Source organism: Megascapheus bottae, chromosome 16 (genome assembly GCF_031878675.1).
Source record: "Megascapheus bottae isolate mThoBot1 chromosome 16, mThoBot2.hap1, whole genome shotgun sequence".
Taxonomy (NCBI): domain Eukaryota; kingdom Metazoa; phylum Chordata; class Mammalia; order Rodentia; family Geomyidae; genus Megascapheus; species Megascapheus bottae.
This window is the reverse complement of record NC_143524.1, coordinates 7,928,491-7,999,802: the sequence shown is the minus strand read 5'-3', so window position 1 is coordinate 7,999,802 and position 71,312 is coordinate 7,928,491. Positions and strand designations below refer to the sequence as shown.

The 71,312-nt window shown below is 40.6% G+C and overlaps 3 protein-coding genes and 1 long non-coding RNA gene across 5 annotated transcripts; 2 read left to right on the top strand and 2 right to left on the bottom strand.

Annotated features, from left to right (window-relative positions):
- The first annotated feature begins 25,738 nt into the window (after positions 1-25,738).
- Ms4a3 (membrane spanning 4-domains A3) lies at positions 25,739-36,127 on the top strand. Its single transcript, XM_090348701.1, has 6 exons — positions 25,739-25,888; positions 27,179-27,316; positions 29,815-29,871; positions 32,538-32,696; positions 34,913-35,014; positions 35,993-36,127. The coding sequence occupies exons 1-6, from the start codon at positions 25,739-25,741 to the stop codon at positions 36,125-36,127; spliced, it is 741 nt and encodes a 246-aa protein (XP_090204827.1).
- A 3,868-nt stretch (positions 36,128-39,995) lies between these two features.
- Ms4a2 (membrane spanning 4-domains A2) lies at positions 39,996-47,236 on the top strand. Of its 2 annotated transcripts, none has more exons than XM_090348699.1 (7): positions 39,996-40,057; positions 41,836-41,962; positions 42,916-43,050; positions 44,226-44,282; positions 46,008-46,163; positions 46,499-46,597; positions 47,138-47,236. In XM_090348699.1, the coding sequence occupies exons 1-7, from the start codon at positions 39,996-39,998 to the stop codon at positions 47,234-47,236; spliced, it is 735 nt and encodes a 244-aa protein (XP_090204825.1). The 2 variants fall into 2 exon arrangements, with proteins under 2 accessions (XP_090204825.1, XP_090204826.1); XM_090348700.1 differs by having other exon boundaries at positions 44,226-44,286; positions 46,120-46,163.
- Positions 44,156-56,581, bottom strand: LOC150052527 (uncharacterized). Its single transcript, XR_016538125.1, has 3 exons — positions 55,305-56,581; positions 54,395-54,583; positions 44,156-44,256 (listed from the first exon to the last, which is right to left on the bottom strand). It is a non-coding gene; the product is annotated as an uncharacterized LOC150052527 (long non-coding RNA).
- A 2,172-nt stretch (positions 56,582-58,753) lies between these two features.
- LOC150052526 (membrane-spanning 4-domains subfamily A member 6D-like) lies at positions 58,754-69,933 on the bottom strand. The gene is made up of 8 exons (XM_090347606.1): positions 69,798-69,933; positions 67,586-67,722; positions 66,052-66,205; positions 64,811-64,945; positions 63,623-63,679; positions 61,608-61,802; positions 59,807-59,908; positions 58,754-59,011 (listed from the first exon to the last, which is right to left on the bottom strand). The coding sequence occupies exons 3-8, from the start codon at positions 66,196-66,198 to the stop codon at positions 58,910-58,912; spliced, it is 738 nt and encodes a 245-aa protein (XP_090203732.1). The 5' UTR covers positions 66,199-66,205; positions 67,586-67,722; positions 69,798-69,933; the 3' UTR covers positions 58,754-58,909.
- Positions 69,934-71,312: the final 1,379 nt, after the last annotated feature.

Genomic DNA, 71,312 nt, shown 5'->3' with positions numbered 1-71,312 from the left:
TGTTATGTGTTCCTTTAAGTTCCATAACACACATCTCTCTTGACACTGATGGGCAAATTTCATATGTTCTGTGGCAAAAATCTAGGTGGAGGGAAATCTTTTTGTATTGAAATGCTCTGAAAAAATCTCTCCATTCCATTGTCTAAAAACTCTAAGATAATACATGTGAAGTTACAAAGTTGCATAGCTTATGTGTTGTTAAAAGGTATGTATATGGATGGTTCATGCCTGTAATCCTAGCTACTCAGGAGCCTGAGATCTGAGGATCAAAGGTCCAAGGCAGCCCAGACACTAAAGACTGAGACTCGTATCACCAATGAAGCACTAGAAAAGGGGAAGTGGGGCTGTGGTTCAAGGGGTAGGGTGGTAGCCTTGAGCTGAAGAGCTCAGGGACAGGGCCCAGGCCATGGGGGTAGGGCAGTAGCATTGAGCTGAAGAGCTCAGGGACAGGGCCCAGGCCCAGAGTACAAGCCCCACAATGGATAAAGGAAAAAAAACAAAGGTAATTTTGTAATTATGTAATTAGGTAATTTATGTAATTTTTTGTGTAGTCATCGTCGTCGGTCCTGGGACTTGAGCCCAGGGCCTGGACACTTGTCCTGAACTTTTTTCACTCAAGGCTAGCAGCACTCTTACACTTGAGCCTGCTGCTGTTGGGTGGTTAATTGCAGACAAGTCTCCTGAAATTTCCTGCCCAGAGTAGCTTTGAACCGTGATCCTCACTAACTGGTGTGAGCCACTGGTAGCCTGTGGAAAGAAAATTTGTGAAACCAGAAAACTTGAAATTCATTAGCTATTAGGAAAAAAAAGGATGGTGGAGAAAGAGAGGAGTAAGACGAAGAGGGGAGGAGAGACTGACAGTGACAAGTATGGAAGTACCGGTAGCGCAGAGTGTCTTTTCTAGCCATCAGTTGTTTTGAGTTGTACAAAATCTAGAGCAGGTTTTCTTTGTGGAATGAATAGATCTCAGTGTCTGGTGGTTTGCCTACTTTAACCTCCCCAGTGCCACTGGGCACTCCATGTGGTTATGTCCATCTTACAGATGGAGGCATTGAGGCAGAGTTCAGTGTCTCTCATAGTCAGGGGAGCATCTGAATTCTAATGAGGGTCAGTACTGAAGTTCTGACGTCTCTTGCAGATGGCAGCCATTCTGGATGAATGCAAATGTAGGCATAGATTAAAATTTATGAAGCAAATGAGCAAATATTTGTGGAGAAAATGGTGCCCCGTCTTCTGGAGTGTGTCTAAGATGTGTGCAGGATTTTCTAGGCAAGAGGATCAGTTTATTTTTTCCTTCTTGAAGTGTACTATAAGCACATGGCTTCTACGGTCTGCGATTGTAAGCCACACACAATTTCTCAGAAAAAAAAAGTAGAGAGAAAGGAAAAGATATAAGAACTGGAGGTGGGGAGAAGAGCTGTAGAGAGAATCAATATTTGTCAATTAGATGGAATTGTTTTATTTAGGCATTTCTTTTTTTAATTGTATTTTATTGTTGCAGTAATATATAGAGAGGTTTCAGTAGGCATTTCTTATGTCTGCTTACCCGAGGAATGTTATAGATATATGGGCTAATATATTGTGCCTGGCTAACAACCGCCTTCTCATTCCTTAGTTCTGTTGAACTGCTCCATCTATTTAATTTTACAATCATGTAAAAATGATTCATATGATTTTATCTGCTCTATCCCTTCATATACGATGGAAAAATAACTGGTTTATACCTTTCCCTTCCATAGTTATGCTCATCTGGTATTCTTGTTGAGACCATCATCTTTTATCAGCCGAAATTTGTGAACCTGATTGGCACCTTACCAATATCATGCTACATTGAGAGGTGAGCATCTCGGAGCACCGAGATGGAAGTTCTCAGACATGGACTTAGCTAAGTATTTCCAGAGTAATGCTGTTGGGCAGTATTGCAAGACTGAGCATTGGGCCCAGTTTGTTCTGAAGCATTCTCCTTAGCCAGGTGAATGGATCTAAAAACCATCCAGGTGTTTCGGTCAGGAGTCGAAGCTCACCCCTGTGAGAATTCACTGGTAGCTTACTGTAAGCTTGAGTTGGAAATCAGACATCCTGTGTTTCCACTCCTATGTAAAACCCACATGGAAAGAAATGTTAGGATTGTAAAATTGTAGAATGCTAGAGGGGAATGGGGGGCAGTGAGGGCAAGGCCAGGATGGGTAGAGAATGTGATCAAATACATGATATGTGTCTGAAAATAGCACAGTGAAGCCCATTAAGACTTTAAAAAGTGGGAGGAGGAGGAATAAGGAAGTGATAGAGGGCGTGGATTTGATCAGAGTGCATTACATTACATGTATTACAGTGGGATGCCTTTGTACAATTACTGTCCTCTCATAAAAATAAGAAAGAATCCAGCTTTCTGGTGCCAGGTCCCATTTCTTCAAATCTGCTGTAAGTTATCTTTATAAATGTATCAAGTGGTGCTGGCAATTCTTAGATGAATAGATCAGGTAAAATGAGTTTGAAGGGTTCAGATTTTAAAAAAATATTCAAAGTCAGTAGATTAAAAGAAAAGTTGTTCTGAACTTTATTTGACATACAAGTTTTGGCAGTATCTGCTTATTCCCTTCAACTTAGATTCAACAAAAATAATGAGCTAGAAGGTTTTGATTGGTAAGTTCCTCATCTCTTAGATATTGGATATTTTTTTTGCCAGTCTTAGGGCTTGAACTCAGGGCCTAAGCATTGTCCTTGGGCTTTCTCAAGGCTAGAGCTCTACCACTTGAACAACAGAACCATTTGTGGCTTTTTTGTGTGTGGTATGGAGGAATTGAATGGGCTTTGTACATGCTAGGTAAGTACTCTACCACTAGGCCAAGCTCCTGGTCCAGGCTTTTTGTTTTTTAATTTACCACTTCCAACCTCCCTAAACTCAAAAATCTGAACAAAAGAGCTCTTTTGTGAGACATATCATGTCTTTTGTGAGACATATCATCTATCTTCAGTGAGACATGTCATCTATCTTGAGATGACTTGAGTCAACAGTTGGGGACAGAGAATTTCTCTAAAAAATTTAAACTCAACTTGTGTTGCTTCAGTTTTTAGGTAGGGTCTTGCCTTTTTTCCCCCCCAAGCCTGGCCTTAGCATACTTATGCCTTCCTGCATTCCTGGATAAACAGGCATGTGTCACTATGCCTGGATTTCTGTCTGGTCTGGTTGAGAACTGTGTTCCTCCTAATCTTTGCTTTCCAGGCAGCTGAGATTAAAGGCATACATCACCATACCAGGCCACAGACCCTTCATTCGCTGCCGTAAACAGTACATGATACCTTTTAAGTGATATCTAATACTGTGTTCCTCTGTCAGCCAGACGAGCTTCAATTTTGATGAAAGATCAGAACTGGGTGTTCCCGCTAGCAGTTGGAAAAAATACAGAAGTGAAAAAAGAGAAAGCATCTCAACGAAAATGGGAAGGTCTCTGCCTATGTATGTATTTTGACTCATCTTTATAGTGATATCCTAGTCTATGAAAAAGGTAAAGTTTCAATAAGTTGGGGACATAGATTACATATTACATCCCGAGGGACCCATTTCATTTCAGCTCAGAGGCACTGTAGCCATGAATTATTCCATTTAAAACTTCTTGGGGCAGAGCAGCACTTGAGACCTATCCTCTTGGAAAGATTTTAAGTATATAATATATTGCTGTTGACTATATAGGAGTTGCATAGAAAACATCTAGAATTTTTGTTCCTCTTGTTTCACTAAAACTTAACACCGGCAACTTGTGGGACCCACTCTTCTCCTTAGGCTAGGGTTTCATGAATTTGACTACTTTAAAAATCTTTGTAGAAGTGAAACTGTGCAGTATTTTGTCTTCTTTCATTTAGCCTAATACTTCAAGTTTTCAGAATTTTCTTTTCTTCCTTTTCCTTTTCCGCACGTGCACGTGTGTGTGTGTGTGTGTACGTGTGTGTACGTGTGTACGGGTACGTGCATGTGAGTTCTGGGGCTTGAACTAGGGGGCTAGGCACTGTCCTTGAGCTTGTTGTTCAAGGCTAGTGCTCTGTCACTCAAGCCATAGCTCCCCTTCTGACTTTTGGTAATTAATTGGAGATAAGAATGTCTCAGGCTGGTGGGTGCGGTGGCTCACGTGTGTAATCCTAGCTACTTAGAAGACTGAGATCTGAGGATCAAGGTTCAAAGCCAGCCTGGGCACAAAAGGACCTGAGACTCTTATCTCCAATTACCCTCTAGAAAACGGGAAGTGGGGCTTGGCTCAAGGGTAGGGTGTTAACCTTGAGCAGTAGAGCTCAGGGACAGTGCCCAGGCCCAGGGGTAGGGTGGTAGCCTTGAGCTGAAGAGCTCCGGGACAATTTCAAGGCCAGGCCAAGTTCAAGCTCCATGACCCACCAAAAAAAAAAAATGGCTCAGGGCCCAGGAGTGTGGCTAGTGGTACAATGCAAGCCTAGCATGCATGAAGCCCTGGATTTCATTCCTCAGTACTACATACATAGAAAAAGCTGATTTGGTACTGTGATTCAAGTATTAGAACATTAGCTTTAAGATCAAGGACAGTGCCCAGGTCCTGAGTTCAAAGCCCCAAGACTGGCAAAACAAAACATGCACGAAAAAGAACGTCTCAGGCTTCTTGCCTAGGCTGGCTTTGAACTATGGTCCTCAGATCTCAGTCTTTTAAGTAGCTAGGATTACACTCGTGAGCCACTGAAGCTTAGCAAACTTCCTTTTTAAGAAAAGGTTGAATATTTTATTGTGTGTATATGAATGTGAATGTTTTTATGTATCTATATGCTCCATATATACATTTATCTATATATTACATTCTCGTTATCAATTTATCAATGCATATGGGTTATGTCCACACACTGGGGTTATAAAATGATGTAAAAGAATTATATCTGCCGATGGTGGTTCACACCTGTAATCCTAGCTAATCAGGAGGTTGAGATCTGAGGATCAAGGTTCAAAGCCAGCCTGGGCACAAAAGGACCTGAGACTCTTATCTTCAATTAACCTCTAGAAAATGGGAAGTGGGGCTTGGCTCAAGGGTAGGGCAGACACCTTGAGCTGAGGAGCTCAGGGACAATACCCAGGGCCAGGGGTAGGGTGGTAGCCTTGAGCTGAAGGGCTCAGGGACAGCACCCAGGCTGAGTACAAGCCTCAAGACCCACAAAGAAAAAAAGAATTATGTCTTTGATAAAGTACTATATACTAGATTATGATATAGTAATTTATCCCAATTATTTGGGATAAATAATAATCATAAATTCTTGTGGTGCTCCGGGATATAATTGGCCTAAGCATTTTTTTTCTTATCCTCTTTGTTAAAAAGTTTTGCAATTGTACCTCTGATTGATAATGATTAAAAAAATATGTCTAACTAGCCAGAGAAAACTCTGTGAGACTGTAATTATTATTTGAACAGGTAAGAATTTGCATAATAATAGTAATTGATATGAATTCTAATTTGAACATCAGTTCTTTCGATTGAGTTGTAGAATGGCCTATTGCCTTTGGAGTTTGACATCCCAGATGGAACTGATTCTTTTATTTCTTACTACATATCTAATTGGTACAAATAAAAATTTGAGGTACTGCTCTTAAGAAAAACTTATAAATGCCACATCTGTAAGTCTGGCAACTCAGGAGGTTGAGACATGAAGAATCATAGTTCAAAGTCAGACCAAATAGGAAAAAGTCTGAAAGAGGCCATTTCCAATTAGCTGGCAAAATGCTGGACTGAAGGCATGGCTCAAAGGAATAAGCAAAAAATAAATAAAAGAAAGAAAAACAGTCCAAAAAAGAAAAGAGTGAAAAATTAGTGGCTCAGGCCTGTAATCCTAGCTACTTGGGAGGCTGAGACCTGAGGATGTCGGTTCCAGACCAGGCACTAGAGACCATGAGATTCTAATCTCCAATTAACCATTAGAAAACTGGAAGTGGCGCTGTGGCTCAAGGGTAGGGTGGTAGGAAAATCTCAAGGACAGTGCCCAGGCTCAGAGTTCAAACTCCATGACTGGAAAAATAACAAAAAGAATGAAGCATCTGAACACATGTATTCAAAATATCTGTAGATACAAATGACATTTCAGTTGTACTTTAGTTAATCATTGAGCTATTTCAGTGGATTTTAGGTTCAAAAAATGATGTTTCCATCCTCACCATGCTCCCCCTTTGTTTAGACTTTAGTTTAGTTTAGACTTTACTTAGCCTTTAGTCACCAACATCTCTGGTCAGTAATATGTCATGACTTTTTTCCCCTTTCATCTCAGGAATAACTGTAGTAAGGAGCCAAGTACATCCTATTCCACCAACTTAATTATGGACTTACGTTTTCAAGTTCCAAAAGGCACCAGGGGATATTTGGCTGACTAAAATGTGCGTCCATTGGAGATCAGCTAATGCACGAATGACTGTTTTGCAAGAAGAATTTATCTGGAGTCCATGTCCACGAACATTTTTGAGGGGAAGGGGGAGGAAACTCCTTTAGATTTTAAATTTGTAATGATGGCATTCAGAAAATAAAGTTTTGTCAGTTTTAGTGGTTGTTTTTATTCTTGGAGAAGAACATTAAGTCCCGACTTAAAATGACACCGTAGACTAACAGACTGCATTTCATCATATACTTCAAATGACGATGGAGGTGAGATTCCACTATAATCCTACACATTATAATTCGAGTCCTCTGATATTCTTTCTGATAATAGGTATGAAATGAAATCCAAGCTTTCAGTAGCATTGGTTAGAAAGATAGTAAACTATTCCTTATTTCATTTTTTTCTATATATTTTTTCACTTCCCATCCTTTTTCCTTTCCAAGCAGGTTTGGAAAAAATAATTAGGTTCATCTATCTTGTCCATCAAGAGAAGTTGAAATTAGAGAGAAAATAAGATTCCATTTAGTTTCTACTTATATTAGCTTTGCACAGTCAATTTCTATTTTCCAGTTCCTTAAAGTAGATTGCCTAGCATCATCTGAAAACTGGTAATTATTGGCACACTTTTAAGACAGTCTCTTGAAACTGCATACTTGCAATTTGGCAATTATGAGTCAGGTGACAGAAGACACAAGGTGGGTGGCTCATAATCATAACATTCCCTTCCCTATTCTATAGTGAGGTTTGAACTCAGGACCTTGCACTTGTTAAGAAAGTACTCAATCGCTTAGGTACATTCCTCAGCATTTTGACTGTGTGTGTGTGTGTACTGTACCACAGGGGATTAACCCAGGGTCTCATGCTTATCTTTAACACTTGAGCCATGCCTTCAAGTCTTTCATTTATATATTTTTTAATTGAGATAGGATCTTAGTAATTTTGCCTCAGAGGGCCTTGAACTCATGAGCCTTCGTGCCTCTGGCCTGCTGAGACATTGTGGTTACAGGCATGCACCCCACCACTGGATTTCCAATATACCCTTTGTTCCCTTAAATCACATGTGTTTTTGTTTGTTTTGTTTTTGCTGTTGACCCAAATGTCCACAAGTGGTTACATACTCTGTGTTTAATCAGTTTCATTTATGAGAAGAATTAATTACTCTTCGGAAACTGGACATGTGTTTCTTCTTGAAGTTGTTTCTGTATTTTGGTAATGACAGCTTGGCTTTCCCTTTTGGAAGCACCTATGTTCGTGCTACTCTTGAGAAGGCCGAGCCACTGCCTCATCTGTTGGCCCTTGATCTATTTCTTCATTTCTTGCTTCATCTGCGCATGGCAACCTCGTTGAGGATCCACTCAGCTGGGTTACACCAATGTTCATGAGATATATGGATTCAGATATTTTCATGTCTGAAAGTTATGCTAAGGAGAGGGCACTAAGGACTTTGTAGGGCTTTTTTTTTTCTCTCCCTGGAACTCTAGGAAAGAGGCTCACTCCTTTTCATTGAGACAGTAATTTTAAAGCAGAAATCCTGGCTTCCATTTGTCAGCCAGGAAAAAAGAACAAAAAGGAAATTCAGAGAGAGGAAATGCTTTGAAGCTGTATTTGATAATATCATCTGGAGTCTATTATCTGCCTATTTTTTAATTGGATCATTCTGGAATTCTGATCTTCCTGTTTATCAAAACTCCAGATTAAAGCACACCTTTTAAAATGTATAATAAATACTGTCCTTTATAATGATTAACCCTTAAAGATCTTACCAGAAGCATGCTTTCATTGCTTTGGATTATCTTATGTTCAGGATGAGTTGTGTACAAATGCTGACTATTTGAATGCATGAAGTGCTGCATGTCCTTTTTAATGGTGTCTTATGCTTTTCAATCCTACGGTGGAAGTATTCTAAATATCATGGGATTTTGTTGCACACTATTTTCACTTGCTATAAAAAGCCTTCCTTGAAAAGCTTTTCTTTTGAAATTTTCAAATATGTAGTTAATTTCAGAAAGTCACTTAGGTCTGCCTCCGTGAGACATCGACTCTTTTTTATTAGTGTTTCTGGGGTCTCTTGCTCCGCTTGCTCCTTTAACTGGCATACTGCCACATGCCAGTGTTTTTTTCTACTACTAATTTTGGAGAAGCCTTGTGGATTTTTCTGCCTAAGTGGGTTCAGACTGAGATCCTTGAGATACCAGCTTCTTTAGCGAGGATTACAAGTGTGAGCTACTGTGCTAGGCCTAGAGCCCCGATGTCTTCTTAAAACCAAAACAAACAAAAAACAAACCTAAAACAATTAAAATGAATCTATTTGTGCCAGTACCAGGGTTCAAATTCCAGGCCTGAGTACTTTCCCTGAGTTTTTTTTTTTTTTTTTTTTTAGTTCAAAGTGTTCTAGCACTTGATTCACAGCTTCATTTCTGCTTTTTCGTGGTTAATTGGAGATAAGAGACTCATAGACTTTATTGCCTGGGCTGGCTTTGAACTGCAATCCTTAGATCCCACCCTCCTGAGTAGCGAGGAAGACAGGCATAAATCACGGGTGCCCAGCTATTTTTAAAGAAAGCCAACTTCAAAGAGTTTTGTTCTGACAAGTGCACTTTCAAAAGGACAAAGGTATCCTCAACCAATGTTTTGGGTGGCGATTGAGTAGCTTTTCTATTGTGTTGTAATACTTGTGATATGTATGAACTAAGATGAAAGAATAGCTTCCTTTCTGAGACAGAATAGTGGCCCATTTTATATATTTTTCCTGTAATTCCTGGTAGGAATTTAAAAATTAGTTTGATCATTTAAATTCACTTATTTGTTCACATGAAAGAGGCAAGGACCTTTGGGGAACTAAAAGATTGCTTTTGATGTTACAATTTCTGACAGCTTTACATCCGAAGCAAATTTTGGCTAATTCTTATTCATATATCAAAGCAGTGGATTAAATGGTAACGTGAAAAATGTGTACAAGTCACAGACTTTCTTGGGTTCTTGCACATCAATTTCTTACTCCTCTCTGGGTTCAGACTCATTTGACAAAGTAGCAAGGAAATTATAACACCATGTTCTTCATTCCTCATAATCGGGAGAAGACCAATGTCAGCTTAGAGAGAGGCAGGGAAGAATGAATTCTCCCTTATTCAATCTTATAATTTTATTTCATTCTTCAGCAGGCTGGATGAACCCCAGCCACGTAGGGGAAGGAAATCTGCTTTAATCATTCACTGCTCTGTATATGCATCTCCCTGAGAAACAACCACAAAATCACACCCAGAATAACATTACTCAAATAATTGGATGCCCAGTGGTCTAGACATAAATGATCACACTAAAAAAAGAGTGATAAAAGGTATTTATAATATACAGCAACCATGAGTCTTGTCCTGACCATATAAAAGGGCCCTTACAAATTAAAATATAAAGAACTAAGTAGAAAAATCAGGAAATTTGTTTCAAAAGAGAGGGTTAAAGTGGCTAAGAAATATGATTTCACAAGAAATAATATGAAAAGATATTTGACCACAGCAGTGGTTCAGGAAGTTTAGAATTAAACCATAATGAAGGAAGGGAGTGGGGAGAAAGGAGAGGAGAAAAGGAGAGGAAAAGAGAGAGGGAGGAGGAGGGGAGAGGGGGAGAGGGAGACAGAGGGAGAGAGAGGGAGAGGGAGAGGGAGGGAGAGAGAGAGAGAACCCAGTAAGAATACATCGCCTGTGTCAGCCTCCTGATTCTTGTTGAATCATAAAACTCTTGTTCCTTATAGTTTAGTCAACAAGAATCATACTGGTTCATAAGCCATCACCTAGGTCCAGCCACATATGTAGAGCTGTAAAACACAATTATTATTTTGTATTTACACTGGAATTCGCAAGACTAAACAATGTTTATAAAGTCATTGGTCAAGTGGACAAGACGAGTTCTCTGCTGAGCCTCATAACCCAGTGTGCATATGATACTTGGGCCATCTGGTTCAAGTCTATGAGCTCTCCATGATTGGCTTCTGCTCTTTGCATCTTGAAAGCTTCCAGGTGAAGCCCTGCAGCAGCTGTCACTGGTGGAGGTCTCCTAGTTTTGAGAAGAAAGATGCTAAAGGTTCCACGGTGTTAACCTGCTAGAGGGCAACTGCAGACAGCTGAGGAGCAAAGGTTTATAAGTGCTGGACAAAGCCCAGCCCCTGCCCATTTCTTGTGGCTGTGGCATCTCGGTAGCGGGCAGGATGAAGGTCTCTGCATTTGTAGGAGCATTCTTCCTCCTTTCTTTGTGTTGGGATGCTTATGGACTTGAACCAGGTAAAATCAAAAGTATCTTTGGGGGAAGGTTATTTAAAGTGACAAGACTTTTCTAAAACATGTGAACTTCTGGGATTTTTTCCCTCCCTCTTTTTCTCTCCCCCTGATTATCAACCAAGTGATAGGAGTTTCTGGTTAGACTCCTTGAAAAACAATGTTGTCTAGGCTGTGCTCGACATATTTTCTTTATACAAAACAATTTGAGGAGAGTGTGGGTATGTGTGAGTGTGGGGGAGGAGAGGATTTCTTATTTTTCTTAATTTGTTATACAATAAATTATTGACTTCATTTTTCCCTCTTCCCTTTTCATTCTACTTTTCTCCTGTTGGCCTCGCCCCACCCCTATTTTCTGGTGCTGACTTTGGGGGGTTTTGAGCTAGGCTCTCTCTAAAAAAATTATGCTATGTGAGCTCTCCATAGCATCTATTATACTTCAGTTAATTCATTTGTAACCACTTGCATACCACCCAATGTGTTTATAGACATACAGATTTTTAAATTTATAGACTTGAAAATGTGGTCTATAGACACATAAAATTGTATTCACTAGAAAGAATGCTATTGTACCATTTGTAAGGAAATGAAAGAGCTAGAAAAAAGTTACATTAAGTGAAGTAAGCCAGACTCATTTGTGGTAGATACTGTCTCCACAAATCTGTAAATCAGTAACTGTTTTCTAATGACTAGTCTCACATTAAAAATATTTGCAGTGCCAGATGTGGTGGCTCATGCCTGTAATCCTAGGTATTCAGGAGACAGATCTGAGGATCACGGTTAAAAACCAGCCTGGGCACTAAAAGACCTGTGAGACTCTTTACGCCAATAATCACTAGAAAACACGAAGTGGGGCTATGGCTCAAGTAGTACAGCACAGGCCAAGTTCAAGCCCCATGGCTGACCAAAAAAGTTTTTTTTTCATTTATTTTTATGTGGTACCAAAGAATGGAATCCAGGACATTTTGCATGCTAGGCAAGCACTCTACCACTAAGCCACATTTCTAGCCCTCACATTATTCAGAATATAAGTTGATTCATAGAATTTGTGAAAACCAGGAAAAGAAATTAGTAATTTCAGCTAAGATCTGAGGGCTTCTGAGAAAGGAGTGCTGGTTAGTACGTGGGAATGAAGTCTGCAGGCAGCCTCTGACCTCAGATGGCTCTGAGCTGAGCTCTCCGTCCACACTTCCGTCTCTGCTTCTTGGTGGGTGTGTGAATCTAAGTGATTTACCCAAAATCCATAGGTCTAACTTGAGCTACCTTTGACACGTGACTTGGGAGGAACTAGGCCTTAGTAGAAGTCGAGAGGGCCAGTGAAGGGGGAAACACTCAAATGAGTCTTAGAATGCCTGAAGAATTTCAGAGTGTCTCTCTGGCTTGCCTCTTCTATGGCCCACCTGAGAGCAGTTGTCTTGTTATGGTGGATGTGCCTCATTATGAGATGTTTCTACTATGAGATGTTTATTGTCCAGGTAATGTATACAGTTACATTCGCTAGATAGTCGATGCTTTACTTATCACACATTGATACCCTTTCTCATGTTTTTGTCCCCAATTATCTTTCACCTTTTAAAAAATTATTATTGGGCCGGGAGTTTGGCCTAGTGGTTAAAGTGCTTGCCTAGCATGCATGAAGACCCAGGTTCGATTCCTCGGTACCACATACAGAAAAAAGCTGGAAGTGGTGCTGAGGCTCAAGTGGTAGAGCTCTAGCCTTGAGAAAGTCCAAGGACAGTGCTCAGGCCCTGAGCTCAATCCCAGGACTGGCAAAAAAAATTACTGAGTTACATACATAATTATTAAGTCGTTATATACATAAAGTTTACAGTACTGTGGGATAGTTATACTTAGCTAATGTTACAACCACGTTTTACTTTCATAATACTAAGCACCATCATTCTAGTTTACAGCTTTACAAATGTTAGATATACAAACCCTCTAAATCTTACGTAGAACTACAGGTTTAACTCTTTGAGCATGTTAATAAAACCCTTTCTCTCAAATCAGGTGCTATGTATCTTCCCCAAATATAAGGACACCTGCACATCCATGTTCATTGCTGCACTGTTCACAATAGCCAAGAGATGGAAACAATTACAAGATATAGTTGTCCTAAGAGAAGCCCCACTACAGATGAATCAATTAAAAAATGTGCTATCTGTGTACAATCCAATTTTACGTAGACACCAGACAAGATAAAATAATGGCATCCGCTGGGAAGCGGATGAAACTAGAGCGAATCATGTTGAGGGAGATAAGCCTAGACCTAAGAGACAAATGTTCTCTCTGATAGGCAAGTGTTAAATCACCTTTCCTTTTAAATATTTCTCCTCAGAGACTGGCTTTTTCTTCAGGGGAGATAATTTCAGAGTCTAGAGGGAATTTGGGGTTTTCATTGCCTAGCTGCAACTAGTACCTAATGTCTAGTGGATAAGAATATTACTGTGTATTCTCTAATGTACACCTAACAACAGGAAACAAAATTTACGTCCAAATATCCACAGGGCTTGAGGTATGGCCTTAGTGCTTTATTCCTGCTTATGAGTGCTTTAAGGCATGTGCTGTGAGATCCCTTTTCTATGCAAAATTAGTTATGACAGGATGTGCCCCCATCCTGGAAATAAGTTCTTCCAGGAGCTGGTGGCTTATGCCTGTAAACATAGCAACTCAGAAGGCTGAGATCTGAGGATTATGGCTCAAAGGAAAGTCTGAGACTCTACAATTAACCACCAGAAAGTTGAAAGTGGAGTTGTGGCTCTGGTGGAAGAGACAGCTGTGAATGAAAAAGCTATGGGGCAGTGCCTATGTGGCTATGAGTTCAAGCCCCAATACTGGTACACACACGAAAACACAAAAGGCCAACTTCTATTTATTTTTATTCTTTAATGTTACTAAAAATCTAGAACCTACCCACAGGGCTTGCATTTTGAGCTGTCACGTGTCTGAAGGTGAAGGTCAGCTGACATATTGTTTGCATTTTTTAGCAGTGACTTCAACGTGTTCTAATGATTGGCTGATCACCAGAATAAAAAGGAGACCCTTTGAGAATGACACAGAAATTAGAAAAACTGACATACACTTGGGAAAGAACTGCACTGTAACCAGGACACTGACATTTACCTATGAGTTTTCTTATCCTGTCATAGACTGTGGAATCCACAAACTTGTAAGTGCCTTGATGATTTTTTTCCTTAGAAGTTATTCATAATTTTCCATGGTTACTTTATATCAAAAGTTTCTCCTTCTCCCTCTCCACATAATCCCAACCCCTCTCCACATGGCTTCCCCCCCCCACTTCATTATCCCACCCTCTTCCTGCTTTTTTGCTTTCCTTCCCCCCCCTCTCTCCTTTTGCTTCCTGTCTCCATTTTGGGGATGGAACCAAGAGCATGGCATTTGCTTGGCAGAGTCTGGGACCACTGAGCTATAACCCAGCCTGTGTTCTTGAGTAAACATGTCGGCCACATTTGGGACAGTTTGCTGAGCAGTTCTCACACAAGGGCTGGGTGCTTACCTATGTAATATTGTAGAAGAGGAATATTGATATAAGTCCAGAGTCAAATGGAGGTTGTCTTAGTTTCCCTATCTTTCCCTGCTCCCAAGAGTTGTGCATGGCCATACACAAATGGGAAATATTTTGAAAAAGAATAAAAATCTTTATAGAGTCTAAAGTGGTTCCTTCACCCCTCTCTTGCTAAAGAACTTGGGCAACAAAGTTAAAGGACCAAAGACAAAAGGGAATAAATGGTTTCTTACTTAGATCTATTATTTTCCTTCTGTTCAATTAATGTAAAGAGCTTCAGATTTTTCTTTCATTGGTAACTGTATTCATATCTTACTGATTGATTTCTTCTCCTATGAAGGTGTCCTTTCATTTACTATGAAGGTGTCCTTTCATTTCAGGTGTTCCAGGGGAGTGTTTTTATGTTATCTGAGATCACGTACAGACCAACGTTGGATGCTGCCCACAAATTTCATGTGGTGTGTTTTGTGAAGAGGTTCGTACACATGCCCATTCTTTGCCTGTTTTCTGTAATTTAAGCCTTAGGAGATTCTAGCCTTTAAAAATGACCTAGGAAATGCCTATGGCATAACTATAATGGCAAAAATATTCTCTAACTTTTGTTAGGAAAATGTTGGAATGTACAGAAGCATTGAAAGGATTTACAGTGGATGATATGTCTGTCACCTGGAATTAACTGTCTTATCTTTCTATCATTTATCCCACATTCCATTCCCATCTACCAATTTTAATGCACTTCCAGTTGAATGTGTAACAGGGAGTTCTTTAGAGATTTTTTTCTCATTTTTTTAAAGTAGTTGTAAAAAGGAGTTGCTATCTAACAAGAGCAGTTTAAAGAACGCAATCTATCTAACCAATGCCACCTCTTTCAATGAAAGTCCTACTTTTTTTTTTTTGCCAGCCCTAGGGCTTCAACTCAGAGCCTGAGCACTGTCCTTGGGTTTTCTCAAGGCTAGAGCTCTACCACTTGAGCCACAGCACCACTTCCTGCTTTTTCTGTGTATGCTGTACTGAAGAGTTGAACCCAGGTTTTTGTGCATGCTAGGCAAGCACTCTACCCCTAGGCCAAACTCCTTGTTTTTGCTTCTGATTTTTTTGTTTGTGTGCCAGTCCTGGGGCACTGTTCTTGAGCTTCTTTTACATCAAAAAACCCCACCCATCTGTTTGATAACATTAATTTTTGTTTATTTTATGATGAACCCAATGCTTCTTAAAAGAAAAAGAAAACACTACTTACAAACAAAACTAAGGCAGAAAGGGTTGGAAGCATGGCTAAAGGGGTAGAGTACCTACCTGACAAATGGAAGACTCAGAAGTTCAAGACCCAGTACTGTCCCCACTAGAAAATGCCTGTCAACTCACATGATTGTAGGTCTCCATAAGACAACACAAATTGGTATGGCTGTCTTCTCCTCAGTGACTCTAAATGCTGGCTTCCTCAAAAGGGCTGAGAGGAGCACAGAGTGATTTATTGTCATGGCCTTGCTCTCTCTCCCTCTTCCTCCCCCTCTCCCTCTCCTCCTCTTTCTTTTTCTTTCCTTCCCTTCTTCCCTCATTCCCTCCTCTTCCTCCCTCTTCTCCCTCCCTCTGTTTCTTCCCTCCTCTCCCTCCCTCTCTGTCTCCCTCTCTCCGTTTCCCCTCCTCTTCCATCAGCTATGGGGCTTGAACTCAGGGCCTGGGCACTGTCCCCTGAGTTTTTGTGCTCAAGGCTAGCTCTCACGCTACCACTTTTTTTTTTTGCCAGTTCTGGGCTTGAGCTCAGGGTCTGAGCACTGTGGCCTTGGACTTTCTCAAGGCTAGAGCTCTACCACTTGGAACTCAGCACCACTTCCGGCTTTTTATCCATGTATGTGGTACTGAGGAATCGAACCTGGGTCTTCATGCATGCTAGGCAAGCACTCTACTACTAGGCAAACCCCAGCCCACACTCTACCATTTTGAATTACAACTCCACTTCTGATTTTCTGTCATTTTATTGGAGAAAAGAATCTCACATAGTTTCCTACCCTGGCTGGCTCTGAACCTTGATCTTAGATCTCAGCCTCCTGAGTAGCTAGGATTGCAGGTATGAGCCACCACTGGCCTTGAGGGGGATCTTGGCAAGACAGTTTAATCACTGCTGCTTCATTAAGCTTTCCAGAAGGATTTATTATTTAAAAGAAAATGGAGGGGCTGGGAGCATGGCCTAGTGGTAGAGTGCTTGCTTACCTGGCAGCATGAAGTCCTGGGTTTGATTCCTCAGTGCCTCATACACAGAAAAAGCTGGATGTAGCTCAAGTGGTAGAGCTCAAGCCTTGAGAAAGCCCAAGGACAGTGCTCAGGCCCTGAGTTCAAGCCTCAGGACTGGCAACAAAAGAAAGAAAATAAGATGGAGAAGTAAAGGTAATGCTTTTTAACTCACCTACGGTTCATTTTCTCCTAGAACAAATAAACCAGAGGAATATTACCCTTCTAAATTTGCAAAGAAGTACAGAAAAAGTGAAGGAACATTTTGTCTCCTTACACATAAGAACCTGGAATAGGAACGGCTCTCCTGGAACTGCCGCCATATTGGCTGTGGGGGGATTCTGTCCTACGGAGGAGAGTAATAGGAGGGAAGGGGTCCCTGTGACACCTAAAAGAGGATGCTGGTGGGTTAAAAGTCAGAGGTGATGAAATCTAAGTGCCTCTAAATTTAAGCTGAGTTTTAACCATGGAGTTTTGGGTGATAAAATCTCTTCCCATAAGTTTAAGTCTATGTCCGTGCCAGTACTTGGACTTGAACTTAGGGTTTAGTTGCTTAGCTTTTTTTCCCTCCAAGCTGGTTCTCCACCTCTTGAGACACAGCTCGATTTATGGATTTTTTTGCTGGTTAATTGAAGATAAGGATGTCACAGATTTTCCTGCTAGGGGTGGCTTTAAATTGCAGTCCTCAGATCTGTCTCCAGATTAGGAATATAGACATGAAACGCAGGCTCCAAGCTGCTAATAGATTTTTTTTTGTTATTGTTAAAATTCATAGAACAAATTTACTTCCCCCTCCCCAAGTCAATATATTTAGGTTTACAATTTATTTAGTACTTAAAACTGTACTCATCAGGCTTTAATTTTTTCCCACAAAATCTTCGTACAACTATCAATATTGTACCTTAAAACATGTTTTCATTTGTTTATATAGGTTTAAGGAGTCATCCCTGTTGTCTTTCGGTATAAGTAGGTCTGAGGCACAACCCCCTTTCATGAGGGGCGTTCCTGGAACAAGAGAAGGGCCAGAGCCAACAGGCCCCTCGCAGAGTCAAATGTGTGCAGCCAGAGTTTATGGTAATTACCAGGTACGGATAATTCACCCCACTTCAAGATAAATGGTAACTTAGGTACAAGTCTAAGAGAGGAATAATACAAATTCATATTTAAATACTATCTGCTGTGATTTCTCAAGTTTTAACATGGATGTAGTCATATAGTTTTTTCTTTTTTTCTTCCTCCCTCTCTCCCTTCCTCCTTTTTTCTTTCCCTCCCTTCCTCCCTTTTTTCCTCTTACCTTCTTCCTTTTTTCCCTCTTTCATATCTGTGCCAGTGCTGGGGCTTGAACTCAGGGCCTGGTCACTGTTCATATCTTATTCATTCAAGGCTTGTGTTCTAACACTGGAGCCACAGCATTATGCCTGGCTTTTCAGTGGTTAAGTGGAGATAAGAGGCTCCTGGACTTTCTTGACTCTGCTGACTGAGGATCATAATCTCAGATCCTAGCCTTCTGAGTAGCCAGCATTACAAGCACAAAGCAACCATTCAATTGTTTCAGTATAGCCTCTGACAAGGTGAAATAGTGGGCATAAAATAGGTCCCCAATTTCATACTACCACCTGAAGGCAAATCATATGTACACAAGTTAGACACATAATTTTTTTGTGCATGCCAATTCTGGGGCTTGAACTCAGAGCCTGTGTAATGTCTCTGAGCTTTTGTGCTTAAGGCTGGAATCCTATGACTTGGGCCACACCTCCACTTCCAGCTTTATTTCTTCATCTTGTGCCTGGAGGTAAGAGTTTCACAGGCTTTCCTGTCTAGGATGACTTCACACCAAGATTTTGAGATTTTAGTCACCTGAATATGACCCAAGCACCAGCTTTGTATATTTATTTTAACATGAATAGGAAAATGGGTTCATTGCAGCACTATTCACCATAGCAAAGATATGGAACCAACCTAGATGTCCCTCAGTTGATGAGTGGATCAACAAGTTGTGGTATTTGTACACAATGGAATTCTATGCTGCTGTCAGAAAGAATGACATCGCCCCATTTGTTAGGAAATGGACTTAGAAAAAGTCATATTAAGTGAAGTAAGCCAGCCTCAAAGGAACTTAGGCTCAATGGTTTCCCTCATTCGTCATAATCAGTAGAAACCTTGGGCTCTACTAGCAGAGATCTGCAATAGAGCAAAATCTTGATACATAAGGCCATATAGTATGAAGCTAATTGAAAGGACCTCCAGGATATTGAAACAAAAGCCATATAATGAATGATTGTTGTCCTTAATGTACTATGTTGTCTCTCATCTCCTTTGCTGTCCCTTGGTTATCTCATATTGTTATAGTATCTCACTTTATTATCTGATATATTGAATTTATTTGTATTTGGTTATTTGAAATTTGATAGGGAAGGGGGGAAAACCAAGACGGGTGGGGGGTGTGGGGGGGGAGGGAAATGGGTACCAGGACATGTGAAAGGGTATCAATGTATGTGAATTAATGCACCTTCTATCTGGCAAATATCATGTAACCCTTTTACTAATTACAATAAAAAATAGAATTTGACTAAAAAAAACAAGACTAAAACATTAGAGGAGGTTGTTACATCTGATTATTAGTACTTTCTGAGATAAGTGTGCCATAAAACTCACCCACAAATATGACTCCTTGAAGGTGACATTTCATAGGTGAATGAACTTGGTAGATGGATCCAGTGACCCCTCCCCTCAAGTGAAGGTATGTGGTACAAAAAGTAAATGGAAAAAGTCTCAGAAAAGTGGGATCTAGCTAGTATTAAGATGGAACCCCTTTTGGTATTGTAATTAAGTATTAGATATAGCTCAGTAATGCTCAAAATTTGAGGGCCTCTTTTTTTTACACTTATTTAAATATCTTTGAGTTGCCTGAACATATGGTTAGGTTAAGATTCATATGTGAGGAAAATATTAATTGTTTAATCTCTTTTCCCATAGGATCAATTACCCAATGGTGACTGTGTTCAGAATTCCCTTCATCCCTGAGGTACAGGAGCAGGCGGTGCATACTTTTGTGGGACTCCATTGCAGAGGGGCTATAACTCTTGCGCCAAGAGGAGTCGTGGCATCTGTTTAAATGTCTTCTGGAACATCACACAGTATACAGCTATCATGCGAAATTTGCACTTTCTCAGTGTGTTTTTTTAAGTGTGCTGTTGCCTCTAGAACATTGTATGCAAAGTCAAGTTCCTAATAAAACAGCTCCTATATAAAATGTCACTGTGGTTTGGGTAGACCGCAGGGTGACTACTTCCCCAGAAAAAAAAATCTTCAAAACTAAATTCCTGCTCATGACAGATTGGACTTCAGGCCAAGAAATAGTTACTAGTCCTTTCCTGAATGTAGGTTACCTAAAAGATATCTCTGGAAGTGAGATCCTGTGTTGAACATGCCATGTAAGCGTGCTGGGGAACAAACTTCCTTTCCTGGGGATGCTGATAATAGGTAAGACACATACACACAAATGATCTTTCTTCACAAAAAGGACGGTCTCTTCCATGAGGAAAACTGGTCATTTGGGGCAGAACATTATCTTTTTTTTTTTTTTAGACATCCAAGTTAACTTTAATATTTTTTTTCCCCAGAAAACCAAAGGAATTGATTCCACAGCACCTACAGCGCTAGGCACACAGCAAACCATTACTTAACGTCTGTTTTCTGTTCATTCCTATAAAATTTCCATATGAAGCTTGTAATGATAATAAAGGAAAATAAATATTTTGTTACAGGTACTTCAAATAGCACTACAGTATATCTTGGAATATTGTAAAAAAATTGTCAAACTTTCAATATGAAACAGCTTAAATAGGCATGGGCCAAAGAAAAGTATATTACTTAGGCAAATAAAGTCTCATAGTCACACAAACATAACACTCAACTCTCCCTGTCTGGATCAGGAAAGGAGTAAAACATGTTCTTGGAATAAAATTATATAAATAGCTTAGCAAAATACCCCAAATCCTTAACTTCTGATACACTAAGCAAATAATTCGTGAGCTTTTATTCTCTGAAAACAGGAACTAGTCATTCTTTGCCCTTATGTAACAGATGTAATCTTGAAGAATTTTGTGCAAAGCAAATACCATTAACCATGTCTTGCTCATACTGGAGAAACATCTCAAAAGAAACAGAAATTAAAGCACATGATTTTCCTCTGCTTTAGTTAATTGCCTCTCTTTTTAAAAAGGAAAAAAAAACGGGCACATTTATACATCATTTGGGCAATTATACCGTCATGTTTCTATTCTATAAATGAAACCCAACTTACTGAAGAAATCACTTGTCCTAAAGCAAGCAGAGCAAACCCTTTCTCTTTCCTCCCACCCCTCACAAGACGGACCTCAGAACAACAAGCCATCACAAGCCACCTTCTGCCCGCAGCTCACCAGCGGACAGCATGCTGCTCTTGTCACACTGGTGGCAGGCACACCATGGTTAATGCTTTATTGCTAGGAAGTCGTTCTTAAAGTATGGCAAGCACAAAGACTGACGGATTATGAAGAAAGTCTCTTCCAGCTAGGATTCAACGGTTTCTAGATCATGATCCACTGTGGAGAGAAATGATATCTTGGACTCTAGAAGCATCTCATTACTATACTGGGGTGATCACCCTTCCCTCTACCATTTCAGTGGCGAGTCCTAAACCGCTGTATCTCCTATCTACCTTACTACGCAGAAGCTCTTGCAGCAAACTCTGCATGGGTAGAGGAGGCCATCGCTCCTCTCCGGATAGCCCAACCCTGGACAGTCCCCCACAGGGCTCTGCTCAAGATCCAGCAGCGGGGCAGAACATTATCTTATGCCTAGCTTAAAAAGCTGGATTTTCCTGTGTATTTCTGCACATGTAGTTTTTGTTACATGTCACTTTGGTGAAAGGATATAAGAAAACTCTTGATTCATACAGGTGGTCAGGAAAAAAAGAGTATTTTAATACGCTGGAAAAGAGAAAAGTATTTTAATAGCTTTTCCCAAGTCGTGGCCATTCTTTGATTCTACAGCAATATTCAAAGGGTAAGTTTCTTCCAAGTTAATTGTAATGTGGAAACTAAAAGCATAGCAATAACCATCATGTTCATTTATATTAAAATCCATTTATCCTTTCCCCCCTTACCAGCACATGATTCTGAATGAAACATCACATGCCAATCACTTAACTATTGGTTAAAACTTCATCATAATTGCATTTGTTGATGCAGTTGCAAAGCATACATGCTCACAGATATCACAATAGTGGATAACTCATCTCTGAAAGGAAGGAACTTTGCGATAAATCCAGGCTTCCTGAATAGTCTCTTATTAACTGCATGAAGCACAACTCTTGATATATAGTAGCAGAGGACAAGACTACTTCCTTAGGGTTTGTAGTTTTTCCAGGCAATACAGGATTTTGAGGTAGTATATTTGGGTTTTAGCAAATAAAAGTGATAATCACAAAGAAATACCGGGTTGCCAAGTTACGCAGATTGAAATATTGACATGAACTTCAGTATGGTTTATTAAAACCATAGCTTTCTGTTTTTCTCTACATATTAGAAGCTGACATCTGAGGTTGAGTAGAAATGGTTTTCCACCATTTAATATTTCCTGGAAGTACTGTGTTCCACATGGACTTTCTAGATGATTTTTAATAGTCTTTCTGCAAATGAACCTTGTCAAATGGGCCTCGGGGTGTGACATCGGGAATCCTGTGTTGAGCCTATCGGTGTGTCGGCTCCAGAGACTTCCAAGGAAGAACTCCAGGGCAGCCAAGCACAGCATGCACACAAAATCACTTAAACCAGCCACTACTTCCTGTTTCCTGTTCATGCAGGCCTGGAGGTATGCCCAGATGAAGATCTCAGTGGCTGGCTGTTTGGCCTTATTCTGAGACCATGTGTGGTTGTGACCACGGAGACAATGCTTCTTTCAAAGGGTTCTTCATAAAGACTGCTTTCTGTGAGGTAACTCTCCTCTCTGCAGAGGCCAGATTTTACAATTTTACTGCAAGATAAAATACTTCAGGCCCAGGGGCTGGGAGTTTGGCCTTATGGTATAGTGCTTGCCTAGCATGCACGAAGATCCAGATTCGATTCCTCGGTACCACATACATAGAAAAAAGCCAGAAGTAGTGCTGTGCCTCAAGCGGTAGAGCTCTAGCCTTGCGAAAGTCCAAGGACAGTGCTCAAGCCCTGAGCTCAAGCCCCAGGACTGGCAAAAAAAATGCTTCAGGCCAAGTGGACATTTAAGGGACAATTGTTTGTTTTCTGTAGTGGTACGCAATATTGTGGTCTACGAGATTTCCTGTCTTACCTCTTTTTAAGTGCACAGATGGGTGGCATTAAGTCGATTTGCCCAGTCATGTTCTTGATCACTCCCTTGTTTTGCATAGTGACTTGTACACAGGAAGAACTTAATATATTTAATAGTACAATTAGCATTATGGATGGACGTTATGGGACAAAAGAAATAGCCTCTCTACGCCTGTGAGGAATGCCCATAATTGGGCAGGTATGGTTCCTAATACCGTTGCTGGAACATTATTTACACTGAGTGTTTGAGTGGCCAATCTTTGTTCCCAGCCTGATTCTATGGTCTGGTTTCATCTCCTCTTCCTACACAGCTCCATTTTATAACACCCCCCCCACTCACCAACCTCCCCATATGTTCTGCCTGTATTTTCTTTCTTGCTCCTTTTGTCTTCCAACAGCGTGTTGAGCAATGTCTTGGGGCCAGAGGACCGTTATTCTTCACAGCAGTTCCCTACTTATCACCAAGCCTTGGGGAAGCTGGTGGTGAGAGGTCTGCAGTGCAAATATGATTATCACACCTTCCAGACATCAGCCAGCCATCTCCATTGGCTCCACAAAAGCATTTCACAAGGGAAAGATTGGTTAACCCTGAGGAGAAGAGGATTCGGTTTTCTTGAACTGATGATCGTTACTGAGTTTCTTCCACTTTGTGACAGAATGGCCTTGAGGGGAAAGAAGAAGGTCAAACCCTGAGCCTCCAAGGTAAGCCCAGCAGATCTCTTCGCATAGGATTCACCCGACCTTTTGCTTTGGTCAATTGGAGATGTTTGCAAAGTTTTCTATTTGGTTGCAAGATAGAGATATGGACTATTTTGATAGGAGGTTAGCATAGCTTGCAAGATGAATGCTGTTCTGCTTCCACTATAACAATGTTAGATACTATTTCTTTGGAGAAAGTGGAGTATTTTTTTGTTCTTTCTTTCTCTCCTTCCTTCCTTCTTTTCTTCCTTCCTTTTTTCTTTCCTTTCTTTCTCCCCCTCCCTCCCTCTTTCTTTCCTCCCTCCCTCCCCTCCCCCCTCTCTCTCTCCCTTTCTTTCTTTCTTTCTTTCTTTCTTTCTTTCTTTCTTTCTTTCTTTCTTTCTTTCTTTCTTTCTTTCTTTCTTTCTCCCCTCCCTCCCTGCTTCCTTCCTTCCTCCCTTCCTCCCTTCCTTCCTTCCTTCCTTCCTTTCTTTTGTCAGTCATGGGACTTGAACTAAGGGCCTGGGAACTGTCCTTGGGCTTTCTCAAAGCTAGTGCTCTACCACTTGAGCCACAGTGCCCCTTCTAGCTTTTTCTCTGTGTGTGAGGTACCAGGGAATTGAACCCAGGGCTTCATGTATGCTAGGCAAGCATGCTCCCAGTCCCTTGTCTTTTCTTTTCTGGTACTGGGGATCAAATCCAGGGTGTTGCCCTTGCTAGGCAAGCTCTTTGCCTCTGAGCTGTATTCCAGCCCTGGAGTCATCTTACACACACAAACACACTTCTTAGGCATATGAAGTTCCAGTAGCCACATCTGAGTTAGGTTGCCACCTCTGACAATGAGGGAATACCTGAACATCGTGAGATGTGTGTGGAATTTGGGAAGGGTATTTCAGCATAAGTTTGGAAGGACATTATTATGGCAATTACAGACAGGCGGCCTCATTCTGATCTGTGTCTTTCAAGTTGTTGGCTGATCGCTCCGGGAAAGTTACGTTACTTCTCTGTTCTCAACTTCTTCCTCTGTAAAATGGAAGGAGATATTCCAGTGGGAGTGGAGAAAACTAAATTACTTAACATAAGTGAGACATTTAGAAGGATTTCAACTACATACTCAGAGATAGATATCTGAATGTAATTATTAAGATCACTGGATTTTGCTGTTTTTATAAAAGCTCAATTGACTACATTTTATAGAATGTAGCTTCTTTTACCTGAAGACTGAAAAATTCTCTTCCTGGTTTTCTAAAGGTCAAATGATTTAGAGTAGATTTCTTACCCCCCAAAGCTGCTCTGTGGTTTTATAGCCTGAGAGAATCCAGTGTTTGCAGAAACATTTTCCCTTATCATCCATAAAACAGGCTGTAAGGATGGAACTAAAGTGCTTTCTTCTTTTTAGGACGTGGGGCTTGAACTCAGGGTCTGGCATTGTCCCTAAGCAATTTTGCTCAAGGCTAGCATTCTACCACTTGAGTTACAGCCCTACTTCCAGTTTTCTAGTGGTGCAGTGGAGATTAGAGTCTCATAGACTGTCTTGCCCAGGCTGGCTTTGAATTGTAATGCTCAGATCTCAGCTTCCTGAGTAGCTAGGATTACAGGTGTGAACTATTGGCACCTGGGCCATTTTTTTTTTTAAAAAATGTGCAATATGTATTAGTTGAGTGTCACCCATGTGGCAGATACTGAAGTCACTATAATAAGAGGAGGGTGAAATATGGATAAATCACTATGGAAATTGAAGCTCAGGCTGCCTAGGGACTGAGAAGGAATATTGAAAGAACTCTGGGAATAGCCAGAAAGAATTCATCTTAAAAAAATTCTTGTCTTTATAAAGGTGCTGTACAGGGGGAGTACAGTCACATAACTCACGTACAGCATATATTCCTTTTTGGACAATGTCCCCCTTTCCCCCTCTCTCTCCCAGGTTTTCCCTTCCACCCCCACCCACAAGGTGTATAATTCATTTTCAACAGAGTGTCTAGCAAGTACCATTCTTGCTTTTGTGGGAAAGGATTCATCTTTCCAGTTTGGCTTGGACTAAAAAATAGCATCATGAAAGTATGTCATAGGGGCTGGGATTCAGCCTGGTACAAGAGCCAGCGAGGTCTGGCTGAAGCTGGAGGGACGTGTTTCTGGAAGCAGGGGGGAAGTCCTGATAAGGGAGAATGGCCCTGCGCACTGCGCAGACTCCTGGCAGCGCCCCCTCCCTCCATGGAGAGCCATTCTGAAATATGGATGGCACCGAGCCCCTCGGTGACCCTGCAAAATACTATTCAATTGTGGCAAAAGAAAAATCATGAAATCTGTGGATTTCTTTTTCCATATCAGCCACAAACTATCCCCAAATGGCCTCCCAAGAAGCTAATACTGCTGGGCTGGAGGCGGGAGGAGACAGCATCCCGGGAAGCCAGGTGGAATCAGATGGGGCGAATATTTCTGTTTATCAGCCTGCGCACGAATCACATTACCAAGAAGGAACATTACAAGCTCTTGGGGTAAGTGGGAGTTCTTGAAAGCAAATTGGTTTAAAAAGAAAGGTAAAAAGGACAGGGAGTTTGGCCTAGTGGTAGAGTGCTTGCCTAGCATGCACAAAGACCCAGGTTTGATTCCTCAGTTCCACATACATATAAAAAAGCCTGAAGTGGTGCTGTGGCTCAAGTGGTAGAGCTCTAGCCTGGAGAAAGCCCAAGGACATTGCTCAGGCCTTGAGTTCAAGCCCTAGCACTGACAAAAAATATAAAATCGCGTAGGAAGAGAAAGTTTTGAATTGTTTAAGAAAAGATGAGGACATGCCATCGACTTCAAGAGTGGAAATCGACAGGCTGAAAACATTCCATCACACCATAGAGAATGGAATAGAAGATCCCAAATTCTTCCATGGTGCCTGTGACCTTTGTATAAGAGTTCCTGTCCTGTAATTTCAGTTAAAGATCGTGGTGGCAGCTGGGTGCCAGTGGCTGATGCGGATAATCCTAGCTACTCACCAGGATGAGAGCGGAGGGTCATGGTTTAAAGCTAGCTTTGACAGGAAAGTCTGTGAGTCTCCTCTCCAATTGAGGACCAAAATCAGAAGTGGAACTGTGGCTCAAGTGGTAGAGTACCAGCCTTGACCAAAAAAGTTCAGAGATGGTGTGTGCCCCGAGCGTGCATACACACACCCACACACACCCACACACACCCACACCCACACCCCCCCCCCCCCACACACACTGTGGTGGAATAAAAGGCCAAGAAGACCCAAGTTTAATGTCTGTCTGATTGTTGTTGTTGTTGTTGTTGTTGTTGTTGGTTATGGTACTTGAACTCTGGGTCTGGACATTGTCCCTGAGCTCTTCAGCTCAAGGCTACCACTCTACCACTTGAGCCACAGCCACTTCTGGTTGTCTAGTGGCTAATTGGAGATAAGAGTCTCATGGACTGTCGTCCATGGGCTGGCTTTGAACCTTGATCCTCAGATCTCAGCCTCCTGAGTAGCTAGGATTACAGGCGTGAGCCACCATGCCCGGCTGTCTGTCTGATTTTTATCATATCATGACCCCAAAGCATACTGGGAAAACATTTAGACTCTATTTTACTGAACCATTTTCTTTACTGATTGGCAGCATCATTTGGGGGGAGTTTGCGAGAATGGATAGAAATGGAATGACAGGGTGAGAGAGTAGAATGGAACCTGTAAGCTAAGGTGTTGCCCAGTTAATTCAGGCTTGACCATTTAAAGCCGTACAATCTCCTTTCTGAGGAAAATTAAAATGGTGGTGTGTCTCTTGCTTTTCTTCTTCATATAGGCCATCCAGATCCTGGACGGAGCCATGGTTCTGGCTCTGGGTGTGTGGCTGGCTTCCTTGCAGTATCTGTCTCACCAGTTCAGGCACTTCTTCTTCTTCACTGTTTGCACAGGCTATCCACTGTGGGGCGCTGTGTTTGTGAGTATTGCCAGCCATAGACCATTTCTTAGATCATTACATTGCGACAAGCGTACTTCATTATAAAAGTGTTTGCAGTTTATTTGAAAGTCACATTCTGTAGTTTTGACTTTTGACTTCTGATACAAACAAGATGCAACCCATTTTGAGTAAACAATATCCCATTTCTGGAGTACACATTAAGACCCTAACATTAACTTAATATTGCTGATATATGTATATATATATATATATATATATGTATACACACATATACTAAAAATTTGGGTGAAGAAATATGGTGGCTCAGAGTTCCAACTTGAGAGATAAAATAATGTGTTTCCTGATTATTGTCTGAAAATCAGAAGAGTCATTCTCCATATCTCAGTAAAAATATAATCAGGAAAACAATTGGGTTTGTGGGGCTGGATAATCTTTACAATGTATCCATGAGCTTTGATACTTGATTTTTTTACTTACTGCAAGGGTTGGGTTTGTTTTAAAGTAGAAAATAGAAACTATGTGTTAATTAGGTATTACTATTTTCCTGTGTAGTATGTTTTATCTTTGAAAATTTACGAACTTTCAGTTCTGAGTTGTAGCATTGAAAAACAAAGAGGAAATATTAAGATGGAAGCACTTAGCTGAAAATGATGACCGGACTGTGTCTTTGGAAAGTGAAATAACAAGGCTTGGGCTTCAAACCATTCATATTTTCATTTTTTTCAAATGATTATCCTTCAGTGATACAATGATATTATTCTTATGACTAAAAACTCCTGACCTAGCCGGGCTCGGTGGCTCACGCTTGTAATCCTAGCTACTCAGGAGGCTGAGATCTGGGGATCACAGTTCAAAGCCAGTCCAGGCAATACAAAGCTGGGAGACTCTTATCTCTAATTAATCACCAGAAAAAGAATGGTAACTGGGGCTGTGCTCAAGGGTAGGGTGGTAGCCTTGAGCTGAAGTGCTCAGGGACAGCACCCAGGCCAGAGTTCAGGCCCCGTGATCGCCCTCCCCCCTGCAAAAAAAAAAAAAACCCAAAAAACTCCTGGCCCAAATTAGGTCTCATAGTCTACATACCTTTTCAGATCCAGTCTGAAACTTGTAACTAGAATGCCATATTCCTAAAATTGTTGAATAGTATCATCACCATAGTTAAGCTGAATTTTTCTTAGTAATCTAGGATACTCATTTGCTCTCCAGGCCATGCTTATAAAAGATATAGATCCTCCCCCACAAAGTTCAATCAGTTTGTCAAAATAAATAAGAAAAGAAAGGCAGGAAAGAAAGAAGGAAGGAAAATACAAAGAACTCTTGTGAGAATCTTGTTCCCATAACCCTATTACCACCAAAGCTCAAATTGGCCATTGATACTTGCTGCTGAAAATTTCCCTCTGTCCCTGAGACACCTGCACACAGCATCTCAGGCATATACCAGGCCTGCTCTGCCCTTCACATCCACCTTGCCACCTCTTCCTCTCCTGGGACCCAGGCCTTGCTGCATTCTGACCATGGCATGGTCCTTGCTGTCTGTTCTTCCCCTCCTACTGATTCTTATCAACAACATCACAGGAAGAAAAAAAGTGTATGAGCACTTCCTTCTGCTTCTGTACTAGGATGGCTGAAAAAGTATAGGAAAGTCTCAGAAGTTAACTAGAAAAGGTATATTACTTATAACTCAAATGTGTTCTGTATGTAATCCAGTCTTCTGTATCATCTCATTTTACCCCCACATAGCCAACATGTAGGCAATGTTACCGTGAGAATATAGCCATCATCATGAGACTAAACGAAATGAGCTCTGGGATATAGAAAGAAGAGGTTTATCTTTGTGATTGTTGTTCTTAATGTACTATGTAAAGTTATTTCTTTGCTCTTTTTCCACTTATGGATAATCTCATGTGGTTACTGTATCTGACTTGGTTACCTGGTTTATATGTTTATTTGAAATAGGGAAGGGAAGGGGAAAACAAGATGATTGGGTGGGGGTTGGGGGAGGAAAAGGGGGAAAAAACATGAGAAGGAGTATCAGGGTTTGAGAAGTAATATACCCATTACCTGATGAATGTACCCATTCCTGACCCCTCTATACATTACCCTGGCAATAAAATACACTTAAAAAAGTGAAAGTGGGATGTATATATTATATATGTAAATAGTATGATATATGTAAATGATATCATTTGCATAAACAGAAACAATAACCATAATATATTAGCTACAGGATATGCACATATGCTTATAAAGAATCCAGATTCATATATGCCCACTAAAAGGTATAAAAATGAAAGGACTATAAATTTACTTAGAATGTAAATTGCTTGTAGATTTTGGTCATATACAATGCTGAGTGTCATGAAGTATGGTTGTTTTTCTGCAAGGCTGTGAGTTTTTAAAAAAAAATTTTATGTATGTAACTATTATTAGATATCATTTAATTGATGGAGGGCCATGAAAAAAATGTCTAAGCCTTAATATTTCTTATCTTATTCACTTAACCTCCTATTTTCCAACAGTTTATTAGCTCGGGATCCTTGTCTGTTGCAGCAGGGAGAAACCCCACAAGAAAGCTGGTAAGCGGAAATTCTTCCTCCTCTTCTATAATCAGAGGAGTTGAAATAAAAATTTCACTAACAGTGGTTTACATACGCACAGTGGGATTTTACTCATCTACTAGGAAGAAGGGTATTGTGCTATTTGTAAAGAAATGGGAAGACCTGAAAACACTAAATTAAGTGAAGTAAGTCAGATGTATTTATTTGTAAGTAAATACATGCAAGTGTATACAAGTATATTTGCTGAAGTAGGGTAGATTCAAGGGAGGACTCAAATAATGTAATTCCTTAGAAAGCAAAGTCAAAATTCAACAAAATAAAAAGCAGGAAACAGGTACTTGAAAAGTGTGGGCTTAAGGGGAAAGGGGAAAGAGGGAGATGAAATAGGACAGGAGGAGAATACAGTTAAGAATCCATGGTGGGGCTAGGAATTTGGCCTAGTGGTAGAGTGCTTGCCTAGCATGCACAAAGCCCTGGGTTCAATTCCTCGGTTCCACATACACAGAAAAAGCCAGAAGTGGTGCTGTGGCTCAAGTGCTGGAGTGCTAGCCTTGAGAAAGCCCAAGGACAGTGCCCTGAGTGACAAAAAAGAAAGAAAGAAAGAAAGAATTCATGGTATATCCAACAAAATGAAGCATGTGGAAAGGGCTGGGAAGGAATGGGATGGGTGAGAATGGTGACTGAGCAAGATGTGTATATGCATCATTCAGTGCAACTCCTTTGTATTACTATTAAAGCTAATTTAAAAATATCATGGCAAAGCATCAGTGAGCCCCACCAAGGCGCCGAGTCGTGTTGAATGTACAAGAAAATCCAATTTTCTTTAAACCTTTTGATGACAGAGTATGGTCATAACTATCTAGGATGGTGACTTTTTTTTGTCAGTCACAGGGCTTGAACTCTGGACTTGGGCACGCGGTCCCTGAACTCTTCACCGCAAAGCTAACGCTCTGCCACTTGAGCCACAGCCCCACTTCCAGTTCTCCGCTGGTTCACTGGAGATAGGACTCTCACAGACTTGCATGCCCAGGCTGGATTTGAACTGTGATCCTCAGATCTCAGCCTCCTGAATAGTTAGGATTATAGGCATGAGCCACCAGCACCCTGCTAGATGGTGACTCTTAATATTTGATAAATGTGAGCTTAGAAAACAAAAGTACTTAATTTTTGTATGTTATTAGGTTGAACCCATTGTAACTATTTTAAGTGTAGGATCTCCTACCACTAGTCCCGTAAGTGAAAATGAAAGACCATTCCTTTGGTCGTTTATACACAAGTACTAAGTCCTTGTTAGGTGCTCTCACGGAGTCATTCATTCTCCACTTTCCCTGCTCTTCCTGCCACTGTATTCCATCTTCAAATAGAGTTCTCTCCCACCCTTACTCTCTGTGGATGGCCTTGCTTCTGATAAACCACCAGAAGAGACCCTTATTGTCCTATCTGCTCTCTATGGACTTGGTGGATGTCGCTGCATTTCCTTTCTGATGCTGTCCATAGACGAATGCTGTGATTTTCTTTAAAGCAGACCCTTCCTCCTTCTCCTCCAAACAAGAGTACCACTCCAATTTGTCTTTTCCTACTAGACCTTTCCAATCAGCAGGGCATTCCAGTTGTTCTCAACACCTCCTATACTATCTATCTATCTGACATCGTTTTTCTTCCCTGTTAGCTATAGGCACAGTATTTTCTCCATACTCTCTCTCCAGTTCCTAACTATCTATCCCAAACTATCTTACCTAAAATCACCTTCCTAAGACCCAACCTATTTTATGACTTGTAGGGCCTTATACAGTGCTTTATTTTTTCCTAATTTTGTTTTCTTGCTTCCAACTACCTTGGTTCCCTGCTTTCTGGAAACACCGTGGCCTCAAGGCTTTGGATTGAGTTATCATTGTCATTTTCTTTTCTCCGCCGCCTCCTCCTCCTCCTCCTCTTCCTCCTCCTCTTTTTTTCTTCCTCCTCCTCTTTTTCTTCTTCCCCTTCCTCCTCTTCTTTTTCCTCCTCCTCCTCCTCCTCTTCCACCTCTTCCTCCTCCTCCTCCTCCTGTTCTTCCTCCTCTTTACAGTTGTACAAAGAAGTTGCCATTCAATAAGGCACTTTCTGAACACAATGCATCTTGATCAATATTACCCCTCTCATCATCCTCTCCCATTCCTTCCTGCAATTTGCCTAATTTTGTAGGTTATATATTATTAATTTTGTAGACTATACATTAGATTTAATGACTGCATTTCCATCCCCCCCCATCCCCCTTCCTTTGAGTGCAGGGATAATCTACCAGACATCCTCTTCATCCCGGGAAAACAAAACAAGTCTTTTTTTAAAAAAAAAGTCTATCTATGTCTCATTCTTATTTATTTTTTTTATATATATCCACTTGTTTCTCTGCATTTTTAGACTTTTCTTATACCATTCTATCATCCCATATTATGCAATGATTTCACAAAACACTGTAACAAGGGCCCATCGATATACTTGTTTTCTTTGTCTTAATTGTTCTAATTAAGTAACTAAGTTCCACGGGCAGTGGGGAATGTTTGGTGATGGATGTTTGTATTGCACCTAGAATGGAGGTGGGTGTGTAAATTGTATTTTACCAGTATCTGTGCAAGTGGATTGAGGCCAAGAGAGTACATACAGAGTGTCACCATACACAGATGGAACAGTCGTCTTTTCTTTTGCAGATGCAAAACAGCTTTGGGATGAACATCGCAAGTGCCACCATCGCATTGGTCGGGACAGCTTTCCTCGCAGTACATTTAGCACTTAACAGCCAGTCTTCCAAGGGTTGTCAGTCTTTGAAGTCTCTGGACTTATGCATCTACATGGTTTCCTCATCAAATGTATGTTCCTAAAACTATGTTTGCTTATAAAAGTATTTTAAATTATATAAAAGGTATAAAAACAATATATCTTTTATCATGCTGCCATTGTATGCGTGTGTGTGTGTGTGTGTGTGTGTGCATGCACGTGTGTGCGTGCCACTTTAGGGCTTGTAGTCAGGGCCTCGCACTGCTCCACTTGTGAATTTTTGGTGCTTAACTGGACATAAGAATCTTTGTGATTTGTCTGCCCAGGCTGGCTTTGAACTCTGAGCCTCCTTTTGCAAGTATTCTGTATAGCTAGGATTATAGGTGTGAGCCACCAGCACATAGCTCATGATTTAAATTTTTCTATCTTATTTTAAGTAGTTGTACAAAAATTTCATATTCTGAGTGCGATGTATCTTACTCAGTTATTTGACTCTTGACTTTGCTGCTTATTAGCTTTCTGTGAGTGAAGGACCAATTAGATGACTTTTTCTTTTTGGAAAGTTCTGGGGATTGAACTCAGGCCTGGGCTCTGTCCTTGAGCCCAAGGTTAGTGCTCTACTACTTGAGCTACAGCACCACTTCTGGCTTTTTCTGTGTATGTGGTACTGAGGAATTGGCTTCATGCATGCTAGGCAAGCACTCTACCACTAGGCCACACTCCCAGCCTCTAGATGACTTTTTAAAGTTTTAATAATGTGAAGATAACAGTAGTGCCTACCTCATAGGGTAAAGATAATAATGAAATACAGAACTATTTGAATAGTAATGTGAAGAGGACTTAGAAGTCCCATTATATTAGTGGTATTATGTTTACTGCTGCGATTACATTCTCCAGAGAGATTAATTTTAAATCATTTACCTCATATATCTCTGACTAATAAAACAAACTTGGGAAAGTATAATCTGCAGTGTTCTGTAGTTCACTGTAGATCTGACATTTTGAGTAATTTTGCTTTTGAGTTTGCAGATGGGTATTTTAAAGGAAAAGCTCTTTTAATGTCTTTGCCTTCCTATTTTTCTTTAATCTGTGTTTAGTGTTGTACTTCTTTTGAGATCAGTTCAAATTTTCCTTCAACGCTGGGCACGGTGGCTCACGCCTGTAATCCTAGCTACTCAGGAGGCTGAGATCTGAGGATCTCGGTTCAAAGCCAGCCTAGGCACTGACGTCGGTGAAACTCTTATCTCCAATTAACCACTAGGAAACGGAAAGTGGGGCTGTGGCTCAGTAGGGTGGTAGTCTTGAGCTGAAGAGCTCAGGGACAGCACCCAGGCTCAAAGTTCAAGCCCTACGACTGACAAAAAAAAATTCCTTCAAATCTTCAATTTTACTCTGACCTATTATTTTCTTGCCCTTCATCTTCTGTTTTTTTGTCATTTTAATAAGCTTATACATGTATGTTTTTGATTATGTTTTTAGTAAATTAAGTTTTGCTAAGTCTGATTTTTCTGAAGATTTAGCAGTATTTTCTCTTCAGAGAATTTTTTGTTGTTGTTCTTTGGTTCCTGGGCCTGAACTCAGTACTTGCAATTCTCTCTCTGAGCTTTCTTGCTCATAGCTTGCTTATACCATTTGTGCCACATCTGCAGCCAAAAGTTTGGAAAGTTAATTAGAGGTAGAGTTTTGATGGTTCTTCTGCCCAGTCTCATTGTGAAACTGCATTCCTCAAGTCTCAGCCTCCTGAGGAGCTAGGATTCCAAGCATGAGCCACCGAGCCTTTCACTATCAGGCTTCTTCAAAGAAATTTAGATTTTGTGTTTCTCCTAGGTATTTCAATGACAATAGAGGGATTTCTGGTGCAACTGTGATATTATTGTGTATTTTTATGCAGTTTATGTTTTATTTGTAGGGTTGACACCTATGCCTAACCCTCTGAGAAATGCTGTTGGAGAAATAGTCAAGAAGGCATCTTGTCCATTTTATGAAAATGTCTACTCATTCCTTTAGTTTGCTCCTATTCATATTGATAAGTATGATAGTGTCAGATTTTTTTCTTGTGCAATTTCTGCCCTCTTGATTAGTTCACATGCCTTATTATGGATGTATCACATATCTCTTTCTCCAGAAAAAATGTTTCAGTGTTTTTAAAAAAAAATCAAGATTGGATCTCAGTGTTTATGTATCTATATCTTTACTCTAATGTGTGGCTTGTTTTATTCCATTTTGTGGAAAGAAGAGGACAGCTGTTGACATTTTTCTTCTTTGGGGTGCTTTTGCTAGATTTCATGTGAACCATCATGTTTCTTAGGGCCTGGTGTCCTTAATGCTTATCCTGACTTTGCTGGAATTGGCCATTACCATCTCTATGTCGGTCATGTGGTGCCAAGGAAACTTCTGTGATTCGAGAGAGGTGGGTTTGTTTGGAGGATTAGTGAGTCCTGTGGTCTTCAAACTTTTCTGTTGTGTTTGCAATTGTTTCTGACTCTTGGAATTGGAAAGAAACTTGTGTGTGTTAAATAATTTGCATGGTTCTTGGAAGAAGAGGTTGCATCAATATCTGAGAGAGAAAGAAGGCCAGAGAAGAATTCAAACATGAAAACACAAAGGGTCAGTTGAACTCATAAGCTGACATGTTGAACTGTAAACTTCGGTACAACTACTTAAAAACAGGAAAAAAATCCATCTCAGAATCAGACTTTTTATCTGTGTGTATCAATGAAACAAATGAATAAAAGATAAATTGCTAAATATGCCAGATAAGTTAAAAAAGAAAAGGAAAACATAAGAGGAAAGTATATTTATTTTAATTAATTAATTAATTAATTGTTGTTGTTGGTGGTCAAAAGACTCCAACTCAGGGCCCGGGCACTATCCCTGAGCTCTTTTGCTCAAGGTTAGTGCTGTAACACTTTGAGTTATTGTACCATTTCTGGTTTTCTGATGGTTAACTGGAGATAAGATTCTCATAGTATTTCCTGCCCAGGCTGGCTTTGAACCATGATCCTCAGATGGCAGTCTTCTGAATAGATTGCAGGCAGGAGTCACCAACACGTGGTTAAAAAAAATGCATTTAATATGTAAGAGAATAAAACTTTAGAAAATGCAACTAAAATTGATTTTAGTTAGTTTCTTACAATGTTATTTTCCAGCCATATTACTCAAGAAACATGCTCTTACTAGATTTTATGTATCCTAACTCCAAATTAAAACTAGTGAGTTTGTTTTTTGCGGATATGTGAAAACTATGCAGCAAATTGTAGACAATGCTTAGTGTAGTCATGGTCGGTGAATGTGTTACTGGTGACAATTACATGAGCAGCAGGAAGGAATGGGAGGAAAGAGGGAAGATGACCTTGATCTTGAAACACACTCATTGCTTTCTTTCTAGGAAATTTACTCACGTCTGAATCCTGTGGATGCAGAATTACCTCCCAATGAAAGTAATGCTGGGAGCACCAATACTCAGCCTCCCGTCTCCAAGGACTCAGAGCTTCACCCCAGCGCCCAAGAGGACACGAGCTGACGATACAGCCCTCATCAATGCTTTCTGCCCCGATTGCAAGTCCATTTTGTATGCATGTTTCAAACGTAGATGAATAAATGTATCTCCCTGGACATTCTGGCTTAGTGTCTTCTGCGAATTCAAAGTTATGTCCAGAGATTGGTTCTCTGTTACTTTTCCTCTTCACCTGTCTTGTCTTGTTTTTGTGCCAGTACAGGGGCTTGAATTTAAGGGCTGGGCATTGTCTCTTAGCTTTTCTTTGCCCAAGGTGGATGATCTGTTGAGTTACAGCTCCAGTTTTGGCTTCATTGATCAACTGGAGTCAAGAGTCTCATAGATTTACCTTCCTGGCCTGGCTTCAAACTACAATCCTCAGATCTCAGCCTCCTGAGTAACTAGGGTTATAGGCATGAGCCATTGGCCCCTGCTCATTTTATTATATTTGAAATGTAATTTTTGAATGAGTACCTTTAAAGTTATAAATTATCAAACTAAATGTAATATAATTTATATAGAGAGAGAGAACTTTGCACATCAATACACATACACCTATAGAAGATCTTACATTCTTTAATTGCATATGTTTTCATTTTTAGTAGGCTTGATTTTTTCAAGTATCATTTCAATATTTTATAAAATGTGCCCTCAGTGTTAATTGTGCCTGGAACTGTCTCTTGCTTAGGCTACCTAGTAATACAGTTATTTTCACATGCTGGCACTGGGTGGCTTACACTGCATAAATCTACTTTTTTTTTCATTAGTCAAAGGATTCATTTCAGGTCAGCCTTCTCTTTGGCCTCAACTCTTACGTGCATGTAAGGAGAGAGGCTGGGGATATGTATGGGAACCCTGAGGCCTGTGGTGGCCGTGATTGGCTGCAGGACATTTGACTAATGTGCTTGGATAATGAATGATGCCAGCAGGAGACCCTGGCTAGAGGATTGCTAAGTGTTTGACCTTCTGCAGGAATCTAGAGAAAGCCAGGAATGCTTGCCTATATGTGAACCCCATTGACTGCTTTCTAGTATCTTGAATCTGTTACCCCAACTACTAATATTATATTTCTGATATCCTGTTATCTACCTCATGCAAAGTACCTTTCAGATCTGTTCCTTGAAGTGAGTCCCAGGGCAATCTGACCCTTTAAAAACAGAGGATGCAAAGAGACTAATTCAGTTTAATCAGATCTGTCAGTTGAACTTACTCCTCTCCCCATGGTGCTATGGGGATATTAATTATGAGATATCCCTGCATTTCTTTATCTCTTATCCTGGCATCTGCTGGTATGGACCAGCAATGGAGGCTCAGAGATGGGTGGGTGGGGGGAAGACAATGAGCTCTGGGTTCTTTTCCACTTCCTACGAAATTAAGAAGTTTAAGGTTCTACTTCCATCAATCAAATCTCTATCTTTACAATGTCATTTTAACTTTTCTTCCTTAAAAGCTATAAAAATGTAGTCATGTAGTGCTAAGACATCAACACATAAAATTGTATGAAGGGACACAATTCAGTCTAGAACTAAGTCCAAGTTTTCTGGGAAGTTGAAGAAATTAATAACTGACCAATTCACTTCTTTCATTCAACACACACACACACACACACACACACACACACACACACACACACACGCACACGACATTTGTAGCTGCCCATCAGCTCTTATTGGGCCCACTTTTTCTTTCAAGACACTTTTTCTATCATTTTCATTAGGCTTTCTGCCTTGCTTGATTTCTCTTGCTGGGGCAGAAGGGCTGGGGTGTAGTTGCATTGACTTTTGAAGGACACAATCACCCCAGAAAAGAAAAGGATAATTTTAGTACCAGCATAGTCTGTACAAATTATTGTGCTCCTTATGTTTCTAAAATCCTGTCAATGAAAGGACAAAGCTGTGATTTTTCTTTATGTTTGCCCTTAGTAGTAGGTCATCTTTTAGGACCATTTGTGTTGTCTTGTTAACAATATATTTTCTCAGCTCTCCCTCCCATTATCTGAGTCAGAGTCTCCCTGTATAGCCAAGGTGGCCTCTTTGTTTGCCTGAGGTTCCTGCCTTAGGTTCCCTTGTGCTGGGTTTACAGGCATGTGTCACCATATCCAGGGTATGTCTTTCATATTTCTCTTGGAACATTGGAGGTTGCTGTCAGTTTCGGACACTTTCAGTCTTTTGACCATACTTATTGAACCCAGAATTTTGTTCCAAGGTTTACAAATGTGTGTGCACAAGTGTGAGCACAGTGAGTGTGAGGAAGAGGTAGAAGTTGGTAGTAGAAAGGAAAGATAAGGAGAGGGTCAGAGCCTGTGATTCCTTCGAGAGTACCAGAAAACACTTCCCAAAAGTTAGTAACTTGGAATTTGCAACTGGAGAAGTCCCGTGTATTTAGTTTAAGCAAAGTGAATATGTCGTTGGAGAGAACAGTTGTGCATGCGGAACCTGAAAGCACACTTCTCTTTGAGGTTGGGGAGGTCCCACTGGGTATAACTGAGGGAAGAGATTTGACTTGACAAAAGAGGAAGCTAGAGATGAAGAGTGAGAGGAAGGCCATGCAAAGGCCGTGAGTGCTGGAGGAGGAAGGATATGAGTGGTGTGCTGTTCTATCTCTTCCTTGCAGGCAGAGACACGGTTAAAAACTCATCTTGATCATTTCTCCCCGTGTTTGAGCGTCCACTGTTGTGAAAGTTAGCAGGATATGGCTAGAGGCAACCAAAATGTGGGCAACTGAAGGTGATACATTATCTCAGAATGAGGCAAGATGAAGGTGGAGGGACTGGAGCAGTTTATTGAAACATAGCCCAAGGTTATGTGTATAATTTTGCTGAAATATAAGCAATGAAGACCTGTAAGTTACCCTTTACTCCTTTGGCTATTGGAATCAACACTTTGGTTTCCGCACATCGCTGCACGCTTCCAAATTTCTCATAGGATTTGATTTCTGTCAAATGTATGTCTGTCAGTATTGCCACTGTCCAATTCTCACCATCGTAGAAATTGAAGCTAACATTAGAGTTCCCCTAATGTTCAAACAGACCACGGGGTCTTTGAGTGTATGTGTGTGTGCGTGTGTGTGTGTGTGTGTGTGTGTGTGTGTGCATGTCTGTGTGTGTGTGGCACGCTGATACTGAGGTTGGAATTTGTGTCAGATGCTTTTGCTTGAATTTGTTTTTGTTCAATCTTCTATCACTTGAGCCACATCTCTGCTTCTGACATTTTTTTTCTTCTGGTTAATTGGAAATGAAAGTCTCACAGACTTTCCTACTCTGGCTGGCTTTGAACTGTGATCTTCAGATCTCAGCCTATTGAGTAGGTAGGATTAGAAGTGTCAGCTGCCAGTATCCAGCTGAAGTCTTTACGGTACTCATTTCTTAGCCTTCATATGCTAAAAGACAGGCAGAGAAAGGCAATAGGGTAGACAGAGCTGCAGCCTTGAACTTAGGTATAGAACCATATATATTCCTTTCTTGGGGAGAGATAAGGCTTTTCTTAGGTGAACTTGGAATCTAGGAATAGCTGACCTGCAAAACAAGTAGAGAAAACTTCAGAAGTGCAACTCTTCTGGTCTAAGATTGTCCCCTACCTTCCTGATTCCTGCTAAAATATTTCCCATGTAGGTTTCCTAAATCCTGCTTTGTCTGAAGGAGAACTCTCCAATTCCCTCATCTTATAATACTCTCAACTCTGCAGTCGACCACTGACATTGTCTATTCATGCTATCAAGAAAAAATGACTATTGATTTTAATCAGCAAGGAAGCACATGACAAATGGCTGATGTAGATAAGCATAAGTGTTAAGAGTCAAGCCATTTATCTGTCTATGAAGAGCAGACTGTGAACTGAGTCTGTGAACTGAGGCTTGGTGAAGCCTCTGTAGAACAGTTTTGTTCCTTCCTGGGAAAATGAGCACAGAACCCAGGAGCAGAGCAGAGCTCGTTCTTCCAGACCCACAAGGGCCTTCCAGGTAGGCAAACACTATCATTATTATTTTTTTCTGTGCTAGCATTTATCAGGCCAGAGAAAGGTACAGACAGATGTCAAATTCATGTGATAGTTTGTAGATTGACTCATCTATTTTGGTTAACATATTGGGTACAAGGAAACTATTTGCTGTACTTCCCTAATCATTCTCTTACTGGTGGGAAGATTTTTTTTTCCACTAGGTTTTCTGACACTAGAGGCATACATGATGGTATGCAATAAGAGTGGCTGTCTGACCCTGGGGGCCTGACATGAGCTGAGGAATCAGAAACATTACTAAAGTGCTCGCCTACCTCACTGGTCTTCACAAAGCTTAGCTGTAAGATATCACTTGAGATGTGAATGGGAGCTCAGGGTCGCAAAAGTCCACATGAAGATATATGGACCATAAGGAAAACACATTCAGAAAAGTTTTATGTTAAAAATGACTGTAGAGGGGCCGGGAGTTTGGCCTAGTGGAAGAGTGCTTGCCTAGCATGCACCAAGACCTGGGTTCAACTCTTTGGTACCACATATATAGAAAAAGCTGGAAGTGGTGCTGTGGCTCAAGTGGTAGAGCTCTAGCCTTGAAAAAGCCCAAGGACAGTGCTCAGGCCCTGAGTCTGACCCCCAGAACTGGAAAAAATGACTGTGAAGTTAGACTGAAAGAGGATAGTCTTAGGGAAGGAATCCCAAAGTGTGACTCTTCTGAACATTTAAAATTCTATTTCTTCAAACCAACTCCAGGAAATGGAAAATGGCTGTGTTTTATTGTTGTTGGTGGGGGTGGTGGCAGTATTTTTTTCCTTTTCTTTGGGGAGGGGAAACAAAGGCAGGGTGCATAAAGGGAGGGAGGAAAGCTGAACAAATGCAATCCTAATCTTCAGTATGTACTGTGGGAAATAATGCAACTTGGGAGCAGGGAAACTAGGAGAAAGTGAAGGAAAAAAGGTGACATTGTACAAATTACCTGTACTAATAATTACTTATGAAATGGTAACCCCTCTGTACCTTAATAACAGCAACAGAATTATATTTAAAAATGATTGTGAAAGGGCCGGGAGTTTGGCCTAGTGGTTAAAGTGCTTGCCTAGCATGCACAAAGACCCGGGTTCGATTCCTTGGTACCACATATATAGAAAAAGTCGGAAGTTGTGCTGAGGCTCAGGTGGTAGAGCTCTAGCCTTGAGAAAGTCCAAGGACAGTGCTCGGGCCCTGAGTTCAAGCCCAGGACTGGCAAAAAGAAAAAATGACTGTGAATTCCATAGGGAAACTTTTATTTTTTTTTTTAACTTTTTGTTGTACTTATTACCACAGATGAAAGGGAGAGGATGTTGGGTGAATTAAGAAGAATATTTATGGGGTTGGGAGAGATTGGGGAGAATGAAGGAAGGGGTCACATTAATCAAAAAAAATACTCACAAAGAAGTGAGTACATGTTGCATTGAATGGAGCCTCTTTGTACAACAACTTGAAGATAATAATAAAACACATACAGAATGAAAAACAAAACAAAACGAAACATTAAAATATTTGGCATGATTTTGGTTTGTTCTCTCTTATTCCATTTAATGACTGGGATAGTGTTCGTCTTTTTGCCCAATGATTCGGAGTTACTAAGCCTCAGGGTCTGAGCCATTATCCTGAAGACTTCAATTGTAGGATTATTTGATTTTTTCCCCCTAAAGTGAGCAAATAAAACTTCCCTATCAGACAGTTAAGAATTTTTTAATAGGATGAAACATAATTTCCTCATGACTGAATTCCTGGTCCATTTCACAGTGCGTCTGAAATCGAAGTCATAGAAGAGTCCCCCAGCAAAGAACGACGGCAGCGGGAGAAGCCGCCCTTGCCCCGTCCACCACAGACATGGCTGATGCTTCTGAGGAAGGAGTTGCAGTTCCTGGGGGTGAGTTCTGTCTTCCAGTTAAGGATGGGCTCCAGGAAAGGTATCTGTTTCTTTTTTTTTTAATTGTCCGGATAATGTATAGTGGGGTTACAGTTACATTCACCAGGTAGTAGATTGCATTACTTCTCACACATTGATACCCTTCTCATGTTTTTGTTCCCATTTCCCTTCTCCTACTCCCTCCTAATCATCTTGTTTTCCCCCCTTCTCTTTCCTATTTCAAATAAACATATAAACATATATACAATATGCTAGGTAACAAAGTCAGATACAGTAACAATATGAAATAAACCAAAGGGCAAAAACAGAGAAGAAAAACAACATAGTACATCAAGAACAACAATCACACAAGATAAAGCTCTTGTTTCCATATCCTATTGTTCCTTTCATTTAGTCTCATCCTATATGACCTGATGTACTTAGGTTTTGAGCTATTGTGATCCTCTGCTAGGAGAATCCTAGATGTGTACTAATTATTACAAAGGAGGGAAACCATGGAGCCTATGTTCTTTTATGTCTAGATTACTTCACTTAATATGATTTTCTCCAAGTAGGAAAGGTATCTGTTTCTATCAGCTGTTTTGTCTCTTGGGTTCACAAGCAGGGAAAGGCCCACTGAAATTCCTGGCTGGTTAACGCTTGCTCTCGGTTGAGCTCTTTGGGGAAGACAGACACATGTCTTCCATGCAGATTCCAAATGAATGGGTCTCAAAAGGCAGAAAGGGGCAAAGTATCTCTGACCTAATGCTTCCATCACTCATAAATTAGGACCTATGAGCTGTGTCTTAGCCATCGGTGCATCCAGTAACACCAGCATTTGTTCTGTTTTTGCACGGGCCCGGACAGTCTAAAACAGGAAAGCAATTGCTTATGTTTAGTTTCAACGATGAGGAAATTAATATGATCTTAGGAAAAATCAGTTCTTTACACATTGTATATTTCCCCCCCTGCAGGTGACACAAATTCTGATTGGCTTGATATGCCTCTGTTTAGGCATCATTGTCTGCACTGTACTTGATATTTCAGACTTCGAAAAAAGAATATTTTCATCGTTTACATCGGGCTATCCATTCTGGGGAGCTGTATTGGTGAGTATGCATCTGTAATGGTTTCTTTTTCTATTTTCTTCATTTATTTCTCCCTTCCTTCCTTCCTTCTTTTTGTTTTTGTTTATTTATTTGCTGATTCTGGGTGTGAACTCAGGGCCTGGGCACTGTGACTGTGCTCAAGGCTAGAGTTCTATCATTTGAGTCACAACTCCACATTTCAGTTTATTTTGGTACTCAGTTGGAGATAAGAATCTCATGGACTTTCCAGCCCTAGCTGGCTTCAAACTAAGATCCTCAGATCTCAACCCTCTTGATTATCTAGGACTACAGGCATGAGCCACTGGCACCCAGCTTCTGTGATTGTTTCAGAAGCAAAATTAAACGAACTCCACGATAACCAATTAGTTACTTTCATATAATGACATGTGTATGTACACAAACATATATACATGTACATTTATTCACACATATTTTACAAAGACTCTGGCTTTTCTTTTTTGCTAATAATTTTGGAAATAAAGTCTTATGGTTATTCCTTCCTGGGCTGGCTTCAAGCTGAAACCCTTCGGATCAGCTGAGTAGCTAGGATTATAGGTATGAACCACCTGTAATCATATTTTGAGCTGTTGTGCACACTCTGTGATGGTTATTGTAGTCCGACACATACTGGGCTCTGGAGCTATACATCTCCAGATGAGTTGACAATGTAATCCTGAGGAGATGGGCACAAATGATTACAGTGAGAGGACATCAGTGCTAAACGCTATGTCGTGTACCAGTTGCTGCCTGCCTACTCCAGCAGTGACCCAGGGACGTTCAAAGCCAACATTTACCGGAGAGCCATGTATAAAATGAAGAATCTTAGCACCTACAGAAGCCCTGATGCATAAAATGCTGCATTTTATAAAGATTCTCCCATAACTATACATATAGATACTTTTAATTTGGAGAAACACTTTATAGGAAATAAGAATCAAAAGCAATGTTCATCTGGGCTAGGAATGTAGCTCAATGGTAGAGTATCTGCAAGGCCACAGTTTGAGCCTCAGCATCAACAAAAATAAATAAATAAATAAAACAAGCCCAGGGCAACACTAATAGATAGCTTTATAGAGTACATCAATGTTTATTGTATAGTGGAGGATAGAGGAGAAGAAGCGCAGTGGAGATTACACACTTACTATGTCTTCTTATTTCTTTTTCCTTCTGGCCAGTTTGCTGTTTCTGGATTGCTAGCAATCATATCTGAAAAGAAAAAGGCAGTGAATCTGGTAAGTTGCGGTTCTGTTTATCTTTACAGGGTAAGAGTGGTGTCAGGAGAAGAGCCTTAAGGGAGACCTATCCCCATCTGTTATATTGTAGTAACTGGACAACAATCGATTTTGGGATGAAACTCTTTTGCAACAATACTTAGATTTAATAATTAGAAATATCAGTTGGGTTGTTTAATATAGTAATGTTTAAATTCTTAGACACCTGGGTTGAAAAACTCCCACCTAGGCATTGTTCTTATAAGTATTTAAGTGTAGTCATTTAAAAATAATTTCCAAATGAGGAAACTATTTAGACTTTGTGTGTGTGTGTGTGTGTGTGTGTGTGTGTGTGTGTGTGTGTGTGTGTGTGTGTGTACATCCACGTGTGTATGCCATTACAGTCATTTGAGCTCAGGGCCTTTTGCTCGTGTTTGACTTTTGCTCAATGATAACAATCTAGCTCTTTGAACCACACCTCTACTTCCTGCTTTTTCCAGGATCATTGTAGATAAGAGACTTCTGGATGTATCTACCCAGGCTGGCTTGAACTGTGATCCTGCTATCTCAGTTTCCTAAGTAGCTAGGCATGAATCAATAACATTTGCTGATCATTCATGCTTATTAAGGTTTGTTTCTTGTTCTGGTACATTGAACCCAGGGCTTTGTGTCTGCTTTAAACACATGCTCCACCAGTGAGCTGCAGCCCTGCCCTCAGATTCTTGATGCAGACCTAGCAAGAAAGTAATAGGTACTTAGTTAGCAATGAGAACATTTTTTAAATATTTTTATTGTATTTAATAAAAGGGTTACATGATATTTGCCAGATAGAAGGTGCATTAATTCACATACATTGATATCCTTCCACATGTCTTGGTCCCCATTACCCTCCCCCCAACCCCCTCTCTTGGTTTTTCCCCCTTCCCTGTCCAATTTCAAGTAACCAAATACAAATGTGTCCAATATATCAGATAACAAAGTGAGATATTGTGACAATATGAGATAACAAAGGAACAGCAAAAGAGATGAGAGATAACATAGCACCTTAAGGACAGCAATCATTCATTATATGGCTTTTGTTTCAATATCCTAGAGGTCCATTCAATTAGCTTCATCCTATATGGCCTTATGTATCAAGTTTTTGCTCTATTGCAAATGAGAACATTTTTTAAAAGTTTTTTTAGTATTAAATACCTTTATTGTTTTTATGAAGGTGATATACTGAGGGGGTTACTATTTCATAAATTAGATAATCAGTACATTTCCTTTTTTTTTTCCAGTCCCAGGACTATAAGTCAGGGCCTGAGCACTGTCCTTGGGCTTTCTCCAGGCTAGGGCTCTACCACTTGAGCCACAGCACCACTTTGGGCTTTTTCTATGTCTATGGTACCAAGGGATCCAACCTGGATCTTTGTGCATGCTAGGCCAGCTCTCCACGACCCAGGAATACTTTTCTTTTTGGACGATGTTATCCCTTCCTCACTCTCTCTCCCAGTTCCCTGCCCCTGCCCTCCCGCCACCCTCACCCACAAGTTAGATAATTCATTTTCCATCTTGTGTCTAGCGAGTGCCCGGCTGGCTGTGTTCACTTTGTGTCCCTCCATTTCTGTGCCAATGTGCCTTTTGGAATTGAAAATGGGATGAATGCAGTTTTGGGATGTGGCCATCTCTGAAATGTCAATCAGATGATGGAATGTGCCTGCGGGAGCAGAAGCAGGACGAGCGAGCTTTCTTCTGTTTCACTAGGGGAGAGGCAGCTTGGGAGCGAACGCTGTCAGCAGCATATCTGCAGGAATCGGAATTATCATTCTGATCCTCAACTTAAGCTCCAGCGCCGCTTACATCAGCCAGTGTAAAGACCTGCAGAAAGAGGACACCTGCTTTGTGGCTTCTTTTACCATTGTAAGTATTTCTCTCACGTCCAAGTGAAGTTTCTGGCTTCTGGTCAAAGTGAATCCCTGTTTTCGTTTTCCATATACAGGCAATCTCTTTTTTTTGGAATCCACATCTTATAATGCAGTTCAAGAATATAAGGCCCACCCCCTGTCTCTACTCCAAGGCTGGAGTTATCCTCTCCAGTGGGTCACCTCCTGGTTTCCCTGTGTCTATCACTTTGTCTGATCACACGTTGGGGGAGGGGGAGGGTACAATTAGGACTTACTATGAAGGAATATATGTTTGGGGATATCTGTCATAGATGACTGTCTTTTTGATTGTCATTGGTTGCTGTTCAATAGGAAATTGTGACACTGATGCTGTTTCTTACCATCCTTGGGTTTTGTTCTGCTGTATCCCTCACAATTTATGGGATCCGAGAAGAATTTAACAGAACTAAGGTAATAAGAAGCATGACATGGCCAGGAGTTTGGCCTAGTGGGTACAGTGTTTGCCTAGCATGCACGAAGACCCGGGTTCAAGTCCTGGGTACTATATACATAGAAAAAGCTGGAAATGGTGCTGTGGCTCAAGTGGAAGAGCTCTAGCCTTGAGAAAGCCCAAGGACAGTGCTCATACCCTGAGCTCAAGTCCCAGAACTGGCAAAAAAAGTGTGACATGAAGTTGTGAATGGCAACAGAAAGGATTGGAACTTAAAACTATGGACTTGATTTTCTAGAATACTTTTTCCTTTCCCAGAAAATTATTCAGACACAGAAAAATCTCACCAACATGTCACTGACTGCTAAGGTTTCATCTGAACCCAATTATCTAGGCACTCTGGTTTGTTTTTGTTTGGGGGATGTTGGAGATATAGAATGCCAGGGAAAGGGATGTGGGAGAGAAAGACAGAAGCAGAAAAGTATATAAGCGTGCAGAATAAGGCTTCTAGAACTAGAAAGTGCTTGGTGATTTATACAAAATGATTTTTCTCTTATCAGGTTCCAGATGAACGTCTTTATGAAGAATTAAACATTTATTCACCAATTTACAGTGAGTTGGAAGAGAAAGGGGAAATGTCCACTCCAGTTGACTCATAAGAATCATCTTTCCAGGACATTTTGATTCAGAGTGAAGAGTTCAGAGAGCCCAGGTCTTTCAATAACCTTTGAGAGGCTGCTCTCAAAATGTCTATTCTCTTTACAGTCTTCCAGAATTGCATTACATTTATTCTCCAGATGGCAATACTTTGTTTTGTGGAATCTAATCTCCTATTTCCCCTCTTGCTGATAGATATATAGAAACTTAGACCCTAAGTTTCTTGTTTTGTATTAAAATGTCATATCCATCCCTCTGTTTTTGTTTTGTTTTGTTTACATGTCTACAACTGTGTAGATGGAAACGAAAAGAGCAGGCTACTTGCCAGTTGGACTAAATTGAAGCTGTTAGATAATATTTGGTTGTGTGTTTCTTTTAGAATTCCCAACACATACAGTTGTGAACAACATGCAGCCACCAATTCATAACCACATCCCACATACATATACAGATTTTCACGTGAGATTTTTTCTGTAAAATTTTTTTCTGTGTACAAAAATCTTATACTCCTTTAACAATAATGGCTATATTTTTAATTAAGTTTGTGTGTGTGTGTGTGTGTGTGTGTGTGTGTGTGTATGTGTGTGTGTGTGTGTGTGTATTAAGGCTTAAATCCTGCTCATTTTCAGCTTTTTCTGTTCATGGCTGGTACTTTACCACTTAAGCTATGTCTCCAGTTCCAGCTTTTTTGACTGCTTAATTGAAGACATGAATCTTGATAATTCATCAGTCCAGGCTGGCTTCATACTTTGATTTTCAGATTCCCGTCTCTTGAGTAGCGAGAATTGTAGACATAAGCCATTGGCACTTGTCCAAGAAATAACACTTTATAAAAAACTCTCTATTGAATGAGTACATCCACTGACTCTACAGTCTCCCAGACTGGTGCATTGGAAAAGGGAAATTTTACTGCTAATTTACTCAGTATCTTGTGGAATGGATAGATAAAAATGGAAGATAACATTTAGTAAGACTTGTGATGGAAGATGAATCTATTATGAAGTCCCGAGTTGAATACATTCAGCAGGAATGAGGAAGACTGCATAAAACATGTAGAAAAGTATTCATTGGAATAAATTGGTAGAGTTTCCTTTTTGAAAGTTAACTAAAACAATAAGTTAAAGAAGCAATTGGTTGATTAATACGTAAGTATTCGCATCTAAGATCAAAGGAGAATACCTAGTAATGTTGAAAAAATTGTAGGAATTCAGAAATGTGGGAGATAGACCACAATTCGGTTCGGTTTTAGGATTTGATTTTGAGGGGAAGTGTTGAAAAGGGCTGGATGCCACCAAACATCGAGTTCTATAATAAATTGATTTGATGATTGCATGTGAAGAAAGATCCTAATTAAATGAGGAAGGCTAACCTTCAAAAGCAATCTTATTTTTGGCTTATACTTATTATTACCTTATATAAATATAAATAGACATGTATAATAAATTTCCCATTTTGTTCTAAATAAAATGCCAACAATGTTGTTGTCTTCTCAGAAATCTTGTAAATTTGGGAAATAATTCATTGGAAAACATTAAGCAGGAAATAGTGTCTATGAGAGGGTTGGTGGAGAGTTTATTTCTCTAAACTCACGAAATTTAAAAGGTACTTATTTCTAAAACAAATTTCTTTCACGTGAATTTTTTGAATATTGAAATCTGTTTCGTAAAAATTTTATAGAATTTCTGTTAAATGAATGTTTCTTTTAAGTAATAATTGAGATATACCTAACAATTTCTGTATTGGATATAATTTGTTTTTGAACTTTCTATAGTGGAGAGGATGCAGAAGATTAGATTTATTTGATTAGAAACTGTTGAACTGAAACTACAGACAAGGAAGCAACTACTGAAAATCCTATCACAGGGTAAAGATAAATGATTCATCACTTATCTCTACCCAGAGCTTTCTAAGATAATTATTTCGAGATAGAAGTAAAGTCAAGGGAAGCTGCAGATACTCATAATTATAGGACAAAGTAAGGATAAGACCCATCAAGTGTAAGAATTAGTCAGAAGCACTAGACAGTAAGTTGTTCAAAGTAGAGAAGGATTGACAAAGAGAAAATAAATAACCACGAGAGACTGCGTATGTTGGATTGGAAAAGAGAAAAATCTACAGTAATAAACCTAATCTGGGTAGTAAGTGGAGATGGGGAAGAGATAATAGCAGCTATGAATGAATTCAAAAGATGCAGAGAGATTTCATACAGGGGTATGAGTAGATAAATGAAATATTTAGGTAGAGCAGACAGTAAAAACATTTCCAGAGATTTAGACAGAGAGTTGGTGTTACACGAGCAATAATACAGAATATTTTAAGTAGAGGAGAATGAGTAAAAATGAAGCTTAGGAAAGAAATTTTGCTGCTGCTCTTTGTTTTGATTTTTTGCTTTTGTTTTTTGTGGTTGTTTTGTTTTTCTGTCATGAGACAAGAACTCTGGGCCTGGGCATTGTTCCTGAGCTCCTCAGCTCAAGGCTACTGCTTTACTCCTTGAGCCACAGCCACCACTTCTGGTTTACTGGTGGTTAATTGGAGATAAGAGTCTCATGGACTTTAGAGTCCAGGCTGGCTTTGATGCTGTTCGTAGTTTTAAAGGAAGGACCATGTAGTTAATAGTTTTAGGCTAGAAAAACCCTGAGACATTGAAGATGTTCATGCGTGGTTTTCATTCCCTTGTTCCATAACCAATAATTTTCAGCCATACACAGAACACACCTTGAGCATGCTTTTTTTTTCTTTTCAATCTCATTGCTTGGAGTTTATTTCTGAATTTCGACTTAAAGATTGCATCTTCTTTTTAAGAGCCATCTAATGTACATATCTATTCATCTATTATTTGGTCGACAATCACTTTATCCCATAATGAATTATATTATAATTATTTCTGGTTCTGTAGTATTTTGTGTAATAAATTGGAATTATCCAACTTGATTTTTGTGTTTGTATTTACACATGAGGGTAAAGGAGTGATTAAGGATAACCAAGAATCCAGCATAAATTAAATAATGCCAAGGACCAGATTTGTTTCTGAATTCCTCTTTACTAACCCTATTTCAAAGTAGAGAACTTCTAAATAATGTTAGAGATAGAAGAAAACAGGATTAATAAGTAGCCATCTTTTGTTAATGAACTTTAAGTTAAAGCTGAAAGGAAGATGGATCATGAATCACATCTTTATAATTGTTCCTGACTCTAAATTATTTTCTATGTTATATGGAAATGTTTTGAGTTCAACACTGTCTTTACTGATTATATACCGGAAGGTTCCGTGCATCTGAGTTAATACCTCAACTGTGCTGGGACTGTCCTCAAGTTCACTGAGCTGCATGTTGCTAACGCTTTCTGGTGCCTTTTCATTGTCCTCCCTGTGTTGTCTGTGGTGATTTTCTTCACTGTTACCATGGAGATTATAAACACCTTGTAGTTATGAGCACAACCAATTTGAAGCTAATAACAGCTTACCTTCAGTGGTTTACCTTTTTTCATCTCACTTTATTCATTACTGAAGTCATTGAATGTCATCTTTTGTGGTTTGCAGACTATTCTGGAAACAAAGATCTTCTAGTCTTCCACAGGTGACTCAAAGGTCGTATAATATTTTATTTCTTATAATATTTTTATGTAAGACATACCTAATTAAAATTATACTTAAGAACATTTATAATAGATAATGCTGCAAGAACATGGTTGTGCTGGTAGCTTTCATGTTGCTCATAACCAAGGTATAGAATTAGCCCAGATGCCCCTCAACAGATGAATAGATCAAGAAAGTACAGCATATTTGCACAGTGAAATTCTAGTCATCCATCAGAAAGAATGCTATTGGACCATTTGTAGGAAGGAAATGGAAAGACTTGGGAAAAAATTATAGTAAGCAAAGTAAGCCAGACCCAGAGAAATCTAGGCTGCCTGTTTGCTTCATTCGTGATATCTGCCATATATCTACAAATCTACAAGTAAACGCACTGAGAGGTAAGCAAGGAGTTACAGGTGACTTAACTGAAGTGTGATAGACTTCATGAAGAGTGCAAATAGATGACATGATTCTGTATTTAAAGAATCCTATAGACTCCGCTCCCAAGCTCCTTGAGCTGATTCAAAACTTTGGAAGGGTAGCAGAGTATAAAATTAACCTTCAAAAATCAACTGCCTTCCTCTACGCCAACAGTGAGAGGAATGAGGCAACAATCAGGAAAACAACTCCTTTTGAAATAGCCTCAAAGAAAATAAAGTACCCAGGAATTAGCTTAACTAAGAATGTAAAGGACCTTTTTGATGAACTTTAAAACCCTGAAAAAGGAAATTAAAGCAGAACTGAGGAAATGGAAAAACCTCCCATGCTCCTGGATTGGAAGAATCAACATCGTGAAAATGACAATCTTACCAAGGGCTATCTACAAATTCAATGCAATACCCATCAATATCCCAATGGCATTCTTTAAAGAAATAGAAGAGGCAATCCAAAATTTCATATGGAATAATAAAGGACCCCGTATAGCAAAAACACTTCTTAGCAGAAAGAACAACGCCAGAGGAATTTCAATTCCAAACTTAGACTCTATTACAGAGCTATAATTATCAAAACAGCTTGGTACTGGCACAAGAACAGGCCTGAAGACCAATGGAATAGAACCGAGGACCCAGATATTAAACCACAGACCTATGGCCACCTAATCTTTGACAAGGGAGCCAAAACAAAAATAGAATGGAAGAAAGACAGCCTCTTCAACAGGTGGTGCTGGCAGAACTGGTTAAGCACCTGCAGAAAACTAAAGTTGGATCCTTCTTTGTCACCCTGCACTAGAATTAACTCCAAATGGATCAAAGACCTGGAGGTAAAAGCTGACACACTGAAAACTCTACAGGAAGGAATAGGAGATACACTAGGCCTCCTTGGCACAGGTCAAAACTTTCTTAATAAGGACCAAGAATCACAACAAATCAGAGAAAGGCTGGATAAGTGGGATTGCATTAAACTTCAGAGCTTCTGTATGGCAAAGGACATAGCTAGTAAATTAATTAGGAAGCCTACAGAATGGGAGAAGATCTTTACCAACCATACAATGGACAAAGGACTCATATCTAAAATATATCAACAGCTCAAAAAAATTGAATCACTAAAAAACTAATTTCCAAAGAAACAACCATCCCATTAAAACATGGGCCAAAGACTTAAAGAGAGTTTTCTCTGAAGAAGAAGAAAAAATGGCCTATAGACACATGAAGAAATGCTCAACATATCTAGCCATAAAAGAAATGCAAATCAAATAACTCTAAGATTCCACCTCACTCCAGTTAGAATGGCCAGGATCAAGAAATCTAATAACAACAGATGCTGGAGGGGATGTGGTCAGGAGGGATCACTACTACACTGTTGGTGGGAGTGCAAACTTGTTCAACCACTATGGAAAGCAGTATGGCAGTTCCTCAAAAGACTAAACATAGAGCTCCCCTATGACCCAGCAATTCCACTACTTGGCATTTACCCAATCATCCAGAAACAAAGACATACTAAATCCACCAGCACAACAATGTTCATTGCAGCACTATTTACCATAGCAAAGATATGGAACCAACCCAGATGTCCCTCAGTTGATGAGTGGATCAACAAGATGTGGTATTTATACACAATGGAATTCTATGCTGCTGTCAGAAAGAACGACATCGCCCCATTTGTTAGGACATGGAAAGACTTAGAAAAAATCATATTAAGTGAAGTAAGCCAGACTCAAAGGAACATAGGCTCAATGGTTTCCCTCATTTGTCATAATCAGTAGAAACCTTGGGCTCTCCTAGCGCAGATTTGCAATAGAGCAAAACCAAGATACATAAGGCCATATAGAAGGACGGTAAATGAAAGGACCTCTAGGATATAGAAACAAAAACCATATAATGAATGATTGTTGTTCTTAAGGTACTATGTTATCTCTCATCTCTTTTGCTGTCCCTTGGTTATCTCATATTGTTATAGTATCTCACTTTGTTATCTGATATATCGGATATATTTGTATTTGGTTATTTGAAATGGGATAGGGAAGGGGGGAAAACAAGATGAGGGGTGGGGGTGAGGGGGAGGAAAATGGGGACCAAGTCATGTGAAAGGGTATCAATGTATGGGAATTAATGCACCTTCTAGCTGGCAAATACAATGTAACCCTTCTATTAATTACAATAAAAAATATATGAAAAAGAAAAAAAGTCAAAGCCTAATAAAAATGAGTACTCAGAAATGGGTAGGACCAAAGGAAAAGGGGTAGAAGAACGAAGGGGAAGGTGGGGAGAATTCAAGCCAGAATTCATTGCGTGTACCACAGAATTGAGAAATATGAGGGAAAGGATGGGTCGAGGAGGGTGAAGAAATTGAAGACTGACACAGATCAAGATGCATTGTGCACATGAAGTGCTTTGTTGAATTGCAAAATATCCGACACATAACAACAGGATAAGTAAGGGAGGGGTGGGTTGGGAGGACTGAGTGAGAATGTTGACAGGGAGCTTCCTAATCTTTTAGCATGTAAGACATTTAGAAAGATGTGTGGTTTACAGATACAAAACAGAGTTCAGGAGCTTTGCTTTCTCAGATATTCATCTGGGAAGTCGAATGAGATAAATGGCAGGAAACAAGTGGCCAACACAGACGGTCCTGTCATGCTTTTGTCACTTCAGGCTTTTTTGAGTAGTTTAGTGGAAATAGGAGTCTCTAGGACTTCTTTGCCTGGTCTGGCTTTGAACCTTGATCCTTAGGTCTCAGCCTCCTGAGTAGCTAGGATAAGATATGAGCCACAGGGTCTGGCTGAAGAGTTTCTTGAGTTGATTCCTTTAGAATGTATGACAATGAGGCTATAAGGGAAAAAATTCCAGCATGCCCTCATCAAAACTAGATACAGCGGGGCACAGTGGTTCATGCCTGTAATCCTAGCTACTCAGGAGGCTGAGAGCTAAGGATTGTGGTTCAAAGCCAGCCCAGGCACTCTTAGCTCTCATTAATCACAAGAAAATGGGAAGTGGGGCTGTGGCTCAAAGGATAGGGCGGTAGCCTTGAGCTGAAGAGCTCAGGGACAGCACCCAGGCCCAGAGTCCAAGCTAGGATTCCATTCCACAGAGACTATATATCTCCAGTGGATGGGTTTTTGACATAGGAGATTTGAAAATGGACTTACCCTGAGAAATGCCTTCTTTTCTGCTTCAAGAGCAACAGCTGGGCATCCAGGACAGATGCAGACAAGGGAATGACCACAACCCTTCCAGGGAGAGAACATCCTGCAGCCCGGCCAGCCAGGGACTTGGGTCTTGCCTTCCCAGCAGCTGAAGACTCCACTGCTCTTCTCAAAGGGGCAGCTCCAAGTCACCTAGGGATGAGTGGTTATAAGAGCAGAGCGCAGGTCTGGGGAAGAAGACACACTTCCAGAGACAGGGATGAGATGACAAGATATCTTAGTTCTATCATTATTAATGTGTCCCCTACTAGCCTGAAGAAAACTCAGAAAATGGGATGAGGAGAATGAAGCACTCCATCCCTGGAAGAAGCTGCATTGTTCATCTAGATAGCAAACGTGAACACATGCTTTAAAACCTACGGTGATATTCAGTGTTAGACTGGGCAGACTGATGTATAGACTCTGGTATTCCTAGGATGTCTCCCCAGATTTGGAGTTTTGAAGGAGAGAGAAGAGCAAGAATACATATGCAATAACATACATGCATCTTTTCAGAGCTCCACCTCTTCCATGGGGGCTTTCTTTTCTTCCAGGGTGGCTCAATTCTCATTGGGCTGGTGATAGCATAACTGGGAACTAGGATGGCTATTTTTTTTGCCAATCCTGAGGATTGAACTCAGGGCCTGAGCACTGTCTTTGGGCTTATTTTTTCCCCCTCAGGGATAGTGCTCTACCACTTAAGCCACACCACTTCCTGCTTCTCTATGTATGTGGCTCTGAGGAATCAAACCTGGGTCTCTGTGCATGCTAGGCAAGCACTCTAACCACAAGGCCAAACTCCCAGCCCATAGGATGGCTATTTTTATTCACACTTCATCTGACTGAAACAGGCTACTGCCTGTGGGGCTCTTACTCTGTGTCAGTCATTGTGATTTCCAGTTTCAGGTCATCTGTAGATACCTTCCTCTGTTTCTCTGAAACATTCATTCAGGACAGTAATGGGAATAAGGCAACAGGCTGGGAGTCCAATGCAAATGATCCATTTTTCACCTATGGAGGACTGTCCATTGCTGCTGGAAGGAAAAATGACCAGGGCCTTGGTGAGTGTCTCATGGTTAAGGCCCAGAGGAACCTAGTGAAATAGGCGATTGTTCAGTCTTTGGCTGCTGCATTTCAAATCTTTCTGGTTCTTTGAAGAAGAATTCTAGACCTATTCCAAAATGTGTCTTCTATGATGCTTTGGCAATGATGTTTGACTTATTTCTGTGGAACCATCCATGTGACACATGTTGTCTGCATTCGAGCCTCAAATGCTCAGAACAAGGACCCAGGTAGATTTTCAATCTTCTCTTAGCTTTGTCAAATATCCTTTGGGGTTCATACACACATAGGAAGGGAATGAGATTAAAGCTCATTTTTATGTGTGTTCCAGTCCTGGAACTTGAACTCAGGGCCTGGGTGCAGTCCTTGAGACTTTGTGCTCAAAGCTGGCTCTCTGCTACTTCGAGCCATCTCTCCACTTCCTTGAAAAGTTCTCGTAATATTTTTAATCTTATTTTTAGATTCAGAGAAGCCTGGGAATGAATACAGAGAGCCCTACTGTAGCTAGAGTTGGCGTAGTAGTGATACTTGTTGAGATAACAGAATTGTCTTTAAGAGCAAGACAGTTGGATTTCTACATTTTGTATCGTTTTACCATTTTCTATGAATGGTAATTTATGACCTATTATTTATCACTTGAATAGTCTTTGGAGTTGGCATTGTGTATATACATGCTGAATTATCTCCTGCACGCTACAGCAGAGTGTACCTTTGCACTTTGGTACAAAGACAGTGTAGGAAATTAGCTTTTCACAATCCTTATCTCTTGGAAGACATAAAAGTGAAGCTATTTGGTAGAAATGTTAGTGAGAATCCAAGTCATTGAAGGAGTGCTTTTCTCTTGATAGCAGGGTCTGGCTGAGAAGGTGTAGGAAGATTGACCGATATCCATCTCTCTCTGCTTACAATAAAAGTCAAGCAAACGGCTGGAATGATTAGAGAGCAAATATTCTTTTAATTGATGCATTGTGTGACATTTGTGAGCAGATTATCAGCACCTATGGAGGGACAAGTCTATCTCATATTGAGTGAGTGGTGATCTTTTTTGGGTAGTTAGTTGGTGAAAATTCATTCGAAGAGTGTTCATTAATCTCTGTAAGAGAGAAAGTATTGGTCATGAAACTAGCTAGTTCCTGATTCGAAATTCTCCACCCCTGCTTTCTGTACTCTATTACTTGTAAGTGCTTTTTCCTGTGTGACAAATGTTTAAACTTTATTTTTTTTCAACATCCTGCAGAGGGTTTAAGTTGGCATGGTGATTCTCTCTGTGCTGGAAACCTGCACATCCTCTCTCTCTCTCTCTCTCTCTCTCTCTCTCTCTCTCTCTCTCTCTCTCTCTCTCTCTCTCTCTCTCTCTCTCTCTCTCTCTCTCTCTCTCTCTCCCTCCCTCCCTCCCTCCCTCCCTCCCTCCCTCCCTCCCTCCTCTCTCTCTCTCTCTCTCTCTCTCTCTCTCTCTCTCTCTCTCTCTCTCCCTCCCTCCTTACTCAGTAAAACTCCACCAAGTTTTCTTCCAATTATGACTTGTCCAGAAATTCTTATTCTGAGATGGAAGTCAAGGACTGGAAGAGAAGAGTCTCTGCATTTAAAGGGAAACTTCACCAACCCTGACCTGTGTCCACTGACAGTTCCAGCCAGAAGGAGGTGCTCCAACCAAAGCAACCATCATAAATCATAGTCGTTATTATGACAGTAACCTAGGCAAGTAAATGGGCTTTGTCTGTTAACACGGATCATGACTGTTTGGCTTAAAGGATTGAAGGGCACATGTCACATTCATCTAGAAAAGGGCAAATTCTCTGATGATTCTTCATTGTGTCTAGGTGGTCAAAGCCTTCTGCCAAAGCCCAGTCATTTACTTCAACTTTACAGAGAGAATCTATAACAGGCGAGGAAATGGGAGAAATCGTGTGTGTGTGTGTGTGTGTGTGTGTGTGTGTGTGCTTATTTTAAATTCAACAGTGCTCTTGTTTATTTTGAAATTTAAAAAAATGACCAACTCATTGTGAGTTTTAGAGGGGTTTTTTTTTTGTGTGCCAGTACTGGGGCTTAAACTTGGGGTCTCAAACTCAGGGTCTCATGGTCTCCCCTAGCTTTTGTTTCAGCTCACGGCTGCTGCTCTACCACTTGAGCCACACTGTCCACTTTGGGGTTTTTTTGCTAGTTAATTGGGGGTAAAAAGTCTCAAGGATTTTTCTTCCTGGTCTGTTGAATCACTATCCTCAGATCTCAGCCTCCGGAGTAGCGTGGATTGTAGGCATTATTGCTGTTTTAACATTTTATTTTTAAAATGATCAAAACGTGAGTATACAAAGGGGGTGACGTCTAAAAAGCAGTTTGCGAATACAATGCATCTTGATCAGTGGCCCCCCTCTAATTCTTACCCCCTACTCCCTGATTCACCTCTTCCCTCATCTTCCTTAGTTCTGTGGTATGTACAGTGAATTTGTGACTTCATTCTGTCTGCCCCCCTCCCCCCTTGGCCCCACCCCTCCTCTTGGATGTATCTGCTTCCCGGTGCTGATTATGTTGGGCTTTGACAGTCTTTCTACAAGACAGAGTCTATTATGTGCCTGTTCATTCATTTGTAACCACTTGCTTACCACCCAGAGTGTTTACTGGTAGGTTTATAGGCACAGCGTCTCTATCACTAATGAGGGAAACCATGTAACCTTTGTTTCCATTACTTCATTTAGTATAACTTTTCCAAGTCTATTTCCTTATGAGTGGTACAATATCATTCTTCCTCATAGATATATGTGTGTGTATCACATTTTCATGATCCATTTGTCCATTGAAGACCATCTGTCTGAGATGATTCCATGTTATTGTATTTTAATAACAGATTCCTGGTTATTTTTTTCTGTTCTTTAGGTTGCATACTTGAGTACAGAGTAAAGGAGCTTCAATGGGATACAAGAAACTATTGTCCCCATTGTGTCACCAAACTCACTGAAACATTCTGCTTAGTTTGCTTGAAAATGTCTGGGACTCTATGGGAAATTATAGGCCTGTGCTTTTGCCGAATACAAGGTTATACAAATCACAAAAGTATGACCCTATCTGAAAAAAATGAGCTAAAATCAAGAAGGTTGGGGAAATGGGTTTATTTGTGTCACATGTGGGAAGCCTCGGTTTTAAAGTATCACAGAGAGAGAGAGAGAGAGAGAGAGAGAGAGAGAGAGAGAGAGAGAGAGAGAGAGAGAGAGAGAGAGAGAGAGAGAGAGAGAGAGAGAGAGAGAGAGAGAGAGAGAGGGCGAGGGGGGAGAAGAGAGGAAAGAGCAAGGAAAAGAGATATGAGAAGATACCACTGAACATATACATTCAACATTTTACAGAACACAATAATTTCTTTCGTGATGGTTAGACAGTCTACATGAAGTTCCACTTGGTATTTCCCCTCCCGCCCCCCCCTTTTTTTTACTCTTTATTCCTCGATAGTTTTTGGTATGTATTCTGAGATAACTCCTGGTTTGTGATGTTGAGCTTTTCATATGAGCTCTGGGACAGGAAATGCACACTCTAGAAGAAAGAAAATAGGTTTCAGACTTTGTTCAGATCTACCTAATATAAATAGATAGATAGACAGATGCAATGTCCTTCCTTTAAAAAAAAAGAAAAGAAAATATGCATTCATTAGCTGTCCCCAAGATGAGTATGACATAGCATTAAGCTACCTGAATCTCAGATGTTCAACATCTGTTCTTCTTTATGCTCCCTACAATTAAAAATTTTAGTAAAGCAAAGCCTTTTGATTCTATTAAATGAAGCTATGAGTTCCCAGAGGTAATAAGCATGTACTCCTGTAACTTAATTCAACAACAGCTCTTTCATAACTTTGGTGGACACAAAGGAAATTTAAGGCCAAAAGGAAGGAAAAGAAGAGCAAAATATGCAGAGTGAACCAAGTCACACGCGCAAATACCCTTTACCAGGTCAAGAACTGCTAACAACACTAGTTAGCATGGTAGGAAGTTCTTCTACTTAAAGGGAATCCAGTAGGTTCTTATGTTCCAAACAAAGGAACAAACTCACAGCAGAATGCCAGGTCAGATGCATCATCTCCTGGTGCCTCAGTTTCTTTGCAACTTGGAAGGAATGGACCAGAGGATTTCTCAAGTTCAACAATCTCCACAAGTTCTGAATCATTAGCTGATCCACTGTCATCACCTCCCCGCAGCTCCATCAAAGCCACCTCCCTTGGACATATCATGCCAACACACTGTTCCTTTTGTCAGTGTTTCTTGGTGTCCAAGCCCAACACATCCCCAAAGAAGTACCAGGGAAGATTCAGAGAAGTGGAAGGTATATACTTACAGCGAGGAAGTCAGCATTAGCCTGCTTCCACCACAGCACTGCAGACAGGACAGCCAGCACCAGCTCCACCAGGGTACAGACGAACATCAAACCCAGGACACCCTGAAATCCAGGAGAGGGGACATTAAGAGCTATTGACTCACCTGAGTCTTTGTGCTCAGCTGAGAGGAGATTGAGGAGATGAAGATCACATCCACCATCAGAGAGTAAAAACGCTACAAGGTAGGAAACGGATGTTCACGAGCCTTAATTCCATGGAGAGGGGACGGATGATGAGGAGGAGGTGAATTAACAAAGACCTTTTTATATCCTTTCACCTTAGCCCTCAGAGAAAGGCAACTTTGGTTGCCCTGCTCAGTCAGTAAAGGAGCAGAATGCGAGGCTCAGTTTCAGGACTGAGAGTGGACAGCCTCCCATTTGCAATCTCAACTTCACTGCTCAGTGTGGGGCTAGTTTCTGCATCCCTAGCTCCTATTAACTTAAATATAAATTGTGAAAAAATGGTATCTTCTTCCAGGAGATTTGTGAGGCTTAATGAGCTGACATATATATGAAAATGGATATGGTCAACATATAATGGGAATCCTTAGGGTGTTTCTTTGACTTTAAAAAAAATGGATGTAAGAGGTAGATGGAAAAATATCAAGGCAACAAAATGGTACAGTTTCTAACAACGCAAATCAACTGAAGCAGATCTCTATTCAGCAAAGGCTTGGGTGCTAGCATTCCTGTTCTGAGTCACATGACAGAAAACAGAGATAAGGTGACTGAATCCATCTCTAGTTCACTTATAGAAGAGAGAGAAGGGGTCAGGAGTTTGGCCTAGTGGTAGAGTGCTTGCTTAGCATGCACAAAGACTCAGGTTTGATTCTTTGGTACCACATACGTAGAAAAAAAAAAGCTGGAAGTGGTGCTGAGGCTCAAATGGTAGAGCTCTCACCTTGAGAAAGTCCAAGGACAGCGCTCAGGCCCTGAGCTCAAGCCCAGGACTAGAAAAAAAATAAAAGAAGAGAGAGAAGTCTTCTGCATTACTAAGACATTATCCCAGTCAATGAGCTCAACTCAATCTCTTTTACTTACAAAGTAAAACCATCCCATCGTGTATTCATAGTTTATGTACTCACACATTTTCCATCATTTCTACTTCCCCAGGTCAGAATTAGTGATGTCAGATGTTAATTTATTCCAAGGACACTGAGCCTTAGTTTTATACTTTTTCTCATTATGATTTTATGAACTGAGGGACAACGGCCAAAGGCTAGCTGTATGAAGAATGGAATATATCCTGTCTCCATTTTCAGTGCTCATCTAGACCCCCTACCTCTCTCTGTCTCTCTCTGTCTGTCTCTGTGTCTCTCTCTGTCTCTGTCTCTCTCTGTTCCTTTCTCTCTCTTGCTCTGAGCACCAAAGATCCCAGAGATTTGCACACAGCATGCAAATATTCTCCCATTGATCTGTACCCTCAGCTCCTGTGTTTTCCTATCTTAATTCACCAGTTCATGTATCAAGATCCTTAGGTTGAAAAGCTCAGAGTTTATGCCTCTAAAATTGAATATTTTGGATTCCTAAGACACTCAATTTTAGCTGTTTTTGAAAAATCAACCTTATTTGAAATTTGCTCTTCAATTTTATCCTATTAATATGGAAACCTTTAAATTCCATGCTCATGGCTTCCTTTCTGTTCTATAATACCGGTCCTGCAAAGACGCCCAAACATAAGAGATTAGAAATATTTTTAAGAGAAAGAATATGAAGAAAACACAGTCTTCAAAATAATCACAAGATGGATAGAAATACTTACAGCCAGAGTGGTCTTGGCCAGGTAGCATTCATTGCTTCTGCTTGTATGATAATAATGATAAGGCACAGTTGGCTGAATGCCTAGCTCACAGTTCTGTAATGCAGGATCCAAGTCATTCAAGTTGAGAGAGAGGAGAATGAAACCCACAAGACCAAACACAAAGCTCACAACGTTCAGGGCCAGGCTGCTGTGAATCTGAAAGAAAAATGCAGAGTATAGACCCCTCTCAGGAGCTACACACATCTCTAATGACCTCTTGGCCAGCCAAACACTCTTGCTTGTGTGTCTTAGGAGGTCTAGGCTCATTACTGATCTCCACATTCATGATTTATTTTTATTATCTAGAAAAAATCTGGGCCTACGTCAATTTTGAATAGGGGAAACGCATACTGGCCCCAAAGCAGCAGATCCACCCAGTCATGTGCCAAACAATACAAAATGTGGATCAAAAGAAGCATTTCCTCTATTTACATTGATGTAGCCCAGGTATTTGTTATAGTAATGTAATCCTGACTAATACAGCCAAGAGCCCCTCCCCCCATACACACATCATGGGAGTTGCAGATTTACAGGGCAAAAAAAGTAGTTCACTCTTCCTCACATACTACTTTTCACAAAAGCACATCCACCCACGGATGAATGTGAGCATGGTTCTCTGTCTCAGGAAGACTCTGAAAGGTAGACAGACAGATGACTGGCTCTGGCTAGGGCCATTTGTAGAGGAGTGCAACTAGAGTTGTAGGGCCCACAGGTGAAAAGATGGTGTGCTGCATGAGAATTGGTATGAGGGAGAGGACAGGACTTGCATGGTCTCAGGAAGCTGAGATCAGGAAGTTAAGAGTTGTCCCAGCTCTCAGTCTCTTCAGTTTTACTTCCCAGCTTTAGGAAGGGGGATACACAGACCAATCTCAATAGTTTGTAGTTCCACTGCAGCACAATTCACTAGAGCCAAAATATGCAATGAGCCCTGATGCCCTCTAATAGATAAATGGATCAAAAATGTTGTATACATAACAATGGAGTGTTTTTCGTCCATTAGAGAGAATGATATTGTAGCATTCGCAAGGACATGGAAAAAACTTCAAAAAAATTCTACAGAGTGAAGTAAGCCAGACAGAAACAAAGATTGCATGGTTTTGCCTCATCAGTGGTAGAGAGATTATGTCTATAAATCTGTAAGTAGGTATGCTGGCTGGTATGCAAGCTGTTTCAAAAGAATTAACTCTAGGGAGAGCTCAAATGGTATCATGTTTTAGAAAGAGGAAGTCAAAGCCGATGCAACAAGCACGGGGAAATGGGTATGGGCAAGGGGTGGGGGAGGGGTAAAGATGGGGGCGCAGGGTACACAATGGAGTGAGGGGGGCAGGCCCATGGGCTACGCAAGACTTTCCAAATGACAGAAAGCGAATTCCTTGTATTCACAGAACTTCACCTTGGTTTGTTGAAGGATTTTTGACATTTTAACCCATAACTACTGTACCTCTTAATAACATTATGAGCTTCTTCACCAGTGCAGAGCAAAATTTGAAAGTCTACAGTTACCTGCCGAATGTCACCATAGGTAAGGATTTTTTCTCCTTTTTTTTTTTTTTGCCAGTCCCGGGGCGTGAACTCAGGGTCTAAGGACTGTCCTTGAGCTTTCTCACTTGAACCACAGCACCACCTCCAGCTTTTTCTATGTATGTGGTACTGAGGAATCAAACCCAGATCTTTGTGAATGCTAGGCAAGCACTCTACCGCTAGGCCAAACTCCTGGGCCAGGATTTCTAGTCTTTGAATGTGATTTCTGGGCACCGGTCTGGGGTATGTTACAATACCCTAAACACAGACTTGGATTTGGGACCCACAATCAGAGTACAGCCATCTGGACAGGAGTGTGAACGTTCTCAAGTCGTTTTCTAAGTATACCAACTAGCTGCTGGGCAGTTTAGTTTCCAGCTTTTCACTGGAGACCCTGACCCAAAAGAATCCTGTTTCTTGACCCATGGCTAGTGGCTTATGGCTTTCATACTTACCAGAGGTTTAGTTGACATCTTATCTGTGATGACTGATAGAGCTCCAGAGACAATAAACTACTCAGGAGAGAAAGGAAGCATGGTCAAGACCATTTCTGGTACAAGATAGCTACAATGGTCCCATCATGGTATTTATAAAAACAACCACCACCAAAACTCCTCTCCCACAAATCCCTACAAAAACAGATGGTCAGAGATGTAAGGCCTCATTTAAATACATACATTTGCCTCTTCCTTCCCCCCCCCCCCCAAAGTAGCATTCAGAAAGCAAGAGAAATGTCACAGATGAGCAAAAATAGTTCCTAGTAAACAAAATGGAGATCTTAAAAGAAGCCAGTAGATAGGTTTCTTTTCTTTTTTTTTTTTTTTTTTTTTTGCCAGTCCTGGGCTTGAGCTCAGGGCCTGAGCACTGTCCTTGGACTTTCTCAAGGTGAGAGCTCTACCACTTGAGCCTCAGCACCACTTCCAGCTTTTTTTCTATGTATGTGGTACCGAAGAATTAAACCTGGGTCTTCGTGCATGCTAGGCAAGCACTCTGCCACTAAGCCAAACTCCCGGTCTGATAGGTTTCTTTTAATGAGAGAAGAAATGCTGGAGTCAGATAAGTCATTAGGGAAGAAAGTAAGCCAGAGATGGAGAAAAGAATGGATGATGTTCGCGTTATATTCCTTCATCCATTCATTTATGTAGCCTATCTACTGCTTTGCATATGCATTTATCCCTGAGATAAATTCTACTTGATCTCATTGAATTATGTGTCTGATGTGCCATTGACCTGTGAGGGCTGATGTTCTGCTAAAGAAAATTATTTCTATGTTCTTAGGATGTTGGCCTACAGTTTAACTTTGGTATCAGCACATTGCCATGTAGAAATTCCTTCCTCTCCTGTGTACTACTTCATGAGATTTCAGCCTCCTACAGTCACCTTGGCTCAAGATGATAGGGAGAAAAAAACTCAGATGACGTTCAAAAGAAATGGTTAAGTCAGCGGAGGAATATACCTAAAATCAGATTCTTCCTATTCTCCTGTGTACGTCTTTCCCCTGCAAACTCACACAAGCTGCAAGCCCCACCCATGTCTCACTACCCCTTGCAAACTGAAATGCTGTGATGTAGTAAAATAATCTATCGTATCTATATTCTCTCCTGCCTGATCCTCCTCCCTCAGTCCGGCAGAATCCTACTTACACACACAGGTCCAACGAATGGGTAACCAGATTTTAACAGGGAAGAAAATACTGGAGTAAAATCTGGGGAGAAGGGAGCACAAGCCAAAATGATCCCCAAACTCAACACCATCACCCCACACAGGATCTGGATCGCCTGTTGGGAGAGAAAGCGAGTGGAAGTTAAAAGCATTGCCTTTCCTCCTCTCCCAGAAGTTCATGTACTAGCGTCTTCTAGAAGATTCCAGTGAGATCACAGACACAGTAAAAACTGTGAAGTAAGAAAAGTGGAGGGAAAAGCTATTCTGCCACAGAGACTCACTACGTGGGGCTGCCAGGTAAGTGTTTCACAAGCCTTCTGCCTCTCAAGCCCTGGGCTGTTCGTGACCTGTGTACCACAGTTCATGCTGGTCTCTCTTTAGTCCGTGGCTAGAAAATCCCCTTTATATCTTTTATAGAAACAAGAGACATCTGAAAATCATCATGATCTCTTAAGCATGGGAAGCCATTTGGAAGCCATTTCCCGTCCCTCTCTTGTCCAGCTAGATACAACATGGTGCCTGGGTCATTATCTGGATTCACGGTGTCTTCTGTTCATGCCCTTATCCTGAGGATCCCCAAGTGGGAACTTTTTCACATCCACCTTCAAATCTTTTGAAATATAGCAAGATTTTTTTTTCAAGGCTGTGTTAATGCAGAGGTGGCTCTCAAAGCCAGGAGTTTTAAGAACTGTTTTCCTCCTAGGCCTTGATCCAATCTATCCTCGCTTGAATCCAATCAAGCTTCTTTAATGAACCCTGCATGAGAAGGATGAGATCAAAGGTAATATCCCTAATACTCCCCCAAAAAGGAGAACAAAAAAGTGTATGTTTTCTTATAATTTATGATAAAGGAAATATTTTCGCTCTAAAAAAATCAACACAGATGATTGCCATGCAACAGGTGAACGCAACATCATTCTTTATCATTAGTTTCATAAAAGAAAATGTAAATTTTTTTAAAGTCCCCCTTCCCCAAATAATCAAACCATAAAAACCCAATCTCTCAAATTCAGAATAAGGGGGAAATAAACATTTTCATTTGTGGAACAAAGTCCTGCTGCTATTTCAACAGCCCCGGAGTGGATTCCACTGGCCTGAACTTCAGTTTGCTGTCCTTCCGGCAAAACCAAAGGGTCTTCACACCCACAGAGATCACCCAAGTCACACAGCTTCTCTTCCCTGCCCTTCATCCCATGGCCAACAAGTTCTGAATTATGTTTACCCCAATCACTTTGATTTCCGCCCTGAGGTGTTTCTTCAGGATATAGTCCCTCTGGTGTGTAGGTTGAGGTTGATTTGGTTGGTCAAAGTTGGTTCCATTTGATCTGAGCACTGTGACAGTGTCCGTGGTCACCACTTGTGGTATCATGATGGTGCTAAGTGCCAAAAGAAAATAAATTCAGTTCTGGGAACTGAGAGGTGAGAACCACACAGGTCTGCCTGCATGAGGATTTCTCCGGGTGTGACATAGTCTACTGACTCTTGATAGTAAACTCCTCAACGGAAGGCACTACCATCTATCTTGACAGATCGCCAGTACTTGCTGGCAAGGAACCCCACAGGGAATGTGTAGCCCTCTCTCTTTCTCCCATTCATCCTGACAGCAAGCGCACTGCCCTGAAGTCACGGGCGATGCTGAAGATTTTACCTTCATTCTTCTCCTTTCCAACTTCTGTACTACTCTGTACATTATATATATATTTTGTCTAATAGTAACACTCATTTGCATTAATCCTAGAGACTTTTCTCATACCTTATTATGGTACTTTTAAGCCTTCTGACAATCCTTAATGTTAGCAAATTAGCTAGTAAACTATATCTTAGGTTTAAGGACATTCTGAATCAAATGTTTAAGTTGTGGATGGAAATGGTATCCACTTTGTAAAAGACTGAAGGAACAGTTCACGTTATGATCCTTCATTAGCCATACCCATCTTCCTGGGAGCTGGAGTCCAGCTAGGGCCTGGGGCACTTGCACAATTCTCTAAATAAGTTATTTTTTTTTCTACTTTGCTACCTGCCAGCAGTAGCCTGCTTCTGAGTCTATTCAGTCTGGAGAAACAGCTGCATGTGGTAATATGAGAAGTCTAGGAATCCTAACCCTAGGTTTAAGAACTTTGCTTTTGAGTCATAAGAACTAAGTTGCCTGAAGAATCAGTTGCTGAGCTCAGCATGGTTCTTGTTTCTCAGCTCATGGTCTGTCCAGCTGATAAACAGCCAGGGAGAATTTAGAGACAAGAGCTGTGCTACTATTAGTTACATAGCAATAGTTAAGGGACTCACCAAGGTTATGCACTTTGTAAATGGTAGAACAGAAAATAGGAAATTACATGTATATGTGGATGTATATATGTACACATGCCTGTGTATGTACATGTATTTGTCTCTATATATGTATGTATATGAATTATGTGTGTGTGTGAAGATAACACATGGCACTCATCAAATCATGTTTGGGAAGAGGGAAGGAGGGAATACAGCTATGGTGGAAGGGATAAAGTTATTTAAAGTACACTGTGTCCATGATGTGTGGAAATCTCAAAATGAACCCCCCTCATGCAACAAATGCTAAATCTAAAATAAAGAAGAAAATAGAAAACAGTAGAACCATTAAAAGCAGCTATTATCTGTCTTTACCATTCTAATTCTGAAATGCTAAGGTGTTCATTGCATTCCAGGCTCTTCGATGGAATCCCTACTGCACCCCCATCTCAGAAGGAAAGGCGAGCAGAGAAAGGTGCTTCCAAACTGCCTACCTGGCCTGCGGACCTTCCGCCAGTCCCTGCTGAGCTCCCAGAAGCCCACGCTTCTACCTCTGTCTTCTCCACGTCTGATGAACAGGTTCTGCTTGGTGTCTTCTCAATGTGGCCAGTCCTTCTTTCATTCGGGGTTACTGAGGAACAACAGGATGTGAGACTTAACACATCCGCGGATTTAAGAAATGTGCCCACACTTCCTTTTTTTTCTAAACCTTCAGTAACTTCAGGAAAAAAATTCACTCAACCAACTAATGTTACAAGTGTGCAGGAGTCACGGAGTTTTTCCCCACTATTAGTTACTAGTTGCCTGTCATTAGCCAAATTCATGTTTCTATAAGTTAGATACAACAGCAAGAATTGTTGTGAAGAGGAGAGAAAATACTTCTGGAAAGTCTTTTAAATTGGTAAATAATAACCTTTCATGAAATGCTCAACATCTCTGGTCATAAAAGAAATGCAAATCAAAACAACTCTAAGATTCCACCTCACTCCAGTTAGAATGGCCAGGATCAGGAAAACGAATAATAACAGATGCTGGAGGGGATGTGGCCAGGAGGGATCACTACTACACTGTTGGTGGGAGTGCAAACTCGTTCAACCACTATGGAAAGCAGTGTGGCAGTGCCTCAAAAGGCTAAACATAGAACTCCCCTATGACCCAGCAATTCCACTACTTGGCATTTACCCAACCATCCAGAAACAAGGGCATACTAAATCCACTAGCACAATGATGTTCATTGCAGCATTATTCACCATAGCAAAGATATGGAACCAACCTAGATGTCCCTCAGTTGATGAGTGGATCAACAAGTTGTGGTATTTGTACACAATGGAATTCTATGCTGCTGTCAGAAAGAATGACATTGCCCCATTTGTTAGGAAATGGAAAGACTTAGAAAAAATCATATTAAGTGAAGTAAGCCAGACTCAAAGGAACTTAGGCTCAATGGTTTCCCTCATTTGTCAGAATCAGTAGAAACCTTGGGCTCTACTAGCAGAGATCTGCAATAGAGCAAAATCTTGATACATAAGGCCATATAGTATGAAGCTAATTGAAAGGACCTACAGGATATTGAAACAAAAGCCATACAACGAATGATTGTTGTCCTTTAATGTACTACGTTGTCTCTCATCTCCTTTGCTGTCCCTTGGTTATCTCATATTGGTATAGTATCTCACTTTGTTATCTGATATATTGAATTTATTTGTATTTGGTTATTTGAAATTTGATAGGGAAGGGGGGAAAACCAAGACGGGTGAGGGGTGTGGTGGGGAGGGTAATGGGTACCAAGGCATGTGAAAGGGTATCAATGTATGTGAATTAATGCACCTTCTATCTGGCAAATATCATGTAACCCTTTTACTAATTACAATAAAAAAATTAAAAAAATAAATAAAAACCTTTCATAATATAATTAAATGTAAGCTATAATAATAAATGTATTAAGTAAGTATGAATAATAAATGTAAATGTAAAATTATAAATATGAAAGAAATATAGGACCTGGAGCATGGTTTAGTGGTAGAGTGCTTGCCTAGCATGCATGAAGCCCTGGTTTGATTCCTTGGTACCACATACACAGAAAAAGCTGGAAATGGTGTTGTGGCTCAAGTGATAGAGCCTTGAGAAAGTCCAATGACAGTGCCCACGCCCTGAGTTCAAGCCCAAGGACTGGCTAAAAATATATATAAATTATAATGTAAATGTTAAAATAAAAGTAAAGTATAATGTACAGTATAATATAAATATGATGAATAGTAATAATTATTTATGGCTCTCAAGGACATTCAATAATATGCAACTAATAGTATTAGTAACAGAACACAGAAAACTGCATTTTAAAATGTTTGTGCCAGCATTAGGGCTTGGACTCATGGCCTGGGCATTGGCCCTTAGCTTTTTCCCTCGACTGACTTTCTTGTGCTTGAGCCACAGCTCTACTTCCAACATTTAGTGGTGAACTGGAAATAAGAATCTCAAGGACAGGCCTATTAGGGCTACCTTTGAGATGTTGTACTCAGATCTCAGCCTTTTGTGTAGCTAGGATTAGAGGTGTGAGCTACTGGCACTTGGTTTAGAAAAATACATACACACACATATACCTCTCTCTACATGTAGGTATATACATGCACTCATACAGACAGCTGAAATACATATATGAAAATGCGCACATGGGTGTGAACACACACACATACACTGGCTAATTACCTATTCCAGAGCCTCTTTCTTCCTTGGGCCACTCTTTATCCATAGAGCTTTGTCCTCAAGGAAGTTTGGGTCCTCCAAGGGAAGTTTGGCCAATCTGGGAAGATGCAGCAAGGCTGGATTCAAATCAACAGTTGGGATGGTTTTCTGAGATTGAGCAAGGGATCAGGAAGCAGCTGTGGGGATTGCAGGGCTCAACACACAGGCTTCCTTCCTCTTTCCCTTGTCACTGAGGTCTCAGAGGGTGGTGGTAGGTCATTTAACTGCACACATTAACTCTTCTGGTGAAGCAAGGAATTGTCAGAGTGTGGGGAGGGAAGCCAAAGCATCTATCTCTTCCAGTCATTATGGGTTAGCTTCAGCAATTACTGGAATTAGACATCCCCGGGTTTGGCAAAATGTTTTGGAATGCATCATTTCAACTTTTCCAATTACTTGGCTTGTCTGCTTCCAGGTCAGCTGTCTCTTTCTATGCCTGGTTTCTTTCTCTATGTGGAACTACAGATCTCTAATGCTGACTTAGTGCTGCACACTTTTATTCTCAGAGCACCTCCCCTCAATACCATGACTTCTAAATGGCTCCAGTTCCTGTCAGCTATGGGTAAGACGAGCCACACCTGCTTCCCACACAGCCTACCCCAAATCTAGAATGCTGTTTACACCATTCACTTATTTTGCCCCTTACAAAAAAAAGCTCAGCGTTTGCTCTCAATCACAGTGCCTTGGTGGAAGAGAGGTTAGTCTTGGCAAAATGACATGACTTCTACAACTCCCTCTGATGGAGGGCTCCCTGGATTTCTATTCCACTGAGCATGCTGAAGCTTGCTAACTTATCTCCAGAGTGCTCATGAAGGCTGCTTCATCCAGATACTGTTAAATCACAATCTGGGCGAGTGAGGGGCTAAGGCTTCCTATTTCTCCATTCTGCTGATTGGGCTCTAGGGGATTTCTTATCACTAGATCCTTTTTGGTTCAAGCTAGAGTTCTCCCATATTCCCGTGAAGAGCCACAAAACACATGCTCATGTGTGACAATCAAGGACTGAAGTTAGAGTTCATCTAACTAGACAACTTCCTGTGCACATTGCAAAATATTCTTTGTTCCCCTGGGCTATGCTCTTTCTCTCTCTCTTTGGCCTTCCTTGTTCCAAGAACATAAGAAACCCCAACTCCTTGGGAACGAAACGATCAACCATGTTGTTGCCTCTTAAATAGACCCAGGTCCCCTCTATACGGCAAAGTCTCATCACCTATCCTCCAAACTCTCTCCAGAAAGCACAGAGATCGACGAGCCTCTCAAATCTCCGTTCCCTGACTTATTCTAGGAAGTCATCCGTATTAATATATCTTCCTGGGACATGTATTGCTGTCTCTTTAGTGAGATGGCAAGGTTTTGAAAGTGTAAGCTAGAAATGAATAGGTAAACTATTCTTTCCTTTCTTCTAAACCTCCCATGCAGCTACATTCAGGTGATATAGATTATCTGAAGTACAGAAAAATGTCCTCAATGGTTGGGATA

Coding starts and splice junctions, on each gene's coding strand:
- Ms4a3 (XM_090348701.1), top strand. CDS start 25,739: ATGGCCTCCCAAGAAGCTAATACTGCTGGGCTGGAGGCGGGAGGAGAC. Junction 25,889..27,178: donor GAACATTACAAGCTCTTGGG/GTAAGTGGGAGT, acceptor TTCTTCATATAG/GCCATCCAGATCCTGGACGG. Junction 27,317..29,814: donor CACTGTGGGGCGCTGTGTTT/GTGAGTATTGCC, acceptor ATTTTCCAACAG/TTTATTAGCTCGGGATCCTT.
- Ms4a2 (XM_090348699.1), top strand. CDS start 39,996: ATGAGCACAGAACCCAGGAGCAGAGCAGAGCTCGTTCTTCCAGACCCA. Junction 44,283..46,007: donor AGAAAAAGGCAGTGAATCTG/GTAAGTTGCGGT, acceptor CTGTTTCACTAG/GGGAGAGGCAGCTTGGGAGC. Junction 46,598..47,137: donor AAGAATTTAACAGAACTAAG/GTAATAAGAAGC, acceptor TTCTCTTATCAG/GTTCCAGATGAACGTCTTTA.
- LOC150052526 (XM_090347606.1), bottom strand. CDS start 66,198: ATGATACCACAAGTGGTGACCACGGACACTGTCACAGTGCTCAGATCA. Junction 64,946..66,051: donor CGGAAATCAAAGTGATTGGG/GTAAACATAATT, acceptor CTCTCCCAACAG/GCGATCCAGATCCTGTGTGG. Junction 61,803..63,622: donor AGATGTCAACTAAACCTCTG/GTAAGTATGAAA, acceptor TTTTTCTTTCAG/ATTCACAGCAGCCTGGCCCT.